This window comes from Jaculus jaculus, chromosome 2, assembly GCF_020740685.1.
Source record: "Jaculus jaculus isolate mJacJac1 chromosome 2, mJacJac1.mat.Y.cur, whole genome shotgun sequence".
NCBI classification, from domain to species: domain Eukaryota; kingdom Metazoa; phylum Chordata; class Mammalia; order Rodentia; family Dipodidae; genus Jaculus; species Jaculus jaculus.
In genome coordinates this window covers 133,085,020-133,145,967 of record NC_059103.1, presented here as the reverse complement: position 1 = coordinate 133,145,967, position 60,948 = coordinate 133,085,020, and the positions used below count along the sequence as shown (strand labels likewise).

Below are 60,948 nucleotides of genomic sequence, written 5' to 3'. Positions count from 1 at the left end.
GTTCGAGGCTCGATTCCCCAGGACCCACATCAGCCAGATGCACAAGGGGGCGCACGCGTCTGGAGTTCGTTTGCAGTGGCTGGAGGCCCTAATGCACCCATTCTCTCTCTCTATCTCAGTCTCTTTCTGTCTGTCTGTCGCTTTAAAATAAATAAAAAAATTTTAAAAAATGTACTTATCTTGCAAGAGAGAGAGGCAGATAGAAAATAAAAACACCAGAGCCTCTAGCCCCCACAAACCAACTCCAAACATGTGTCACCTCGTGCATCTGGCTTATGTAGGTACTAGGGAACCAAAACTCTGTCCTTAGTTTCACAAGAAAAGACTTTAACCACTAAGCCATCTCTCTTGCCCTCCAGCCCTCAATGATATTTTAATAATTTAAGTCTTTGTGTTCTGCAGAGGGCAAGTGAGGTGGCAGGAAGAGAGAGGGGAGACCACTAGTACAATTAATTTTGTACTTTTTCCTTGCTTTATTTATTAAAAAAAACCCTATTTTTTTCAATTAAATTTCATCTCAATATTAGACAAATAAGCTAAAATCAGAGATGAAATCTGAACTTGATGCACTAGTTATCTTAATCTACCCATATATGTGTTATGTGAAAAAAGGGGGGTAGTATACAACTTAAGTAAGTAAACAATCTCAGTCAACTCATGACAAGTGTACTTCAGTGCCTAGAAGTACCAAATAAAGCATCTCAAAGCACAGTAAGCCCACATCAAGAAGAATCAGGTCCCAACTACACATGCCAAATGGCTGTCCTCAACTGTATGTTTGAAAAACAAAACAAAACAAAAACTTTCCTTTGGGAGATATGCAAAAAGAAACTTCTGATGCTACTGTAGTAAGGTCAGCCACTAGTTTTGTATGTGTCTACATACTTTTTTTGGTTTCTTATCTGAGTAACTGCTTCAGAGAGCTACACAGTGAGCAGCATACCATACACAATCTCAATGGCTGTATCCACAGAAATTCAATTAATTCTAGGGTAAAGTTTAGATTGTTACATGAACCTTTCTTTGGTACCGAGAACAGCAGATGATGATTTGCAGACAACTGGTGTCACTACTTTCTTCTACTACATAAAAATAAATGTCTCTTTCCTTTTTCTCTAGCTGAGTATCAAGAAAATGCAACTGACTAGGAGGGGTGGAGTGGATAACGATTCAGATAAGGTGTTTTCATGTCCTTTAATTCTTTTGCTAAATGAAAATGCCCAAAATAAGTGAATATGATCATCAATGTATGTGCACTTGTCAATCAGAATATCCACAGCAGAGTAGGCAAAAGTGTTGCTTTCTAGCAAGTAATACGTATTTGTATACATAGATAAAATGGAAAAAACACAGATATGAGTGAACAATTTTTATTGAAACCCTCAAAGATTAAAGAGGACCAAATGGTGAGTTTGGGTACCATAACAAAAAAAAAAAAAAAAAAAAATCTCACCTAACTGTACCATCATTCACAGGAATGAACAAACCCAAACACGACAAAATTCAAATTCTCATGTAACTGCTACAAGTGAAGGTAAATGAACTAATCATTTTATCATAACCCTCTTTTAATCATAGGAAAAAGGGAATTTACATGGCATAACAAAAGATATGCAAAACTTAATGAAAACACATTTCTCTTAAATCTCTCAAACTTACTTTTAAAGGATGCAAAATGCATTTGATATGATTAAATGACTTAAGCTGATTCATTTTATTATTGCAAACTTTTAACATCAGCTTAGCCCCTCATGCATGGTACTCAAAAATAAGAGTTTCTGAATTAGATCACTTATGTTAAAACTAGGAATTAAGTACTACTAAAACGGGTGAGTTTTTTAAAGGAATTTTCAAGTACCAATATGTATAGTGAAACAATACTAATTTTGGTTACATTTTCCCCCTTACTGATAAATATAAAAAGTATAATACCTTTCAAAATAAAAATACCCACATAAGATTAACTTTAATAATAATCATTCGAATGAGAAATTGGAAAACCATTAAGAATGAAATTTACGGGCCAATATCTTAACTTCAGATTATTCAAACATTTGATTATGTACCTATCTTCTTTTGTAAAGCCCAATACTCCCCTTTGGTCCTCACAATTAAGAAACATTCAGTTGGCTGTGCTCGTGAGACAACCTGTAATAAATTCATTTTAGAGGAGTAATATCTTGCAATACATTGCCTGACCAAGAAGGAAGAGAAAGTTGGTACTTTGGAAAAAAACTTAAATGAGAAAAACACACATTACCAAGTGAAAAGCCTTTTTCTTCTAAAGGAATGCTGCACCCATTTCCTTAAGATTAGAAATCCAGGTTAAAGGCACTGGGATGTACTCCTCACCATGAATAGACTCTCAACTACATGGGACCTATCTGAGTCTACTGCAGTCAGCCCACTGCTCATGAGTGTTTCCAGATTTCTTACATAAAAACTAATGTCAATTTAACAAGTTTGAATTCATTTATAATATAACTAGTTTTATAAAAATATCCAGAGTTGCTAATAAAGCACCAAGAAAAGAGAACCTCAGGGGAGGACTCAGCTCCTTCCAACAAGGTCACCCTTTACAGTTGTCTCCAGCAGGACCTCCAGAATGACAACAGTAATCTCTGAATGTCCTACCTATACAATCTTAGGGATGTAGAACATAGCTATGTTGACTATACTCAAATGCCAATTTTCATTTATAAAGAGTTAAGAGATATAAGTTTTCATGGCTTAGTCTCAAAAAGGTAAAATAGGTGCAATTTTCCTTTAAGAAAGTTTTTATTCTGTAATATACCATTAATATTTAGATGTTCCCTTCAGTAAACATTGATATAACTACATTGGGACTACCAAAGAATTGTGGAGTAGCTATGGTTATCTGCAAATACTGTGTTCTAATAAAAAAACACAGTATTTGTTGTACATTTTAAGAAAATATTGTACAAAAAATTATATAAACCAAAGTCTCAAAGAAATATCTGTCACTAGGTTTTTGAGTTGAAATGACCAAACACCATAGCAAATGAAAAGATTTCTAAACATGATGTAAACATAAACAGTAATGCAAAACATCAAGGTATTCAAATCTACTGTATTGCTATTTTCACCCTTAACATATCATTCTACATAGCTTTCTCCTTTTGGAACAGTATATAAGGGGCAGGGCATTGTTTTCATAACCTTATGCCATCAAATCAGTTAATACAGATGCATGACACATTCAATTATACAAAATCAATTTGTTTCAAAATACAAAATTAATGTTGATATGTAATTAATGAAAAAAATAAGATGTTAAAAAGATAACTATAAGAATACCCAGGTATATGCTGTATTCCCACTTATATAGATCTGATCAATAAAACATCAACACATTCACTTAGATACTGATTTAATTCATGGATCAAGGCCATATTTTCAAAGTATTTTAAGGATGCCAGGACACTGCAAAAGCTGGAGAAGAGAGTTGAGGAACAGTATATGCTTGCTAAACAAGAACTATGTTTATTTAGCTAGTGAATACCTAGAATAATAAAATTTTTACTTCATGATAGCAATCAGGCTCGCAAACACCCAGAAATAGGAATTAAGGGTTTTAAATGTAGTTATAAAGGTCATAAAAAGTCTGATTAGACTGAGGTACATTTACTCAAAATTTTGAGGTTCATTAAGTGGTAGAAACAAAATAACTCCTCAGACAAATGCACATTTCTCAGTATACATATAACTGGGGAAAGGAGGGGAGAACAATGTGCATTAACTGGTGAAATCCACCAAGCTGCATATCAATATTCTGTTACACCAAACAGTTTGAAGACAAGGGAGATGTTCTAATATTATTTCAGATTATGTTTCATTTGGCTAAAATAGAGCTTAAGGTTGCTTTGCCATATTAAAAGTTTACTACAGTATTTTTTCACATAAACATTTAGACTTGAACTCCAGGACTAAATATGGCATGATTATTTTGCTTTTAATCTTGTCAAGTAGCTAAAAATTGATAATTTAAAAACTACAACAAAGAAAAAGTTGAAGCAGTGTGACTCTTACATCATTGAACCACTTCTAATGGTTAACTGTTAGTATTTAACAAATTCCAAGTTAATGAATCCTTGCATTCATTCAGTCTTCTGTGCCTTAGCTAGGATGCATAATTACGAAAGACAGCAGATACTGGTAAAAGCTTCAGGACAAAAGTGCTTGACAAAGTTACAGTTCTCAAGTGTGTTTGGTGAGAGTATAAGGGCAGATGCGCTGATGAAAACCATTACAAGAAGAGTCAATTTTGTGTTAAAGTGTTCAAAGATGTCACCTTAAGCAGAAAAAAAGCTTTAATAACGTCTTCTTTGACTTATTAGGCATTTCCAGAGTCTACATCATTAGTGTTGTCATTTGAACAAGACATCTTCATACTGTGGTTACTGTTTGTTCCTATTTCTTTCCTGGAAGAAAAACATAAATATAGTATTATGGTAAAATACTATCATTTAAAAATTTTAACTACAGAGACATATAATTAAACCATCTACTTACAAGACTCTTCAAATACTAATTCAAATAATCAGTTAAAAACAATTTACTGGGGCTGGGGAGACAGTTCAGTGACTGAAGACATTTGCTTGCAAAGGCTTCTGACCCAAAATTCAATTCCCCCAAAAACCCACATAAAGCCAGAGACACAAGTGGCACACATGTTTGGATTATTATTATTATTTTTTTTTTGCAGTGCTAAGAGACCCTGGTTTTCCCGCTTATTCTCTCACTCAAATAAATAACAAACAATTAACGATTATTTTTACATAAATGGGATAATTACCCCAAAACACTGTATAAAGAAACCAAACACCAAGGGCTATTTCAAAGACACTCAAAGAGTCATGTCCTCTCTAAATACTTATTATCCTAAGAGAGTCAAGATGAGAATATTTCAATGTCAAGTACTTCCAATAAAATTTTAATGACAATTTTCTTACATGTTACGATTGGATTTTGATCATAATGCTCTATTCCTTCCTCATCTCCCTCCCTTGTCACAACTGTTCCACTGAGCCCATTCTTTCTGAGTAGTCTTCCTTCTACTCAATGTCTTGTTCCCCTTCTCCATCCAAAACAGAGTGTCAATGAATATTATGTAGTACTGGTAATGATAGTAGCTGTGAGATCATTACTACAACAGCCATATCATATCTAGCAGACAGTATCTCACAAGACTGCTCCCCATCCTCTGCTTCTTACATTCTTTCTGACCTCGTTTTAAAAAATGTAATGTTTCATGAGCTTTCGAGGAAGTGAGATGTCTCATTTAGCGCTGAGAACTCCAGTAAATTTTTGATAGTGAAGTATAGCAACTTAAAAGCCATTTGAGGGCTGGAAAAAATGGCTTATAGGTGCTTGCCTGCAAAGCCAAAGGACCCAGGTTCAATTCCCCAGGACCTACATAAGCCAGATGCACAAGATGGCACGTGTGTCTGGAGTTCATTGGCAGTGGCTGAAGGCCTCAGCACACCCATTCTGACCGACTTTATCTGCTTTTGTCTTGTTCTTAAATAATTTATTTTAAAAAGCTATTTGGCCAAGTTTCACTAAAGATACATTAAATTAAGATTTCAATATTAATTTTGAAATGATTTTTAAATTTTTCCATTTCTATTCTCAAATTGAGCATATGTTTTTACATCAAGAAGTGTGAATACAGAGCAAGGAAAAGGTCTCAGTAGCTAAAGGCACCTGCTTGCAAAGTCTGCTGGCCTGGGTTCAATTACTCAGCACCCACATAAAGTTGCTTGTAGGCCAGACTTGATACCTGTGGCAAAAAGAAGGTGGACCACAGTCAACTCCTCTGATCTCTACACGTGCACCCATACAAATATGCACCAATAATTTTATAAAAAAATAAAATAGTGGGGCTGGAAAGATGGCTTAGCAGTTAAAGCAGCTGCCTGCAAAGCAAAAGGACTTCATTTCTATTCCCCAGGACCCATGTAAGCCAGATACACAAGGTGGTACCTGCATCTGGAGTTCATTTGCAGTAGCTGGAAGCCCTGGGGTGTGTGTGTGCTTCTGCGCGCACAATCTCTGCCTCTTTCCCTCTCTCAAATAAATAAAAATGAAAAACTGACAAAAAACACTTGAAGGAGCCAGGGGCACACCTTTAATCCCAGCACTCAGGAGACAGAGGTAGGAGGATTGCCATGAGTTCGAGGCCACCCTGAGACTACACAGTGAGAGTGGGACTCTACCTCAAAAAACCAAAAACCTTGAAAAAATAAAATAGTATTAACAGGCCAAAAAAAATTTTCCCATGGGCTTATTGGCTTTTCAGGAAGAAGACAAGAGAAAGGAGAGGGGGAGGCAAAGCAACTATTTAAAGATAAGTTGTTAGACAAAAGGAATTAATGTAAAGAAGAGCATGAGTTATAACATGAGGCTCATGTTGGTTAAATGAAAGTTGGAAAGTTTGAGGAGGTGGCTCAGTGGGTAAAGCACTCAAGGTGGAATACCGGAGTTCAATCCAGACTCCCTAAAAGCTAGAAGTCTTGTAATTCCAGCATGCTCACTGACAGCAAGATGAGAAGTGGAGAAAGGAAACTTTCTTAGAAGCCAAGGTAGACAGGCTAGAACCAACACAAGGGTCATACTCTAACATCATAGCACATGTGTCACGGCACATGTATGTGTGTGTGTGTGCGCACGTGCACACACACACACTTAATAAAATAAAAATTAAGTTGGAGATAACATTTTAGTTTGAACTGTAACCAAGTGTACTCTTTTATGGAATCACTAAAATACTGAGATTATATATGTAACACATCTCTATATAATGTATAAACTTCCAACTCAATGGACAGGAAACCATTAGTAAAGAAAACTCCACTGTTAAAATTGATGAGAAGAGACTGCACATCATTAATCCAAGACTTGGAGAAGACTAAAAGATCTTAGAATAGAAACCACTTAAGTCACAATAAATTAAGGCTCATCCGTGAAAATTTAAAAACCCACAATATGATTTATAAGAAATGCATCTAAAACACAAGGATGTAAAGTTCACAGGGACACATGACAACATACAATGCAGGAAGATTCACTAAGTTTCTAATGACAGACAAAACAGTCAATGATCACAGGCAGAAGCAAGCTATAGACAAAAATGATCACAGTACACTAAAGAAAAGCTTTAACAATATTAAGCTAATACAACTTTACATCAAACACTGTCAGAATTATAAGAAGCTAGTATATTCCAAAGAAACTAACATGCTTTTAGTAATACTAAAGCAGACTAGTAAATTAAGGATAAATACAGAAAGCTGAGACAAGTAATTAGCATGTATATTCTACCCACGTCACAATGAACCCAAGAGTGACTTATATCACAGAATAGAAATAATGGAGGATCAGGTTGGAGAGATGGCTTAGTGGTTAAGCGCTTGCCTGTGAAGCCTAAGGAACCCGGTTCGAGGCTCGATTATCCAGAACCCACGTAAGCCAGATGTCCAAGGGGGTGCACACGTCTGGAGCTCGTTTGCAGTGGCCGGAGGCCCTGGCACACCCATTTTCTCACTCTTTCTCTCTCTTTCTCTCTCTGTCTGTCTGTCGCTCTCAAATAAATAAAGATAAACAAAAGAAATTTTAAAAAAGAAATAATGGAGGATCAATTTTATACAGACTATTTTCTAACATTTACTTTAAAAACAGAACAGGTAAAAACACAAATCATACCATAAAAGTCTCACCTCTCTGTAAGTCTTCAAAAAAGCACATACCTTTAGCCCCAACACTTGGGAGGCAGAGGTAGGAGGATCACAATGAGTTTGATGTCACCCTGAGACTACATAGGTCAGCCTGGACTAGGGTGAAACCCTACCTTGCAAAAAGAAAGAAAAGAAAAAAGAAAATTGGAAAACTTTTCTATTAGCATACTAAAAGTATTCAGGACAGGCCCTCAAAAACAAAAATTTACATGTGAATTGGAAGGAGCTAAAATGCAATGAGCTCATTACCCAACTAAACATAGCATCAAGAAATGATGAACTCAAGGGCGTGGTGGCACACACCTTTAATCTCAGCACTTGGAGGCAGATATAGGAGGATCACCATGTTGACTTCCAGGCCACCCTGAGACTACATAATGAATTGCAGGTCAGCCTGGACTAGAGAGACCCTACCTCAAAAAACCAAAAAGAGGAAAAAAAAAAAAAAAAAAAGGAAATGAACAATAAGACCTCTCAAAGTCAGAGGAATGAACTAAGACACACTCAGAAAAAGAAACAAAAAAATAAATTGAGAAAGGGAGAGAACCAAAACTAAGAGTTAGTTTTTTTTCTTGTTTAGAATACCTATGATCCAAAATGAAAGGAAGACAGTTCTAGTGGTACAGCACCTAGAATCTCAGCAACTACCAGACTAGGATACATGTAAGACCCAGTCTCAAAAAATAAAAATAAAAGGCATAAATAAAATAATGAAAATACTATTAATGTCGTAAGTTTAAAAAGTTATGGCAAAACAGGCAGCTTTTTAAAGGCAGAGCAAATAAGAACCACCTGTATTTCAGTAAAATTTTGAAAACAAGGCCAGTAAGATTTACCATTGGTCGGACAAGGTAGTATCTGCACATCTTTAATCCCAACAGAAGTAAGAGGATCGCTGGGAGCTTGAGTTCAGACTGGGACTACAGAGTGAGTTCCAGGTAAAGTTTGGGCTATAGTGAGACCCTATCTTGAGGGGAAAAAAAAAAAGTGACTTCCTGATAGTTGACACTGGTACATGAGGGGCAAGAAAGAAATTACCATGGATATAAAACATCTGGGGCAAGCAAAGAGATAAGAGTTGTATTAAAGATTTTGAAAGGAATAAATGAAGACATTAAATATAGACTAGGACAGATGATCCTGAGGAAAAGAAGGATGGACCAGGATGGGGACACAACATAAATTTGAACTTGTCATGATGCACACATAGTAAATGTCCATCAAGAGTACTCACAGCCTCCAGATGAATTACAGGTCAGCCTGGACTAGAAACCCTACAATGAAAACCCACATTTATTCTACCAGGAGGTAGGACTGTCTTACAATGATCAATATATTAAGTACATAATCAAGTACAGTGAGATATTTGTAGGCTGTTGGCTGAAGACCAGTAGAAATGAGTGTAATAAATGATGAGCTGAAAGTGCTATCACTAACTTCTGTTAGAAAACGAGGAATGTGTTAGTGACAAATGCATGTGCTGTAGAGAGCCAACAGAAATGAACGAAACCCACTTAGGGAAGGACTAATCCTCCTAGTGATAATCCACAAAAGGGTCCTAGATAGACTCGGATACAAAGCAATCCAAAGTGATTCAGAAAATTTATTTTTTACTTTAAGTGGTTCATACTCCAAAGAATGGTTACAGAATTCCTTCCCTCCCACTGTTTTCCATCAATAGCAAACACTATGCTTCCTTCAGGACATACTAAGATTTGTGGGCTACCTCGACTAAGACACTCCCACCCCGCAAAAAAGTTAAATATACTCTTTCCCCATCTAAAACTAAGTAAATATGCTGGAAACCAATAAGGCTCCCAGCACCAGAACTTAGCCTACAGAGGTAACTCATAAGCAATTTACTAATTCAACCTTTTAAAATTAATTTTTGGGGGGTATGAATGTATGTGGATGTCAAAGGACCTTAGGTGGTGTTCAATTGCTATCCACATGTTTTAAGACAGGGTGTCCCACTGGCCTGGAACTCACCAAGTAAACTAGACTGAATGACCAATGAGCTCCAGGGATCCACCTGTCTCCACATCCTCAGACCTGAGATTACAAGTATGTACTACCACATCAAAAATTTTTTATGTGGGTCTGGTGTCTGAACTCAGGTCTTCATGTTTGCAAGGCAAGCACTTTACCAACTGCTCCATCTCCACAGTCCTGACTATCTTTTCACCACTGATGTGAATATGTGACATAGGCTTCTTGCCCAGGCCTGCCATGTCTTCCCCATCATAATGAACACTTCCCCTCAAAACTGTAAGTCAAAAATAAATCTTTACTTTCCTAAGCTGCTTCTGGTTGGGCATTTTATCATATCAACAAAAAAGTGAATGATACAGTAATATAAAGGTTCTGTTTTATTGAGGGAGGTGCACACCTGGGAAGATGGTGCAGTAGTAAGAACATTTGCCATGCAAGTATGAGAACCTAACTTCATCACCAGCACCCACATAAAATGCTATGCAAGATCACACATACCTGTAAAGCCTAATGCTGAGAAGGGAAGACAGACAGGATCACTGGGGCTCCCAGTGATCAGCAATCTAACTGACATGAAGGGAACTCTAGGTTTCAGTGAGAGAGTCTGCCTCAGGGAAATTAGACAAAAATGCAAAAGAGGTGGATACTCAATTGTCTTCCTCTGGCCACTCCCAAGTATGCACATGGAGCACACACATTTGAATACACTAAAGCATACACCACACATATGCAAATCACTTGTCATAATTGAGTAGAAATGCCTTGTTTTATTTTGAAAATGTGTCATCCATTCCCTGACATGCTGAAGGTTCATGAGAATGTAAGCCAAAATAAACCCTGTCCTCCCATCAGCTGCTTTTGGTTAGGTGTTTTACAGGCAGGTTAAATACAAGATGTGTCCTAGTAAAATTATCCAAGTCAATCATCAAAAAGATTTGGCACTTGTTAACTGCGATACTTTAAACCAAGCAAATTGTATTCTAAATATTTATATTTAACAGACCATAGATTAGTGCTACTCTCAACTTTGTTCAGAGAAAATCATCTTTTTGCATCAGGTAGAGATAGATTACTGAGCAAATGCTAAACTAAAAGTGCTCAGTCCTAAATGAGACATTTATGTCACCACTTCCAAGAGTCAGGAAATATCATGGAAGGGGGGTAGAAAGAATGTTAAGACCTGCAAGGATGAGGAGGAGTACGTATCTTCTGGATATGACTTGACCCTTACACTAAAGACAGCTATAGTTACCACAAGACAACATTCAATCACGGCTGGTAAAGGGACTCCTGAGACCAGACCTTTTACCCTTTCCTAAGGAGTTATGGGCAGTTAATGGCTGCTGAAGGAGGTAGAGACATTTTCTACAGTGGTGTAGCCACTGGTAAGCTGCCCATGCTCTGGTAAATAACCCCTCACCCACCTTTATGGAAACAACCCTCATTAAACTCAACCAGTGTCTTGTCTCTCTCTCTCTCTCTCAAAAAAACAAAGACATCAAAACAGAACATGGACACATGGAGTAGTTGGGAATAGAAAGGGGTCAAGAGAAGGGAATGGGGGGTGATTATGATTAAAATGCATTGTGTGTGTGTGTGTGTGTGTGTGTGTGTGTGTGTGTGTATGTATATATATCTCCAAGCACAGAAATCCAAAATTCTATTTGGGGTGTTAGATTTTGGACTTTACCAAAAAGTGAAAATAATTACATTATATTTTTTGGTTGTTTATTTTTGAGGCAAAGTCTCACACTAGTCTTGGCTGTCCTGGAACTCACTCTGAAGTCCAAGCTGGAAATTACACTATTTTATTTCAGACTATTTTACACACTGAAAAATGTGTACTTTTTCTTCCATTCTTGTTATTTCAAATGAAAGAAAAAGCATAACAATATGCAGCTGATCAAATATGTAAGATCCTAGAGTTGAATTTCTTTCAGTAAATTCACATTTTCTGCTAGCAGGCAGCAAGTCAATTTCACTTTGAAATTGGAGAGTAATATATTAGTACAGTTTGGTGAGGAATTTCTGCAACTCAAGAAGGTTAATGCAGCACCTAATAAAGGATTATCTCCTAGTTACAGACTACTAAATTAGCAGATTTTCATGCATGCAATGCTACTGTAGTAGCAAACTGGAAAAGCAGCAGTAGAATAAAGCTGGACTAACTTTTGCGAAATTAAGACATGTAACCTAGAACCTTGCCACAGCCACAGATAGTCTTGAACTTCTGATCCTCCTGCTTCCACCTTCAAGAAGCTGGAATTACAAGTGTGCACCACCATGCTATTTTATGTTCCAGGGCTTCCTGCCTGCTATGAAAGTACTCTACCAACAGAGTTTCATTCCCAGCCCCCAGCTTGTTCCGATGATGATGCAAGACTCCTGTGGCAAACAACAGACTGCAGCTGAAGGCAGAAAAATAGGCTCTTTCCAACAAGCCTTGAGGACCTAAAGTCTGACAACAATTACCTGAGTTTGAAAGCAGACCTTTACCAATTAAGTCTTAAGAAAAGACTCAGGCCTATAACACTATGACTACCACACCTTGTAAGAGACCTTGGAGCTTTGAGATCAGCCACGCTTGAACCCTAATTTCTAACATAAAGAAACTATACAAAGGCTGTTTTAAGCCGGGCATGGTGGCACACACCTTTAATCCCAGCACTTGGGAGGCACAAGTAGAACTGCCTTGAGTTCAAAGCCACCCTGAGACTACACAGTGAATTCCAGGACAGCCTGGGCTAGAGGAAAACCCTTCCTTGGGGGAAAAAAAAAAGTGTGTTTTAAGCCACTGGGTTTTGTGCTGTTAGGCAACTAATACAGAACAAGCCCTATCATTAGCAAAACCTTGAAACATGAGATTTTACCATAAATTCAGAACTGTAAGAGAAAGGACCATCCACACCCTTCCTGAACTTTATCAGCCTTACTGTAACAGAGGAAAGATCTCTAACAATGAAAAAAAGTATGCACCACTCCAAGATCAGGTAATACTGGCAATGGCTGAGTTCTTCTTTCAAACTTCATTTTACTTAAATATAAGAAAATGGGGTGTTCAATTTCAAGAATGTGTCCACATACAAGAATGAAGTCCTACACAAATACTAAATAGCATGAATATCTTCTGTAATTTCAAATTTCATCAAAATGTCTCTCTGAAAAAGAGGACCTGATATTCTAAATTTTATATAGGCCGACTTGATATGCCAGGGTTGGCTTCTCCATAGGAAATTTGTTGCCTAGAAAAGCAAACTGCAAGACTCTCACTGCCAAAATAATCGGTGTGTGTGTGTGGGGGGGGGACAGGAAATTAAAAAAAAAATCCAATAATGACGAAAGAGGGATTTACAAGCCTTCACCTATTATAAAGGGTTCAAATTAAAAGAAAAGAGAAGAAAGGAAAAGGAAAGGAAAAAGAAAGCTAGGTATGGTGGTACAAATCTGCAATTCAGGCACTTAGACTGAGGACTGAGCCAAGAGGTTCATAAGGTCAAAGACAGCCTGCGTATTACATGACAAGCTCCACAGTCAGCCCCTGTCTGGAAAAAAACCAAAGCATTCAATGAAGCTCAGTATTAGCATGCCTCATATGCAGGAAACCAGGCAGGGAGGGGACAGATAAAATGAAAGAAGCTACACTGACCACAGACCTAAAGTAAAATTTACAACTATGAAAACTTTTTTAAAAAATATTTTTATTTTGGAACAGAATAGAGGACCCAGATGTAAGCCCAAGTAGCTATAGCCACCTGATATTCGATAAAAATGCCCCAAAATACTCATTGGAGAAAAGACAGCCTCTTCAGCAAATGGTGTTGGGAAAACTGGATATATATCTGCAGAAGGATGAAAATAGATTCTTCTCTCTCGCCATGTACAAGAATTAAGTCCAAATGGATTAAAGACCTTAACATCAGACCTGAAACTCTGAAACTGCTAGAGGAAAAAGTTAGGGGAAACCCTCCAACATATTGGTCTTGGCAAAGACTTTCTGAATACAACCCCAATTGCTCAGGCAATAAAACCACAGATTAATCACTGGGACCTCATGAAAAAATCCTCTATCTGATAGAGGATTAATATCTAGGATATACAAAGAACTCAAAAAGTTAAATAATAAGGAATCAAACAAGCCAATCAAAAAATGGGCTATGGAGCTAAATAGAGCATTCTCAAAATAAGAAATACGAATGGCATATAAGCACCTAAAAAAATGTTCTACGTCACTAGTCATCAGGGAAATGCAGATTAAAACTACATTGAGATTCCATCTCAATCCTGTCAGATTGGCCACCATCATGAAAACAAATGATCATAAATGTTGGCGGGTATGTGGAAAAAGAGGAACCCTTCTACACTGTTGGTGGGAATGCAATCTGGTCCAGCCATTGTGGAAATCAGTGTGGAGGTTCCTAAAACAGCTAAAGATTGATCTACCATATGACCCAGCTATAGCACTCCTAGGCATATATCCGAAGGAATCATCTCATTGCCTTAGAAGTATGTGCTGAACCATGTTTATTGCTGCTCAATTTACAATAGCTGGGAAATGGAACCAGCCTAGATGTCCATCAACTGATGAGTGGATAATGAAGATGTGGCACATTTATACAACGGAGTTCTACTCAGCGGTAAAGAAAAATGAAGTTATGAAATTTGCAGAAAAATGGATGGACCTGGAAAGTATTATACTAAGTCAGGTAACCCAGGCCCAGAAAGCCAAACGCCACATGTTCTCTCTCATAGGTGGATCCTAGCTACAGATGACTGGGCTTCTGCATGAGAATGAAAAGACTTAGTAGCAGAAGCCATTAAGTTAAAAAGGAGACATAAAGGGAAGAGAGAGGAAGGGAGGAGAGTACTTAATAGGTTGATATTGTATATATGTAAGTACAATGATTGTTATGGGGAGGTAATATGATGGAGAACAGAATTTCAAAGGAGAAAGTGGGGGGGGAGGGAGGGAATTAACATGGGATTTTTTTTATAATTGTGGAAAATGCTAATTGGATTTACATGGGTGCTGGGGAATCAAACCTGGGTCTTGAGGCTTTGCAGGCAAGTGCCTTAACCACCAAGCAATCTCTCCAACCTAAAAACTTTTTTTTTTTTTTTTGGTTTGTCAAGGTAGGGTCTCACTCTATCCCAGGCTGACCTGAAATTCACTATGTAGTCTCAGAATGGCCTTGAACTCACAGCGATCCTCCTACCTCTGCCTCCCGAGTGCTGGGATTAAAGGCATGCATCACCATGCCCAGCTACCCAAAAACTTTTATGTAAGTATAAGAAAAGCCCTCCCAAACTTGGGGAAGGCAAAATTTCAAAGTTGATTTAGTATAAGCATTCTAAACTTATTCAAAAAGGTTCTTTCTATCTGTGTCCTCTACTAGAGGACAGGACAGACTCTGGATCACTGACACAGTATTGTGGCTACTGTAGGAGAATCTTTATTCTTTGGAAATATACACTATAGTGGTTTGGAGGAGGGAGCCAAACTATGACACACATGAAACTTACCCTCAGGATTCCAACAAACAGAAAGGGAATGAGGAGAGTCTGTTACAGAATAAAAGCTATGCACATTCTCCAAACTATATCCCCAAGTAAACTTAAAATTACTTACAAATAAGAAAATGGAAGGTGGAGATAGGAGGATTGCTGTGCATTTGAGGCCAGCCTGAGATTGCATAGTGAATTCCAGGTCAGTCTGGGCTACAGCAAGTCCCTACCTCGAGAGAAAAAATAGAGAGGCTGGAGAGATTGCTTAGCAGTTAGGTGCTTGCCTGTGAAGCCTAAGGACCCTGGTTCAAGGTTCGATTCCCTAGGACCCACGTTAGCCAAATGCACAAGGTCGTGCATGCATCTGGAGTTTGTCTGCAGGCAATGGTGCACCCATTCTCTTTCTTTCTCTGCCTCTTTCTCTATCTGTCTGCCTCTCTCAAATAAATAAATAAAAATAAACAGAAAAGTTTTTTTTTTTTAAAAAAAAAGGTCCATCTACACTCTTGGCTGCTGTCCCAATGTTCTTGACTATTTTCCTACTAGTGATGATCACTTGAATTGGTCCCAGTATTGAGTTGTTCTCAATTGTATTCATAATAACATTCTTTTACATATTTGAGGAAGTATCAGAGGTGGTTAAAGAATGCATATATTCCTGTAACTATAAAATCCAGAAGACTGGGTATGGTGGCACATGCCTATAAATCCCAAAGCTTAGAAGGTGTAGGCTGGAGAACCAGGAATTCAAAACCATTCTTGGTTACAGAGCTCAAGGCTAAGCTATATAAGACCTTTTAAAAAAGTCTTTTAAAGATACATAAAACCTACCTGGAAAGAAAATATGAAAGGCATCCCAATTGCTTAAGAGGGCTTGAACACTTGATACTTTTTAAGTATTTTTAATTTAGTTTTATTTATTTGAGAGAGAGAGAGAATGGGCACGCCAGGGCACACAAAAGTACTCCATACACAGATGCCACCATGTGCATCTGGCTTATCTGGGACCTAGAGAATTGAACCTGGGTCCTTAAGCATCACAGCCAAGTGCCTTAACCACTAAACCATCTCTCTAGCCCAGAACACTTTGCACTTAATTTTGACAAATGAATAGATGCAATATATTTTCTGTCTGTATTCTTGAATGTACTTACCTAATATTGTTGCTACTATTTTTGAAACAGGGTTTCATTATGTATTCCTGCCTTCTAAATGCTGGCATTATAAGCAAGCACTACCATTTCTGGCCTTAACTTTATTTTAACTTGCAGTTTAGCAACTTTTATGGGTGAACATGGCTACTGGCCTTGCTGCATCTGAGTAAACAGGGTGGAATGAGCCAAAATAGCAGCTTAGGAAAGATGAAGGGTAAAGGATTTATTGAGTCATTCCAGGCATCAACCAAAAAAAGACTTGGTCTTGGGTTATGTTTCTACAAATTCCAGCAAGACTATAGAACAGTCAGGGAAATATCTCCTACTCTGAGAACAAGATGTTCTTACTAGAATACTTTAGGTGAAGAAAATAGAAGTTGTTTGCAATGAACTTACATGGGCTATAAGTAAGGAAGACAGGTAACACAAGGGGGAAATTTTTGAGTTAATATATAAAGACTAGACAGTTTTGTAAGCAGAACACAATGGGACCTAAGAGATATGATAGAATACTTTTTTCCTAGGCTTCAATAAGACAGTGTATCATTTTACATATTTACTTGCCATGTGGGTCTTTTTCATTACATGCCTATCTAAATCATTTGCTCAATTTTCTTGCATGTTTTTTTTTCTTTCTTTCCTTTTCTCTTATTGTTGGGGGCTGGGGACACTAGTGATCAAACCTGGGGCACATGTTAGGGAAATGCAATACCTCTGAAGATAAATCCCAAGCCTTGCCTTTTTCTCTTTCTCTTAAATTAACTCATAAGCATTCTGTAGTTTTTTTTTTTCTTTTTTTTTGGGGGGGGGTTAGCAACAGGGATTCATGTGCTAGATAGCCAAGAATGACCTTGAACTTCTGATCCTCCTGCCTCTACCTCCTGAGTTCTTGGATTACAGTCCTGTGCAACCATGTCTGTTCTTAATATTGTCAGTTATGTTCAAGTTTCTTCTGTTCAAAAAGTTATCTTTTAAGTTTTCCTTTAAAATATCTTTTCCTGGATCTATATGACCTACCTAAATTAAATCAAAATGAGATTAATCACTTAAATAGACCTATAACAAACATGGAGATCCGAGCAGTTATCAATAATCTCCCAACTAAAAAAAGCCCGGGCCCGGATGGATTCACTGCTGAATTTTACCAGACTTTTAAGGAAGAGCTAACACCATTGCTTCTTAAGCTTTTCCAGGAAATAGAAAAAGAAGGAATTCTACCAAACTCCTTCTATGAGGCCAGCATCACCCTGATACCAAAACCAGGCAAAGATAGAACAAAAAAAGAAAATTACAGACCAATCTCCCTTATGAACATAGATGCAAAAATTCTCAACAAAATATTGGCAAACAGAATACAAGAGTATATCAAAAAGATCATTCACCCTGACCAAGTAGGCTTTATCCCAGAGATGCAGGGATGGTTCAACATACGCAAATCTATAAATGTAATACATTACATAAACGGGTTGAAGGACAAAAATCACATGATCATCTCATTAGATGCAGAGAAAGCATTTGACAAAATCCAACATCCCTTCATGATAAAAGTCCTACAGAGACTGGGAATAGAAGGAACATATCTCAATATAATAAAGGCTATTTATGACAAGCCTACAGCCAACATATTACTAAATGGAGAAAAATTGGAAGCTTTTCCACTAAAATCAGGAACAAGACAAGGGTGTCCACTGTCTCCACTTCTATTTAATATAGTTTTGGAAGTCTTAGCCATAGCAATAAGGCAAGAGACACACATAAAAGGGATACAAATTGGAAAGGAAGAAATCAAGTTATCATTATTTGCAGATGACATGATTCTATACATAAAGGACCCTAAAGACTCTACTAGCAAGCTATTAGAGCTGATCAAAACCTACAGCAATGTAGCAGGATACAAAATAAATACACAGAAATCAGTAGCCTTCGTATATGCTAACAACAAACACACAGAGGAAGAAATCAGAGAATCACTCCCATTCACAATTGCATCAAAAAAAATAAAATACCTTGGAATAAACCTAACCAAGGAAGTAAAGAATCCAAACAATGAGAACTTTAAAACACGCAAGCGAGAAATTGCAGAAGACACTAGAAAGTGGAGAAACATCCCTTGTTCCTGGCTTGGAAGAATCAATATCGTGAAAATGGCAATCTTACCAAAAGCAATCTACACATTTAATGCAATCCCTATCAAAATTCCAAAGGCTTTCTTCATGGAAATAGAAAAAACAATCCAAAAATTCATTTGGAATCATAAAAAACCTCTAATATCTAAAATAATACTGAGCAACAAAAAAGAGGCTGGTGGTATCACCATACCTGATTTTAACCTATACTACAGAGCCATAGTAACAAAAACAGCATGGTACTGGCACAAAAACAGACATGTAGATCAGTGGAACAGAATAGAGGACCCAGATGTAAGCCCAAGTAGCTATAGCCACCTGATATTCGATAAAAATGCCAAAAATACTCATTGGAGAAGAGACAGCCTCTTCAGCAAATGGTGTTTTGAAAACTGGATAAATATCTGCAGAAGGATGAAAATAGATTCTTCTCTCTCGCCATGCACAAGAATTAAGTCCAAATGGATTAAAGACCTTAACATCAGACCGGAAACTTTGAAACTGCTAGAGGAAAAAGTAGGGGAAACCCTTCAACATATTGGTCTTGGCAAAGACTTTCTGAATACAACCCCAATTGCTCAGGCAATAAAACCACAGATTAACCACTGGGACCTAATGAAATTACAAAGATTTTGCACCGCAAAGGACACAGTGAAAAAAGCAAAGAGGCAACCTACAGAATGGGAAAAAATCTTCGCCAGCTATATATCTGATAGAGGATTAATATCTAGGATATACAAAGAACTCAAAAAGTTAACTAATAAGGAATCAAACAAGCCAATCAAAAAATGGGCTAAGGAGCTAAATAGAGAGTTCTCAAAGGAAGAAATACGAATGGCATATAAGCACCTAAAAAAATGTTCTACGTCACTAGTCATCAGGGAAATGCAGATTAAAACTACATTGAGATTCCATCTCACTCCTGTCAGATTGGCCACCATCATGAAAACAAATGATCATAAATTTTGGCGGGGATGTGGAAAAAAAGGAACCCTTCTGTACTGCTGGTGGGAATGCAATCTGGTCCAGCCGTTGTGGAAAACAGTGTGGAGGTTCCTAAAGCAGCCAGAGATTGATCTACCATATGACCCAGCTATAGCACTCCTAGGCATATATCCAAAGGACTCATCTCATTTCCTTAGAAGTACATGCTCAACCATGTTTATTGCTGCTCAATTTATAATAGCTGGGAAATGGAACCAGCCTACATGTCCCTCAACAGATGAGTGGATAATGAAGATGTGGTACATTTATACAATGGAGTTCTACTCAGCGGTAAAGAAAAATGAAGTTATGAAATTTGCAGAAAAATGGATGGACCTGGAAAGTATTATACTAAGTCAGGTAACCCAGGCCCAGAAAACCAAGCGCCACATGTTCTCTCTCATATGGGGATCCTAGCTACAGATGACTGGGCTTCTGTGTGAGAATGAAAATACTTAGTAGCAGAGGCCAGTAAGTTGAAAAGGAGACATAAAGGGTGGAGAAAGGAAGGGAGGAGGATACTTAATAGGTTGATATTGTATATATGTAATTACAATGATTGTAATGGGGAGGTAATATGATTGAGAATGGAATTTCAAACGGGAAAGTGTGGGGGTGGGGAGGGAGGGAATTACCATGGGATATATTTTATAATCATGGAAAATGTTAATAAAAATTAAAAAAAAAAAAGAAAGAAAAAAAAATATATCTTTTGATGAGTAGTTTTTAACCTAGTCAAATTTATCAATTTTATCTTTTATAATTAGCGTAGTCTGTCTTGTTTAATACATATTTCAAACAACAATACCATAAATGTATAGAATTTGTGCAAATTAAAATAAAATAAAAAATGATGACAACTACTGCCAGTTATAGTGGTACATGACTTTAGTCTCAGAACTTACTTAGGAGGCTGAGGTAGGAGGATCTGAAGCCAGCCTAGAGCTACAGAGTGAGCACCAGGTCAGCCTGGGCTTGAGTGAGACCCTATGAAAGGCGGTGGGGGAGGGGGGACACAACAAGGACACCCTGTGTTTACACAGGTTGGGGACAAGGAGCACATTCCCAATTACGGAAATGTCAAAGGTATTAGAAGCCCCCCCCCTTTTTCATCTGGGTGTGGTGTCACATGCCTTTATTTTTTTTTATTTTTTTACTTATTTGAGACCGGGGGACGGGGGGGGGGGGGGGGGGGGGGGGGGGGGGGGGACGGGGGGGAGGGACGGGGGGGGGATGGGCATGCCAGGGCCTCCAGCCACTGTAAATGAACTCCAGAGGCTTGTACCAAATTGTGCATCTGGCTTATGTAGGTTCTGGGGAATCAAACCTGGGTCCTTTGGCATTGCAGGCAAGTGCCTCTAAGCCATTCCTCCAGACCTGAGAAGTCCTTTAAATGAAGATCAAGGGCAAGAACAAGCATGTCAGCAAGAGTAACTAAAAATGAAACTGCAAATTCTACCTGGATAAGGGCTAACAGCACCAGGAAAAATAACTGGGCAAAGATATGATACTTCATGGGCTGACAAGTTAAAAAGTTTGGAAAACGCCAGGCGTGGTGGCACATGCCTTTAATCCCAGCACTCGGAGGCAGAGGTAGAAGGACTGCCATGAGTTCAAGGCCACCCTGAGATGACAGAGTTAATTCCAGGTCAGTCTGGACCAGAGTGAGACCCTACCTCGAAAAAACAAAAAACAAAACAAAACAAAAAAAAAAGTTTGGAAAACTACTTCCTTATACAGTGGTTTCAAACTCGAAGTCAAATACTTGGCAGTATCCACTGTACTGGCCTTCCCTTTTATGAATTCCCCACAGACTGATGAATCACTAAACTAACCAAGTCAGCATATAGCATTAATTCTCCCATTTCGTACAACAATAAGGGTATATGCAATGAGCACCAAGAATTCAAGTGCAAGGGTGAACAAAACAACCTTAGTAACTGTTCTGGGATACTTGATCTATGTGACACTCAGATGGTCCATGACTAATGATACTCCCCCCCCCAAAAAAAAGCAATAATGGAGTCTTGAAAAGACTCCTGCTTCAGAAAAGTACCAAATATTTGAATAAAGATCAGTAGCTGTCATGAGTTAAGACTCAAGAGAAGGGGCTGGAGAGATGGTTTAGCGGTTAAACGCTTGCCTGTGAAGCCTAAGGACCCCGGTTCGAGGCTCGGTTCCCCAGGTCCCACGTTAGCCAGATGCACAAGGGGGCGCACACGTCTGGAGTTCGTTTGCAGAGGCTGGAAGCCCTGGCGCGCCCATTTTCTCTCTCTCCCTCTATCTGTCTTTCTCTCTGTGTCTGTCGCTCTAAAATAAATAAATAAATAAATAAAAATTTAAAGACTCAAGAGAAGGATGTTAGTGAAAAGAAAAAAAAAATAGGAATTACCATGGGATATATTTTGTAATCATGGAAAATGTTAATAAAAATTAAAAAAAAAAGTCCTGAGATGTATTCTGTAATGGTAGTTCGACCATCACACATGCTGCAAGTGAAAGCTGACACCTTAAAGAAGTCAGTTAACTTTAAAAAGGATATGTGCGGTAATTTGAGTATATTCAGGAGATGTTTAAAAATTTTTTATTTACTTAAGAGAGTAAAAGCAGCAGATAGAATGAATGGGTGCACTAAAGCCTCCAGACACAAGTGACATCTTGTATATCTGGCTTACATGGGTCTGGGGGAAACAAGCCTGGGTCCTTTGGCTTTGCTGACAAGCACCTTAACTACTAAGCCATCTCTCCAGTCCTTTTGTTTTTATTTATTTATTTTGACTAGATTCAGGAGTTGAATTACAGCTTCTTGGATGTCCAACTATCTGGATGGAGGAGATGTGACTGGGGGCTAATCTGAACTCCAGCCAAAGATACCCGACATGTCTTAGTTCTGCCTGGAATTCCTGGAGTGTGCTTGCTTGAGCTGATTTTGGTTGCTTTTCTATCTCTGTTTGGACCTGTGAAAAGGGACTACTGCTTCTACTCAGACATCTGTAAGCTTCAAATAAATTCCATTCCTCCCATAATTGTGTCTGCTTTGGAAGTTCATTCCAGCAACGTGAAGCTGACTGTGTGACAGTATGCATCCAAATACATATAGCTTTATTTACATTCCCTCAAAACTAGAAACAACACAAGTATCTTTCAACAATAAGCCCACCCTGTTTCTAGAATAAAGGATTACAGTTGACAAACACTACAGATAAACTGTAAACGATAAAGCAAACCTTGACAGTATTTTAAGTGAAAAATTATGTCCCAAGAATTCCATGCCCAAGTTAGTTGTTCATATGTGATGGTCAACAAAAGAAACTTATATTTTTAAGCCCTTGAAGAATAAAAATATTACTCAACTACCCTTTCTAGAAATACTATGTTAAATGATTTCAAATAAAGATGTCAAGTGAGTAAGTAGTGATGAAACCATATAAAATTACTGTTGAATACATTGCTAAATATATGCACTGTTGTAGATACAACAGAGTCATTAAGGATCCCTGAGACAACTAGCTATCAAAGTTAGTTAACACTAGGACTAGGTAGGAAAAAAACTAAGGAGAGTTGATAATATCTGCCTTGCAATACATCTTTTCTCCTAGACAATCTCACCCCACTCTGTGGCATCAGCTGTTGAAGAACAAACTGTCTGACTCCCCCAATTCTCTACTTGCTACATCAAGAAAGGAACCTGCCTGTATTTCTCTGAGGTATCTTTATAAAGGCATATCTCAAAATAGTATCTTTACCTGCATCCCACCTTCCATATTCTAAGTCATTTCCCTTGGTCCACTGTTTGGTAATAGTAGTTACAATCTGATCATTTTATTTAGATGCTAACTCAAAAACTCACCAGCACCTTTCACTTTCTATATTTAACCAGAAGAGTACTCCAGTCATTATATTCAACAATCTATTTCAACAATTCCATAGAGCCACATTCTAAGACAAGGTTTCTTCCATTTCAGCACTGTAATCACTATCACCAGAATCACATGGGATACTTGGTTGGCATTCATACTACATGGGGCATATTTCAAGAAATACTCCAATGACTAACTATGAGCTCTAAGGTTTAGAAATTACTGCTCTAGATTATTAACACTGTTCACCAACGAGTGAATACTGATAGTTGAAACAGATCCCTCTGCTGCACACTACCAAGATATTTAAGTGAACACAAACAAATGAATCACTTTATTTTTCAGATAGTTCAGTTTTTGTTTTAATATTAATTTCCACGCAAAATTTTCTGTAGTAGCAAATGTTACTTACTGGAAAAGCTTTTCGCTTTACCCTTTGGTCTGTTTTCAATAGATTTTAAAATATACTGCTAATTGCCTACACTCTCCATTCTCTTTTCAAGTAAAACTGGGATCCCAATTTTATGTGGCAGTTCAGAATAGAAAGCATCCTAAACCTGTCTCACCTGGGTGATCAAGCTCTAGACAATATGATACAAGTATATTTAAGTTCAGGGAAGTCTTTCTGAGTCTCACAAAAGGTGAAAAATCAAATAGGCACAAACTGAACTCAAAGCCCCTGCTTTGCTAGCTTCCTAATAGCAAATCCTTATCCCATTTTGTTACAAATGATTTAGCTCCACAAATCAAATACTTGCTTTATGAAAAAAAAATCCCTAGTTTCTCACAAATGAGCAATAGTCAAACACTTATTTTAAAACTATTTGCTTCCAACTCTGGGTGTCATTTCCAGAACCATAAGAAAGACAATTACAATTACAGTCCCTCACTAGCTCAAGTCTGTTGAGCACAACTGATTTAGCTTTCCTGAACTGGAAAACTTAATGATCATTTCACCTGAGCAATGTGAACAGGAAAGAGGAAAATTAACCCAGGAAAAGAGAAGCAAATGGGGCACAGATCGTAAGTGGATAACTTTCCTCAGGATACAGTTCTTAATATTAGAATATAATGTTAAGAGCAATTAAAGGATGCCCGTTCCCAAGAGGAAGAATCCCCCACAAAAAATTACTCACCCTTCTCATGGCTTCTTCTTCTTCTTGACGCTTTTCATAATGTGCAAAGTCATCAAAGATTGAGGTGGTATGCTTGAAAGTAGCAATTATTTTAAGCACTTGCTTTGCTTTTTCTAGGGGTACTTCTTGAGTGTCCCTTGAATTGGTTACTGGTTTGTTGTCATTATTTTCTAAGCGAATGTGCCGTAATTGGTTATTGGGAACATCTTTCACAAAGATCCATTTAACTTCAAATTTGCCCTTCCACTTATCCTGAGACCAGACACCAGCATATGCATTATAGTCCACAACAGACTTCATTTCAGCCACTCCACAAAAATGTCCACTACCATTCACACTGAAGAGTAAATAGAGTGGGCCTTTCCCATTCAGAGAACGGTAAGCTGCATCCAAACGCTTATTACCATGTTCAGTACTACACCAGATAGAGTATTTAATGGAACGATGTATGTCATCCTCAGAGTAGCTTTTAATTATAAACACACGTCCATTCTTCAGGTTCCAATCAAAGTCTTTGGGATTATAGTTGTTTATGGCCTTTAGCTTTTCCAACACTGGATGCACCTCTACACTAGAAGGCGAAGCACTGACAGGTACAACACCTAAACCGAAGTTCTCACTGCCCGCTCCATTGTTCTGGTTGAAGCCGGCTCCCCGGTTTCTAGGAGCCACCCAGCGATTCTGCAGCTGCTGCTGTTGAGGCTGCACTTGGTGAGGCTGGGCCTGTGGCTGAGGTCCTTGTTGCTGCTGTGGTTGTGGTGGCTGAGGCTGCTGTTGAGGCAGTTGGCTTTGCACCAATGGTGGTGGTTGAATTAATGGCTGAGGCTGCTGGATTATAGTTTGAGGAGGCAGAACTGGTTGGGTTGGTGGAGCCTTAACCATTGACCCCTTTTCATCCCAGGTTCCAATATTCATGTTGTGTTTAATAGGAGGTGGTGGCACAGCAGAACCCCCAATTCCCACATTGCCCTTAGGCTTCAGTTTCGGTTGAGGTTTGGCAGGCTTTCTGGCAATAGCAGCCCAAGAAGTTGGTTTAGGTGCTGCACTACTAACTGGGGGCACATTATTGGTTGCAATGCTAGTCATACCACTGCTGCTCAAAGCTGTACCTACAGTTTTTGTAACTGCCGCTGTCAGGTCACCACCAATTTTCAGTCCAGTCATGCCTTGCTCAATACTACTAATACCAGGCACCTTACTCAAAGTATCATTGCCAAATCCTGCCTGTCCATCAGTAATAGCTCTGCCAAGAGAACTAGGTGGATAGCCATAACTGCTACTATAAGCAGAACTTTGTGTTGATTGTCCCTGAGATCCACTTGTCCCCCATGTAGAGAAATCAGCATTACCAGGAAAAAAGTTAAATCCATGTTGACCAAGAAATGGAGGAGTATTTCCTAATGCTCCAGGTTGACTAAAAACACCATCTGGTATATAATGATGTTCTCCATTACTCATCTGTCCATAAGTTGTCAGGTATGGCATAGGCTGGTCTCCAGCTGTGGACCATGCTGCTTCCCCAAGAGAATATGGAAATCCAATAGATGGAGCATAATAACTAGGCATATATGGATCTGACATTGGTGGATAGCTGTTACTCTGCAAAACAGAAGACCACAATCAGTAGTGAAATGCTCTCATAACAAGAGAAAAGAAAAAGGCATCTGGGCAATTAAATGTAGTTTGAAATAATTGAAAAACAGGTACCTGTTATACATATAAGTAAAATTTCAAATCCAATGATATCAGCAGCAATGTTTGCAGATGTGTATTCTTTTCCCACTACACAGCTGGCCATGAATTCACTATGTAGCACAGTTGCCTCTAACTCACAATCCTCCTGCTTCTGCCTCCTAAGTGCTAGAAGTTTACGTAAGTGTCACCAAACTAGGCTGTATATGAGTAATTATATTTTACAGCATCTGTTATACTTACTTATGAAAGGGAAAGAAAGGAGCACAAGATAGATTACTTTTGTTCAAAGAGTTAAATGCCCCATCCCAATTTTAAAATACTGCAATTACTGTAATGTGTTAATTAATAAAATTTTACAGACACAAAATCATCATTTATAACCAGCTGTATTTTAAGCAATTGATAATGCTCAGAAATTTACATGAGTGTTTACATAAACCTGAAATCTATTACAAACAGGAATTTACCTGCAGTTTAGAGGTGGGCAGATGGCTCAGTGGTTAAAGGTGCTTGCTTACAAAGCCTGCCAATTGGGGTTTACTTCCCCAGTATCCATGAAACACCAGATACATAAAGTGAAGCATGCATCTGGAATTTACAGTGGTGACAGGCCCTGAATACCCCATTCTCTCAATTGTTCTCACTCTCTCAAATAAATAAATAAACATTTTTATCAGTGTTGATAAATTGCAGTTTATATGATGTAATCCAGTTCAGCCATTTAAAGTCTGTACTTTCATTAACAAAACACAAAATGGAGAAACACTGTATTCTTAGAAAAGAATATTCAAAATTATGTCTGTACTATGATCTAAGATTAATTTTGTTTTGCTCTGACATAGTCATTATGCAAAGGAAATAAAACAAAGTTAAACTTTCACTTGGTTCCTTTTTTTATTTTTTACTTATTTCAGAGGGAGGGAAGAAGGCTGAAAGAGAGAATAAGAGAGATAATGGGCACACAGGGCATCCAGCCACTGTAAACAACTCCATACACATGTGCCACTTTGTGCATCTGGCTTACGTGGGTCCTGGAGAATCAAACCTGGGTTCTTTGGCTTTGCAGGCAAATGCCTTAACCTTTAAGCCATCTCCCCAGCTCCACTTGGATTCTTAAAGATGAGATAAAAAGCTGGCTTTTTCTTTTCTGCTGTCTTCTACTTAAAAATCACATTACGAACTTTATAAAAACTTCTGCTATTGTTTCTATGAAACAAGGTCTCACTATGAACTCCATGCTGGCTTTGAACTCTGACTGGCCTAAATAAGGCATGACCACGCCACCACCTATGAGTGCCAAGATTACAGATATGAGCCACTATGCTTTCAACTTTCTTGGTCAAAACTTTTTCAATTTAAGAAATAGCAATTTCTAATTTTTTGAGAACTATTACAATCAAAATCAAATTTCATGCTGAATATTAATAGGACATTTATAAATTTGCCAAAAACCAAGACAGCATATTCTATTAGTAAAAAAAAACACCATAATTTGTTAAAGCCAATGCAAAAAAAAATCTTTAAGAATTTACCCTGAAAATATAAAAACCAAGATATTTTAAAAATTTTAAGAATTCTCATGCAAAAGAAAAAAAGAAAAACTAAAAAAGCTCTTCAAAACTAAAAAACAGTTCAATACCCCAGAACCCACATAAGCCAGATGCACAAGGTAGCACATGCGTCTGGAGTTCATTTGCAGTGGCTGAAGGCCATGGTGTACCCAATCTCTCTGACTTGTTCTTTCTCTCTTAAATAAATTTAAAAAATTATTTTTTTTAAAAAAAGCTGACATTTTACTGACATTTTCCTTTTTCGTATTGGGAATTGAATCCTGGGCCATCCTACCACCAGGTCCTATAATACTAAGTTACTCTTCACATACCTTGCAACTGTTCATTGTCTACATGAAACCTATGTAACACACTGTCATTCAAAATAATTCCCTAACTAAAATTAACTTCAGAACCAAAGACAGGCTCTACTAAATTAACTCTGACAAAGACTTAGTAGGTAGTCTCAAATATGTCAATTGTTACTAAAGTAACAACGAGGGGTTGAGGGAAGAGGAACAAATGAGAAAAAGGTTTAATGACATATGTACAAAGATGTCATGAGGAGATCCACTTCTTTGGATGCTAACCTAAAATATTAAGACAAATTACAACAGATTTTTCAAATGTACTTCATATTAAGGACATTTTGCTATATTAGAGACTATAAATTCATGTGTCAAAACTTACTAGCTTATTCAAATACAACCTATAGCTTTAACTTAAAAAATATAGAAAACACTCAGAATATTAATAGTAGTATTGAAGAAACACTGGCTGCTATATTGAAATCAGCCTAGGAGAGTAGCCTTAAGAGAAGGCTGAATATACCAAAACAACAACAACAACAAAAATTTTTTAAAGAAAAAAAAAAAACAAAACCCTTGGGGGCTGGAGAGATGGGTAAGTGGTTAAAGACTTGCAAGGTTTGACAGCCTGGTTCAATTCCCCAGCACCTATGTAAAGCCACATGAACAAATAGTGCATGCATCTGGAGTTTTTTGCAATTGGTAGAGGCCCTGGAGTGCCCATTCTCTCTCTCTGGCTCTGCCTGCTTCTTCCTCTCTGTTCTCTCTCAAATACATAAAAATATTTTTAAATGGCTTAAAGTATACTTTAAAACCAGTAATTATGATATAGTTTATAAGTGACTACTGAAAAATTTCCTAAAAATAAGTTTTAACACTGATTTAAAGGTCACCAACAAATCAAAAACTTTAACCAAGTGCTCAAAGTGTTACCACCACCTAGAGTCCTCAAATATGCTTCCTCGTGTATGTAACAACAATTTATTGCTCATTTCTCTCAATAGTTTTGGCTGAACAAGTTTTGTTTTTTATTTCCATAATAATCTCCTTTTCAAAAAGAGAAGGCTTTGGGTTTGGCTTTTACTAAGAATAGTTGTGAAGGAAGGATTTAGCTAGGTAGTAGGAGCACATAGGCCCTGGATTTCATCTTCAGCATGAATAAACCAACAAACTAAGTTTAATAAACTTAACTTATGCTTTCTGTATTAATTATAAATACATGTTTTTTCTAAACCCAAGATGTTTTTTGTCAGCCAAATAGAATATCAAGGAATGGGATGCATCTTGGTAGGAAAGAGCAGCAGAATCTTATCACTGATGAAAGAAAACAATTCAAAACTTAACACATTTAACCTTACAGTTGGTTATAGCAGATAAAATCATCTGTGTGGGGGTTTGAGTGAAAACGTCCCCTCTACAGGCTCATGTGTTTGGATACTTAATCCCCAGTTGATGGTGCTACTCTGGAAAGTTGTGGAACCTTTAGGAGGTGAAGCCTTGCTTGCTGGAAGAAGTGTGTCACTGGAGGTGTGCCTTGAGGTGTTACAGCCCTGCCCCATTTGCTCAATTCCTCTCTACAGATTTGATAATGGCTATCTGCTTCTGCCATGCTTCCTCCCCCCTTAGGACAGTCCTTCCCTCAAATTCATAACCCTCCCCAAAAACCTTCATTCCTAAGCTGCTTCTATGTTCTTTAAAGGTATATTACCATTAAATAATGTGAAAGTCTTCACGTTTCCCTCATATTCAAAAAATTAATAACAAGGAGGAAATTTATAGAAGTAAATAAATATAAAAAGTCAAATATAATGGTATCTATCGCTAGTCCCAGCACTCAAGAAACTGAAGTTAAAAGTTCAGGAATTGCAGATAAACCTGAGCAACACTGAATGACACTTGTCTCAACAGTTAAAGAAAGTACACTAATCACTCGGTATTATTAAAACAGAAAACGTTTATCCATAGCAAAAACACTGAAATACAAACTGGCAAGGCCATCTAGTTAATGTGAGATTCAAGTGCAGTCAGATGGTGTCTAGGTTCTAAAGCCAGGTACTTGCCACCTATGTATAAATGGGTAAGGAGGGGCAAAGAATTTACAATTTTGTTTTTTTTGTTTTGTTTGTTTTGTTTTTTCAAGGTAGGGTCTCACTTTAGCTCAGGCTGACCTGGAATTCACTATGTAGAGTTTGAGTGGCCTCAAACTCATGACAATCCTCCTACCTCTGCCTCCTGAGTGCTGGGATTAAAGGCATGTATCACCGTACCCAGCTATATTCAATTTTTAAAAGAAAATATAGAGAACTAGCAATCTCATTTCTGGATATTTGCCAAAGTAATTTTAAAACAATATAACAAAGAGACACCTGCACTCCCATGTTTATAGTTCGGTTCACACAGTGGCTAAAATAAGTAAGTGTCCATTCATAGATGAATAAATAAAGAAATGTGGGTGTGTGTCTATATAAATATATTTATTTTTGAGCAATTTTCACAAAATTAAACATAAAGCTTTGGACTGATGTGAGTGGAGTAAGGCAAACATAGAGAAATAAATAGCACGCATTCTAAATCAGACTCTGAAACAGAAGCAGAATGTTACCTAGAGAGGGCAGACTACTGGGGTAAGATGATCAAAGGGTAAAGAATCTCAGGAGGAAGAGATTGCATTTTTGCTTTTAAGTCCACTACAAACTGTAGTATAGCTAAGATCATTTGATTCATTTCAAAATAACTAACAGTAAATTTCAAATGTTCAAAACAGTATTAAAGTATTTGGATGACAGGTTCAATAGCTGGATTTAACTATTTCCCACTGTGTCCAGAAGTCATAACATAACTTTAAATCCTATTCGTCCATGCAACTGTGAACTTTCAACTTATTAAAAAAAAAAAAAAATCAAAGCTCAGCATGCTCTTGGAAGTCTATACAAAATTAATTTCAAGAGAAAATTTATAAATGAAAACTTACATCCTACATCCAGATGTCAGCTTGGGTTACACAGATGTACTCACATATTGTGCATTTTACTACATGCAAATTTTACTTTAAAAGGAAAAAAGTACCTGCAAAAATATGTAAGACTACTCATTAATATGCATGCTGGTTAGAGAGAACTGTAAAAGTCTACAACTTATTTAAAATGCAAAAAAGAAAAACTAACAGAAAATGGAGGCATGGTTATATGATAAAACATGAAAAATATAAACTGCTGAATCTAGAATAGGTAGACATGTGCTCACTTATCATTTCCTTATACCTGAAATTTTATATAACCTATTTTTTTTAAAAAAAGTAAGGTTTTGCTCTAGCCCAGGCTGACCTGGAATTCACTATGTACTTTCAGGGTGGCCTCAAACCCATGGTGATCCTCCTACCTGTGCCTCCCGAGTGCTGAGATTAAAGGCATGAGCAGCCTGGCCTTATAACCTAATTTAAGAGGGAGAAAATATGGTGTCTATGACATATATATTTAAATACTAATTGTATTTATTAACACAATTTAATTTGTTTCTTTCTAAAATATAAATGAACCATCAGGTACATAGTATTTCAATCCTAGTCTAGACATCAGCTATGTGCAAGTCTTTTATTTCTATTTCATATATCATTAATTTCTCATAAGACCACTTGATTTTTTTCTTTGCTTATACAATGAAGATTGACTTCTGCCCTACTGTGTAGTCATTTTTGAGGGTTCTGGAGGGCTGTACCCAGGGACCCATGCATATTAAGTACATGTCTTATAAGAGCTACATTCCCTGCTGGCAAATATATTTTGAAAACTTCTTAACTAATTGCAAAGTACCACACCATAGTAAAATATACATGTTGAGCCTTTTTTGACAATTTTCCCAGTGTACACAGAATGAGTAGTAGACATAGCAAAGCATCAGGGCAGGTGCTTTGGAGCTATAGGATCCATGTATATGAAGTGGATCTGAGTTTCCTAATTTGCTGAGCCCGCTTTGTGTGTTCCTTCCCCTTGAACAACAGCATGCTGCTCCACACACAGCCAACACTGGGCAGTTCAATTCTGCAATTCTTGTCCCATGGCCAGGCTGTCTCTAAAGGGTCCAGTAGCAAATGAGGAGATAACTTTTTGTGTGTGAATAAATAGATTTTGTTCGTTGAGAACTAGATCTCAGTATGTAGCTATGACTATCTTGAAATTCACTATGTAGCCCAAGCTGACTCAAACTTTGAGAAATTCTCCTGCCTCAGACTCTAGAACCACCACAACCAACTTTAAATATTTTTTAAGTAAAATTAAAAGTGCCTGATGTAGTGGTACCTTTAATCCTAGCACCTGGTAGGCTCAGGTAGGATCAGCCTGGGGTTACAGAAAGAATTCTAGGTGAGCCTAGGCTAAAGTTAAGACCCTACCTCAAAAAATAGTAAATAAATACAAACTAATTCCTTGTTAGTTTAGAATAATTTATAATCATGATTTAGCCTTGTGATATACATCAATTATTTTTCTATTAACTTAAAAGAAAACAAACAATTTAAAAAAGCTCATTGCTTGGCTGGAGAGATGGCTCAGCAGTTAAGACACTTGCCTGCAAATCCTAACAATCCCGGTTCAATTCCCCAGTACCTACATAAAAGACAGATCACACAAGGTGGTACATGCATCTAGAATTGGTTTGCAATAGCTAGAGGCCCTGGCATGCCCATTCTCTCTGACTTTTTCTCTCACTCAAATAAATAAAAATTTAATTAAAAAGTAAACTTTTTAAAAAGCTCATGGTTACTGTTCTGACCTCAGGGCATTTTAATACAACTGCAATTTGACTTTAGGTCCTTCCAGTTATAATCTCACATTTCTTTTGATTTCCTGTTTATCCCAACACCCAAGTAAAAGAATTGGATGTTTTTTTTTAGTTTTTTATTAACAATTTCCATGATTATAAAAATACCCCATGATACCCTCCCTCCCCCCACTTACTCCTTTGAAACTCCACTCTCCATCATACCCCCTTCCCATCTCAATCAGAGTCTCTCTTTTACTTTTGATGTCTTGATCTTTTCCTCCTCTTATGATGGTCTTATGCAGGTAGTATCAGGCACTGTGAGGCCATGGATATCCAGGCCATTTTGTGTCTGGAGGGAGCATGTTGTATGGAGTCCTGTCCTTCCTTTGGCTCTTACAAGAATTGGATGTTTTAACAGTTGTATAAAAATAGTTTCTTTATTTGCTGATAACAGCACTTTTACACCAAGAAAAGCGAACACTATTTTTCCATGAAGAATGTTGAGGTACTTCAAAACCTCTGAATTCTAAGACTAACATGGTGTAGCACACCTATGATCCCAGCACACCATGGAAGTCAATGCAGAACTCAGAGGTGACACTAAACTGAACTACATATACTGCTAGGTCCCATTTCAAATAAACACAACATACCAACAAACCCTCGAGACTTCTCAACTAGCAAAATTAGTGATGAATATTTTAAATTACATATATTTTCTTTTTTTTTTAAGTTTTATTTGAGACAGAGGCATGCTCCCCCTTGTGCATCTGGCTTACGTGGGACCTGGAGAATCAAACCTGGGTCCTTAGGCTTTGTAGGCAAGCACCTTAACCGCTAAGCCATCTCTCCAGCCCTACATCTATTTTCTTGTACTGCACATTTCAGTAAGTGTGAGTTAAGCCTGAGTGTTGGCACAGAAAGCAATCCTAGCACCTGGAAAGCTGAGGCAGGAGATTCATGAGTCAAAGTCCAACCAGGGCTATACAGTTAGAGCTTCATCTTAAAATTTAAAAAAGTATTAATTTATATATATTTAATCATATAATCATAAAAATGTAAGAAAAAAACTGACACATATAATGTACTTAATAACTGTTCTTCTAATATAATGTACTTAATAACTGTACTTCTTCATTTTGTAATTCTATCAGATAACCTAATGCATTCATTCATGTAATACTTAATGAATGTCTATTCTGTGTCAAATACCCCCAACAGCCATTGGGAAGAAAAGATAAAGATCACACTGTGTACTGGAGCACTTCCAAAGTACAGTGGGGAACTTAACCCCCCACCCCAATAATATAGGAATTATAACTGTACAATAAAACAAAATGAACTACTTTAACAAAGTAACAAAGTAAGGGAAAAATAAACAAAGTCTACATGGACGAAGTGATATGAATGTGGGGAAGCATTTCCTAAGAAATATAAATATATGCAATTACAAAAATTAAGAAGAGAGCTGGGCGTGGTGGCTCACGCCTTTAATCTCAGCACTCAGAAGGCAGAGGTAGGAGGATCACTGTGAGTTCAAGGCCAGCCTGAGACTACAGAGTGAATTCCAGGTCAGCCTGAGCTGGAGTGAGGCCCTACCTTGAAAAACCAAAAAAAAAAAAGAAGACAGCCAAGCATGGTGGAGATCGTGTGCCCCTTTAATCCCAGCACTCAGGAGGCATAGGTAGGAGGATCACTGTGTTTGAAGCCAGCCCTACACACTGAACTCCAGATCAGCCTGTGCTAGGCAAGACCTTACATGGGGGAGATGACAAAAAATATTTAGGAAACCTTTACATGTTCAGGAAATAATGACTAAGTCCTACTAGTTCCAAAAGTGGACAAATGTTGACAAAGGGTGAGGCAAAGTATCTGAAACCATGTTAAATGACTTAATATGATAAATGCATTCACTCTTATGCAACTGTGGTGATGATTTTTTTTTTGTGTGCATGTTTCATTTTTGTTGTGGGCAGTAAGACAGTCTTGCTCTATAGCCCAGGGTGACCTTGAATTTGAGATCATCTGGCCTCACCCTCCTGAACTCTGGGATTATAAGAGTATATCATCATACCTGCCAGGTACATGTCACAGTCTGACTGGGTGGAGGAAAGTCGAATGGCAGTTGCTAAAAGCACCAGTGAGAAAAGCACTTCAATAGGCAGCCACTGAAAATCCAAGGGCAATGATGGCAAAACAGAAGATTCCAACACTACTTTATTTTCTTTCTTTTATTTTTTCTTGCTTTTTTTGTTTGTTTGTTTTTTGAGGTAGGGTCTCACTGTAGCCCAGGCTGACCTGGAATTCACTAAGGAGTCTCAGGGTGGCCTCGAACTCACGGCAATCCTCCTACCTCTGCCTCCCGAGTGCTTGGATTAAAGTGCACCACCACACCTGACTTTACTTCATTTTCTTCTTTCTCTATGCTTCTCCAATAATCACAACTTGATTTATTTCCCCAAGTCTCAGTGTTCTAGATTCTTCTTTTAATTTACTTGGAAATTAGAGTTCGTCTTTAACAAAGACAACTGAAAGACGAATCTTCGAATCAGCTTAACTATCAAATTATCCTAAGAACTAGAGAGAACTAATACTCTAGGTTCAATCTCCAACATAATCAAAATGTTTTTACAGTCTTTAAAAAATAACTTTCCAAGGACCAAGCATAGCAACACATACAATAATTCTAGTATTCAGGAGGGTAAGGCAAAAGAATTGTGTATGAGCTCATGGTCAGCCTGGGATATACAGGGAGATCCTGTTTCAAAACAAAAAACCTAACCTCTTCCCTGGTGATCTACTTGTCAGGATTTGGCACTCTCAAAACAAAACATAATGTTTAGTGACATTGGTGGTAAAATGTCTGCTTAGCATGCATAGGCCCCAGTTTCAATTCCCAAGATACACCAAAAAATTGCTTTATAATAACTAGTTATTTTCTGATACTCTTACATGTTAAATATGAAATAGAATTAAAATATGTAAGACAGATTAGAAAGCAGAGGCTGCCTCTCATACAGCTGGGATATCCAAGAAACCCTCACCTAATACCCTCTATGCAGTCCCTAAAAACCTACAAAATGCCAAAGGAGTCCTTCTGACAAAAACTTTTTCTTGAGAAAAAAATCTTCTAATGTCCTGTGACAATGAAGATGAAAAGTATCTATGACCAAAGGGCAGAAGTAGGGTGATTCTTTCAGGCAGCAAGTCCCAAAGAGTCTTTTATAGCACACTGAAATTTTTCAAGTTTGAATAACTCAGGAGATTCATAATATACCCTCATCTGTAATATTCATTTTATATATTAATAGAAAAGTATGAAATCGAGTACTAATAAAACTTAATGTTGCTTAGTCTAATAAATATATGTCCTGCATGTTATCTGATCAAAGAAACTTTTTTTGTGATAGGATTTTACTATGGAGTCCAATGTGGCCTAGAATTCAGGAATCTCCCCAGCCTTCTGAGTGCTGAGATTACAGGCATGCACCACTGCACCTAGCTCCACAGATGCCTATTAAAGGGAGTTTTAACTATACAAATTACTCAAAAAAGTTGGTCAGTTGGGCATGGTAGAGCATGCCATTAATCCCAGCACTTGGGAGACAAGAGGTAGGAGTATTGCCATGAGTTCAAGGCCAGCTAGAGAATACAAAATGAATTCCAGATTAGCCTGAGCTAGAGTGAGACAAAGCCTCCGGGGGGGGGGGGGGGGGGGGGGCAGAGAGAGAATAGGTGCATGAGGGCTTCTAGCCACTGCAAACAAACTTCAGACACATGAGCCACTTTTAAGCATCTGCCTTTTACGTGTGAGTCCTAGATAGGTAATCAAACCTGGGCCATCAGGCTTTTCAAGAAAGTGCCTTTAGGGCTGGAGAGATGGCTTAGCAATTAAGGTAGCTTGCCTGTGAAGCTGAAGGACTCAGGTTCGATTTCCCAGGTACCACGTAAGCCAGACACACAAGGTGGTGCATGCATCAGTTCGTTTGCAATGGTTGGAGTCACATTCTATCTGCCTCTTTCTCCCCACCCCCAAGTAAATAAAGTTTAAAAAAAAGAAGCGCCTTTCATTGCTGAGCCATCTCTCTACCCCTAAATTTTATTTCTAGCAGTGACACATTTTTAATAACACACAGGCTTGTGTCAAATATGCAATTATCAATTTTCATCAATTATCAATTTTATTGTCTTCTATGTGTAATTATCCTCACAAATTCTAAAAAAAAACCACTGGGATTTGAACATGAAGCTCAATGGTGGATTGGTGTATATGAGGCCAATTTAATACTCAGCACTTAAAAAAAAAGTTATTAATGACTCTCCATGACAACAAAGTGTTTATAAAGTCCTTATTCTATCCTCCAATACTTCCAAGTTATATTAAAAACTTGTAGTTTGGAGGGCTGGAGAGATGGCTTAGCACTGAGGTGCTTGCCTTCGAAGCCTAAGGACCCAGATTTGATTCTCCAGTACCCACATAAGGCAGATGCACAAGGTGGCACACGTGTCTGGAGTTTGTCTGCAATGTCTGAAGGCCCTGGCATGCCCATTCTTTGTCTCTTGCAAATAAATAAATGAAAATGAATAAATAAAAAATGAGTTTTTGTCAATAAAATTCTAATTGTGATTCCTTTAAAAAAAAATATACTATATTTAGGGCTGGAGAGATGCTCAGCATCTAACAAAGCCTGCAAAGTCTAACAACCCCAGTTCAACTCCCCAGTACCCACATGAAGCCAGATACACAAAGTGGAGCCTGCATCTAGAGACTGTTTGCAACGGCTGGAAGCCCTGGCTTGCAAATATTCATTCATTTTCTCTCTCTCTCTCTACTTGAAAATAAATATTTTAAAAAATACTACATTTGGCAGCCAAACTCATTTCATACTCAAACGAACCCATCTTCATATAAAAAAATTCTATTTAATCTAAAGTTTATTTGCTAGTTACAGCAAGCAAGATATGATAAACATATGGCAGTAATTATTAAGATTATCTCCATGTTCAAAAATTCTAGCCACAATATATAAAATTCATGTTCATATTCCAGTACTTATATTTTAGAACCTCATTTAGGTACCTGACATTTCTAAAGGAACATTCTCTCCTGTGCCATAGACCAACTTATTCACCTCAGACAAGAAGAATATATGAATCAGTTCATGCGTGTCTTAATCAACTGAAATGTCTAGTTGAAAAATCAGTTAATACTTAAAAAAAAAAGTGTTTAACTTCCTAAAATGTGGAACTTCCAGAAGCTTACCTGATTTGTCTGGCTACTTAGGTATGGCTCAAAATCATCATCATTCACAGCATCTTTCTGATGAATAGAACCATTCTGCACTGAAACTAAAACAGACATTTATGTTAGAAGTGTTTTAATTATGAAGCAGCACAACCTAATATTTAAAAGAATTTTCAAGCCAATTCAGATCAATCAATCCTGAGTTCATTGTTGTTTTCACTTATGAACTCTCCTAAGGATAATCTTTAGGAAGAAGTATTTATGTGCCATAGAAAACCTGAAAATCATGTGATACATAAGCTCAAGGTTTCATAAGTAAGCCACATATGCACTTCCCCTTGGCAAAAACTTAAAACATCCCAATTTCAGCACTTTAGTGAAAAAAGTTAACATACAAATGTTGGAAAGAGTTCCCTAAACTTTATTAGAAATTAAAATAGCTAGTCAAGTAATGTTGTAGACAACCAACTTTTAAATGCAGTATCAATTTCAGTTTGATATAGGGTCTTACTAAGTAGTTCAGGCTAACCTTTGTTTCTCAACCATCTTGATTTACCTTCTCATGTGCTGAGAATACAGGCATGCACCAAGTCCAGCCTTGAAGTAACTGTATCTAAAGTTCAAGCATGTATCTTAAATGTGTCCAAAGACTCACTCAAACAATCCTAGAATGAATGTGTAATTATGAAAAAAATCTAAGTAAAAAGGGCCTTCAACTGAATGTGATGGCTAGCACATGACTAATCCCTGAACTCAGGAAGCAGAGGCAGGAAGGTCACAAGGTACAACCCAGTATGGGTTAGAAAGCAAGTTCCACATCAGAGAGCCTGTCTCAGAACAACAAAAACAAAAACATACACCAGAAATAAAGATTATTTTATGTTTTGCTCTACTAAGTATCAAACCCAGGACCTTGTGCATGTTATGTGAGCATTCTACCCTTTAGCTATAAAAGACCTTAATTTTATACAAAATAAATAAAAATTATATAGTAAGAGTAATTGGGGTATACAACAACTCAGTGGTGGTATGTTTAGTACATCCTATGGCCCTAAGTTCAAACCCTAGTACCAACCAACAAGAACATTCACATGCATGTACAAATATAATCAAAGATAAATACAAGACCATCTGAACACATGAGAAGACAAGTCAGAGCATAAATTAAAATGTCACATTTGTTCAGAGGACATTTCCAAAGATGCTATGCGAAGTTACCTGGGGATACTGTCAAGGGTACCTCTTAACACAGAATATAAAACAAATTCCTGGACTTGAATTCCAAGACCACTACCAAAGGTATAGGTGGTTTCTGGTAGTAATATAACCTTGCTAATCTTCAAATAACTATGCTGTACAAGGTCATAATAATATTTATAACACCTAGTCACATTTTAATATTTAATGGCAGTGTTCAAAAATCTTGGGTATTATTATACTAAATATTACAAGATCCCCCAAATTACCAAAAGTTACTCTGAACCATGACAGACAACTGTTACTAGATAAAACCACCCTGTAAAAATACTGAAGCAAGAAAAAAGTTTCTTAGGAAGGTTAATCTCTTAGGGAAAAAAAACAACTTCAATATCTCAAGATTTGCTACTCAAAAGTATAATGTCATGAAGTATTACAAATTGACAATGGAGTAAAGGTTTAAACTTTGCGTTCTAAAATATCCTAATATTTTCATTACCTCTAATTTTGCAGTTTATATCACCTTAAATGTAGTCTTGTAAGTTAACAGTTGCTTGGAATCAGATTTGTGAAATCCCTCCATTCTTTGCCATCCAATCAGCAGCAGAGATTGCTCAAAAATATTACTCTGTATAGCCTTCAAAGTAACCTTCAATGATAACACATTATCCCCAGACAGCAGGAAGGGCCTTAAAGATCAGTCTGATCCTGATTCTGAAGTGGTTTAACTATCAAATAAGGACTGTCATCAAACCTAATCTTGAGCTAAATGTGTGCCTCCCCTCAAGAATTTAAATATACCATGGCCACTAAAAACAAAATAAAGAGTGTTCTACAGGATATATTCAGTGCCTTTCTGAGGGCTAGGCCCATCACTGCAGTCCAAAAATTTTGGCATACCTCTTCTTTCTATTGGCTTTACTACTCCTTTATGTAAACGGACTAATGGTCTTTTACTTTTTGAGAATAAAAATTTCACTATTTGGTTATTACACTATGTATTAAATATTCTTATTAAAACAGTCGATCACCATGAAATTGCAAACTTCTATCTCTTGCATCCACTGGACTTTCACACATCTAGCTCATATTGCTAATTTAATACAAAGTAACCCAGAGATTCCAAGAAAGACACTAATTATAACTAGCTCTTCAGTTTCAGAGGTAGAGTTTTCTTTAAACTCAACTGTAATATACAGACTCTAGCTCTGAACATTACTTAATGACAATCTGATGATTTGAGGCTGAAACCATAAACAGTAGTGAAATCCAAGTCAGTCCCACAGCTGTGAAAGTTCTTCAGGGGAGAAAAAGAACAGATGACTTACATGAGTCCTCTCCTGTTTCCTCTGCCCTATGAAGCAGTCAAATCAAGACAGAAGAACATGGGCCTCTCTGCTCTGGTCCTGACTACACCAAATTAGGAAGGTCAAAGATGTATGCATCATGTTTTACCATCTACAAAACCAGTGACAATACCATGAACCTGCTATCTCCTTGCAGGAATGTCTTAAGGACTGATAAAATGAAGCTCAAATAATGATGGTAAAATGCTTTGAAATTATTTCTGGAAAAGATAAATGTAAGATACAACATAATATTGCCAAAATATAAGGCGCTTTCCATTATTTTTCTGAAAAAGAAAAATCAACCGAACAACCTCCCCACTACAATAATAATGAACATGTCCCTCTCTTAAGAAAGAAGGAAAACAGGAGGGAAGAGAAATTCTTTTCCATGTATCACTTACTCATATCAACGTCAGGGACAGAATTAAGGAAGGGTCAAAATGGCACCTGACACACAAGTGGAGACATAGAACACCTTAATTCCAGGTAGCAAAAAATCTTATTAATAAATACAATTATGGCCGGTGTGGTGGTACATGCTTTAATCCCAGTGCTCAGGAGGCAGAGGTAGGAGGATTGCCATGAGTTTGAGACTGGCCTGAGATTACATAGTGAATTCCAGGTCAGCTTGAGCTAGAGTGAGACCCTACCTTGGAAAACCAAAATAAATAAATACAATTATGGACTAACAGATAAATAATGATTCTTAAATTTTAACTATCCTTACCAATGATAAGTAGTTCTGACTTTTCACACATGAAAAACCTAATAGCTTCAAAAGAATTAAAATTTACTTACAAATACATAAATCTAGAACTATTAATCATACTTCAGAAGCATTTCTGCCTTAACAAACTGATACAAAGCTCCTTTTCACCTTTTTAGTACATTAGTCATTATGGATAGGCAGAAAATCAGACTCTCAAGGCACTAGGCTAAAATTCTCAACTTAAAGGTAATTTAGAAAAACAAATCCAACATGTCATAAATCATATCCACAGAAATATGCTCCCAAAAACTTAACTCATGACAACTTCAAGGAAATGTAATTTTCTCATAAAATTCTCAAGTTCTGAATTCAATATTATTCATATTCTTTGAATGTTGTAATTCTAAGTACAAGAAAAATAGCTACATATGGTGCCTGACAAAAGCAAACAAAAATACTATATAATTTTACTAGCATGAAAATCAAGTCAATTAAGGCTGAAGTTTTTTTTTTTTTTTTTTTTTTTTTCCCCAAAAACAGCTCCTGTTATCAGTTCACTAATAGTCATGATTTGGCCTTGTAATATATTTGAAAGCTTAAAGAATTTAAATGATAACCAATACCTTTAGGCTAGTAACTTCTTACCCCTCTACTCCCCCCCCCCCAAGATGAAAAGAAATCCAGCAAATACATGGCTGCTAGAGCAATATGCTACTGTAATTACAACATTTTTCATAGTAATACAATTTGTAACCAGAATTATTATTTTTAGTTTATAGAAAGGAAATAACAAAAATGTATCATGTGTTTAAGCACACTTAGCTACAGATAATATGAGAAGACAGAACTCCCAAGTTTTCAGGCAATCATTATTTCTTTGGGTGAAATTATGAACTTAACAAAAAGAAGAAAAGAAAATTTGATGTTAACTATTCAAATAAAGCCTCCATGTATATATAAATATGCAATCACAAATTATACTGATGTATTAAAATTTCTTACATTAAAAACAACTGTCATCAATGAGTAGTCAATGTTTTTGACTATATCTATGTGATTCATAGCTATAACCAAGAGGTTATTAGGTCATACCTAAATGAAATGATTGTAATAAATAAAGCTTACAATGCTCTAGATCTCTTTTGCCTTATCAAACAAGAACTTCAAAGAACTCACATACTTACCTTTAAAGCAGGTACCACAACACACTTAGAATTTCAAATAGCCTTGTAAAGTGCCACCTCCCCATAGATCTAGGATAAAATAATTTATGCTAGGCAAATGATCACAGATTTCACTAAGTTCTAGTTCTACATACCTTCTAATGGGAAGACTAGCCACATATATATATATATATATATATATATATATATATATATATATGCACATATACACACACACACACATAATGTCATTCCTTTTAAATTTGCAATGTTGAAGACCTTATTTAAAATGAGTAATATTTAATTTTGAAGTTTATGATTGTAACAAAATTCTACAAAGTTCTGAAAATTAAAATTTCTAAATACCTATATGCTGAAAGAAAACATTTTTAATTACAATAAATTTATTACTCAACACAGCATGACATATATGGTCTGTACAAATTCTTATATAAAATGTAAATAGACCATGAAGGAAATTAAAATGTGCACAGAGCCTAAACCTTTTCAAGTAAAGCAGTTTTGCAAAACCAAACAAGGAGCCAAGAATTTAAAGAGCAATATAAACACCAAGCTTATATCTAAAAGGCTATTACAGACCTTGTTCTCCCACTAATACTTTGTTACTGAAAGAAAAAGCAAACATAACAGGAAGTATAATTCTATTCAGTGTCATTTCAAGTCCTATTACAAAACGTTATAAACATATAATTCACTGTAATGTTACTTAAGTGGCACCATCCCAAGAAAGCAGTTATTGTTCTATACTTACTAATGTCACAATGTATCCTTTAGCTGACTACATTGTTCCCATACTAATAAATACAAACTATATTTACTTTTTAAATGTTTTGCTTTCCATGGTACTTTTTTAAAACAGTAAATCCTACAATCCTAGGATGAATTGCACAAATCAATTTCCTTCTAGGCCCTCTGTAAAGTACCAGATTGAGTCACATCTTGCAATCAGGACTATACAGCAAGATTACACATTTTGTTCAGTTTTAAGTTCTCTACTGTTGCTGCCTCCTTATGAGCATGATTTTCATGAATTTGACATGGAATACTCATGTGAAAGCCAAGTTTGTGTGCTTACTTATATCAAATAAAATGTCCTCTTTAAGAAACACAGAGAGAGAGGGAGAGAGGGAGGGAGGAAGGGAGGGAGACAGTGAGAGATTTTGATTTTGTGGAAAAAGTTATGTAACAGATAAGCTGGAAAACTAAAGAAATATCACTACATTCACAAAAATAGGTGCCTAAGTGAAATACGGCCAAGACAGCTGTTTCTTCAACTTCTACAGAACTGGCTCCAAAGCCCGGAACTACCTACAATTTTGGCTGCCTCAGCTGTGATGCATGTTTTTCTAACCTTTGTATTAAAAAAAAAAAAAGAAAGAAAGAAAAGACAGACAGACAAACAAGAAACCTTTCCCAGTTAAAAAGCAACAGCATCAAGGAAACATCTTAGATGGAAAAAAAAAAAAACACACAAAAATCTCCAAACTCACCTTTATTTCCTTGCCCTTTAGGTCTCTGTAGAGCAAGGCGAAAGATGCGAAGTCCAAGGAGGAAGAAAAGGAAAAGTGTGTTAATAATCAAAGACATCATCGGAAACAAGTTATCTTCAACAAGCCGCGTGGGAGGAAGACCCGCCGGCAGCCTTCGCAGCCGCCCTTTTCCCCAGCACCCCGCCTGGAAGCCTCGCCCCGCCGCCCGGCCGCCCCGGGCCGCAGCAGCGGTCACCCCGGCCCGCGGGCAGGGCGCACGCCGGCCCGGGCCCCGGCCGCAGGCTGCAGGCAGGCAGCACCGTTATGGGGCCGGCCGCGGCGGGCGCGGGGAGGAGCCGGAGCCCCACGCGAGGGTGGAGCTCCGGGGCTCGGGCGGGCCGGGGCCTCGGCTCCCTCACCTGATCCACGCTAGTGGCTGACATTCTTCACCGCAACCCGCGAGGAGCCGCCGCCGCCTGGGCCTCTCCCCGAGCGAGCACTCACAGCAGTGGCCGCCGCCCTCGGGCAAGGACCGTCCGGGCCGCCGCTCGCCGCCCCCGGGGAGGTGGGGAGGACCAGAGAGCCGGCCTCGCGCTCGGGGTCGGCGGAAGGGCCCGTCTCCTCGGCGCGCACGTTCCGCTCCGCTCCGCTCGCTCTCCGCTTCTCGGGTCCACAATGGCGGACAGGCTCCGACTCTCACTTCCGCTCCGAGCCTCCCTGACCTTCCGCTATCCACTCTGACGTCCGCGCTCACCTCCCCGCTTCCCCCGCCCTCCTTCCCGCCCGCCCCCCGCCGTGGCTCCGCCCCCCCGCCGCGCCACGTCACCCGACCCCCGGCTCCGCGCCGCGCGTGCGCCAGGCCCGCTTTCCGGCGGCGACGCCGAGGCGCTCCGGGCCCGCGCGAGGCTGGGGGGGCGCGCGTGCCGCGGCGGCGGAGGTCCGAGCTGGCTTCGGCCGCACGGTGGGCGGGGAGAGGGCCGGCTGGGGTGTGCGGGGTTCGGGCGAGGGAAGCACGGCGGACCTGGAGCGGCCTACGGCCCGGCGCGTCTCGGGGGCCTTCGCGGACGGCGGTGACTAGGCCGCACTCCCCGGAGCAAAGCCCGGTTGTGCCCGCGAGTCAGCACACGCAGGTGTCCCCGGCTTCGAACCCCAGGATCAGCTGTTCCTAATCTAGGGTCGATGCTTCTCAGCGTGGGTATTCACGTTGTTCCTCTCCACTCCAAATCGGTCTTTTTTAATTTTGTTTTTTGTTCATTTTAATTTATTTATATGAGAATGACAGAGACAGGAGGCAGAGAGAGAGAATGAGAATTGGGCGCGCCATGGCTTCCAGCCACTGCAAACGAACTCCAGACGCGTGCACCCCCTTGTGCATCTGGCTAACGTGGGTCCTGGAGAATCGAGCCTTGAACCGGGGTCCTTAGGCTTCACAGGCAAGCGCTTAACCACTAAGCCATCTCTCCAGCCTTTTATTTTATTTTTAATGAATTTGTTAAAGTATCCTTGAGATAGAGAACAGTTGCAGGACCTTAAACGGCAAAATAAATAAAGGGAAACTTAACATTCCAGTAGAAACTAGTAATGCCACAGTTCTACGAATTGGCCAAACCAAAGTCATCTCATTTGCAAAATTTTTTTCTTTTGTTTTTATATTTTGTTTTTACTTTTTTATTTGAAAGGTAGAGAGAATGGGCGCTCGAAGCCCTCCAGCCGCTGCAAACGAACTCCAGATGCTTGAGCTCCCTTGTACGGCTGGCTTGGGTGGGTCTTTGGGAATCGAACCTGGGTCCTTTGGCTTTGCAGGCAAGTGCCTTAACCTCTTTGCCATCTTTTTTGACAGTTTTAGTCCTATGCCTTTGCAACAAAGATACTACATCCCTTCAGGTGACAGACTATGGACTTATTTATTAAGGAAATAATTAAAATAGCCAAATACTTAAAAACCATCCAGTGAAAGTGCTAATTTAGAAAGTGTTACATTGCAAAATCATAGAATTTTGTGATTTACACTGCAGCCATATTTTAGGAGCATTGACTAGTAATGGAGATCATCAAAAAACACTGTCATGGTCTTGTCATCCAGCCTCTCTTCATCTCCCAGTCTTTGCTAGGCCTTGCCTTTGATCCTTAATTTTCAGAAGCATGGCTTTGAATCCAGTGAACCTGAGTGTGAATCCTGACTGGGCAATAACTAGTTTCCAACCTTGGTAAAGTCAGTGAATATAAACATTTATGTCCTCTTGAGTCCGATAAGGTTTGGCGTGTACAACCCATGCATGGCACAGAATGAGCTTCCCACATATTGGCCATGTACAGCTACTCCCGCTTCTGCTGAGTGAGTCCCAGCAGTCTAGTAATCACTGACTGTTCTTTAAATGTCAGGCATTGTAATCAGTTAAATATTCACAGTATCTTTGCCAAGTTGTATATAAACAGTGACACACAATAAAGTTTAGGAAGTCCAGGGGCTGCAAATATAGCTTAGTGATAACAGCATTTGCCTATCATGTGTAGGCCCTAGGTTCAATTCCTAGTACTACCAAGCAGAGGGAAAAGAAATCAAAATACTACAGCTGAGGCAGGATTATTGTGAGGCAGTATTTGAACTCGGGCTTCAAACTTCTATTATAATCATATAATCTTAATGTTTTAATGAATTTCTGTTGTCTTTCATTCCTACCCTTCAAACAAATTATTTGCTTTCTTATGGCCTTTCTGCCTAAGTAGGTCTGAGCTCAATGAATGGAGGGCTACTGACTCTAATATGAATCCACTTAATTTAATATTGTCTTTTCAGTGCTGGGGATCAAAGCCAAGACTTTGGCCAAGCTAGGCAAGCACTTTACCACTGAGCTATGTCCACATTCCCTAACAGCTTTTTGAAGAACAGCTAGGACTAAAACCCATTTCCAGTGCCACACAGAGACCAGATGAGTTTTGGTAAATTCTGCCCTCAGGATCTAGATGGTAAAGAAAACTTTACTGTCCTAGAGGTTTGCATGTGTATGGTACAAAGCCTGGTAAAAAAAGAGGGCAGGTTGGACTTAAGCCCCCATTGGCCACTCAGTTTTGATGCTCTTAGTTAAATTCTGTAACTCTGGCATGACTTTTTGGATGCATGCAAATTGTGTTCAGCTGCAATTTATAGCTAGTTCAAAGTAAGAAGAACTTGAGACAATAGCCTGTTTTTCTCTCACATAAAAGCAGTCTAGGGCTTGGGCTGCTATAGTGTCAGGTTCCTAGGCTCCTGTACCGCATCAGTTTTGGCCCTCTAGATGTGGAGTGTGTTAATGACTGAGACAGTTTATATACAAAACAGGCAAGGACTTAAGGTTACTAAGATAAGGAACCAAGGACGTCTCAGGCAGAAGGAAAGATGATTGGAGATGAAGTGAAAGATGGTGTATACATGTGTGATCAAACTTAATGGCTCTGTGTGGGACACCAGCTAGAAAAATAATGGTATGGTGTTAGCATACTCCAGGAGAGAAGTTCTTGTATTCTGAGGTCAAAAAGTCACCCCTCAAATTCTTGTATAGGCTCAAGTGATGGGCCAGTGGCTTCCGCTGACTTGAGCTATTTTTGTATTCTTGAAGAAAGCATCTCAAGCAGTCAATGCCACTGGTAATAATGTTAACAGGAGTGGATTGCTGAGCTGCTCTGTTAACGTTCATCACTATGAATCTACACCTGAGGAAACAAGGGGGAAGGATTAATTTTAGATCACATTTTCAGATGAGTCAGTCCACGTTACTTGTCTCACTTCTGTGCCTGGTGAGGCAGGACATCATGAAGGGGACCATGTGTGATGGCTCACCTCATGCTGGGCAGGGTACATCCTTCAGAGACACACAACCCCTAGTGACCTGCTTCCTTCAACCAGGCCCCACCTCCTGTAATCCATTCAGCTGTGGACCAACCTATTGACAAGGTGAGAGGCCAGTCAAGAGCCCACCAGGGAGCAGCCAATCTTTTGACACATGATTCTTCTGGGCCACTTTTAGATTCAAACCATAACAGGACATGTTTTCTAAAATTTGTAATGGAAACAAGTAACTAAAGCAAGGGAAACTCCTACCCATCTTCTACTAACGAAAACATTGTTTTCTGAAAAGATGTAGTTGTAATGAAGCTGAAAATGTGCTCAGCTGAAAATGAAGAAGTGTAACAGTAAAGAAGGAGTAGGAATGGTGAGCCGTAACTATAAAATGATGAACTGTGCTTACAGTGTCTTCTCAGATTTGCCATGCTAGTGAAAAGTATTTAAACTTTTCCTTGAATTTTTGTCAGTATTAGAGCTAATAGTTGTAAGGTTTTGCTTTTCTGTTTGTTTGTTTTTTGGCTTTAGGGTTTCACTCTAGCCCAGGCTGACCTGGAATTCACTCTGTAGTCTCAGGGTGGCCCCGAACTCATGGCTATCCCCCTACCTCTGCCTCCCAAGTGCTGGGATTAAAGGCATGTGCCACCATGCCTGGCAAGGGTTTTGTACTTTTTAAAGGAACCAAGAACAGAAAATGCATTCTGAGCATTATTAATGCTGTTTTGTTGTTGTTGTTTGTTGCTGTTTTTTTAATGTGAGCGAGCAAGAATGAGTGAGAGAAGAGAGAATGAATTGGCACGCCAGGACCTCCAACCACTACAATTAAACTACAGACACATGTCCCCTTGTGCACATGTGTGACCTTGCATGCTTGTGTCACTTTGTACATTTGGCTTACATGGGACCTGGAGAGTCAAATATGAGTCCTTACACTTCGCAGGCAAGCAGGTTAACCATAAGCCATGTTTCCAGGCCCATCAATGCATTATTTTAAAGGCAGTGTCCTTGACTATTATAATAAGGTAAAATTATTAATAGTTCAGACCATTGAGTAAAGCCAAAAATAAACCTGTCTTTCTATGTTCTTGTGTTTATGCAGAGAAATTTACAATGGTAAGGGAAAGGCAGCAGAAAGCATTGTGTAACCTGAGGTTTCTGTTACTCAGTGTTTTTCAAATTGATTCCTTGGAGCTAAACTGTAGCCTCTCCTAGGAACCTCCTACAAATTACCCAAGCCCAGGCCAAATTTACTAAACTAGAAACTAGAGTTCAAAGTAAAGTATGTATTTTAGGAAAGGGAAAAAGGGTTTATTTTGAAGAAATTTCAGATTTACAGAAGTTGCAGAGATAGAGCAGACGGTTCCTGCTTATCTCTCATATAACTTCCCCTAATGTTCACTTCTTACACAACCATCATACATTTATCGAAACAAGGAAACTGCCATTGATACAATACTAAGTGCACAGTTGGGATTTCCATAACTTTCCCACTGGTTTTCTATTTCAGAATACAGTGTTACATTCCAGATTGTCTTCTTATCCTCCTCTGATTTGTGGCAGTTTCTTCATCCCTTTTATGAGTAGAATTATGGAAGCCATTGTTTGGAATCAAGCTCATGCATGAGACCGCAAAAATGACACTGAAAATAAAAATGGAGCCCCTTATGTTTAAATTTCCCATCACCAAATTGAAATTGAACTGATTTTCTTTCCTGCCAGAAATCGGGATTAAACATAACAAATTTCTCAGTCTACTTTTTTAAAAAATCATTTATTTATTTATTTGAAAGAGAGGGAGGGAAGGGGAGAGAATGGATGCTGGAAATCAAACCTGGGTCCCAACTGCTAAGCCATCTTTCCCATCCTTCAGTCTACTTTTAAGTGACATAATAATGGAAGATACCTAAGAAAAAGTAACCAAGAAATTTTGTTAAGTCAATTTTTATTTGTTTCTCTTTTCCTTCTCCTCTCCCTCCCCCATATAACCCAGATCAAATCAGTGATTTTCCTTCCTCGGCCTCCTGGCCTCTGGTTATGAGATGTCACTTTCGTCAGATTTTGTACTGTGGGGTGGAAGACCACGGTTGTTTTAGAGTAAACATACAGGCTCATATTCCTCCCATACTAGCCCAAGATGAATAATCTAAGCTTCCCAGATCAGGACAATGCTTTCTTTCCTAGGGTACTCTTGTTTGTAAAGTGACAGGATTTCAGAAAGAATAAGCACAAATTATTGGAAAAACTAGTGAGGAAAGTCTGGTAGATGTTTGACTTCCCAGTGCAAACTGGAGCTGCACTTGTAGGAACCGCTCCTCAAGGCAACACCCTATTCCCAGCCATTCCCAATTGAAGCCAGCCCACGTGCCCAGGGAGTATGAAAGCCAACATTTACTTCATAAAGCTCCCCTGCAATGCACCCATAAGCTCAGGAGCCAAGCATAAAACACATGTAGCCTTCCCTCAGTCACCGCTAGACCTGACTGTAAAGGAGCAGCTGATCCCTGGTTGTCTAGGGAATGTGGGAAAAGCTGGAATGAGCAGCCAGTTGAAGCCAATAAGGGTCTGCATGGTGACAGGTCAGATATGATCCACAGTAGGACCACAGCATCCTATGCTTGAATGAATCCTTCTCTGGCTCTTCAGGACAGCTTTAAGTGCAACATCTATCCCATGGACTCTGTCCTGGCCTAGCAGCTATTCCAGGGTGCTGCCCTCTGGGTGCTCCCAGATGCCCTGTTCCCCACAAGGTGTGGATCCTTTCTGCTGATGAGCCATTCCAGGTGGAAGCCCACAGCCTTGAGCACAAAACTACAGGAAATGTGACACACAAAGCCTTGGAATGCACTGCAGCCTAAAACGCAGGCCATCTGACATCTTCGGCTTCTGGCTGCCACATGTCATCTCACCCCACGTGACATCTCCTCAGTTGCGCTCCTCTGCTCCTGACTGCCAGGGACACTACTGGGTTATTTCTTCTCTCTCCCTACCCACTCCACCAAGGGAAAGTAAAATTCCAGGGGAAGAAGGGATCAGCAAATTAGAGGGGAAACAAGACTGGTCATGAGTTAGTAATTGTAGGTGCTGGGTTATAGCTCCCTGGGGACTTATTATACTATTCTCTCTACTTATCTGTTACAAAGTTTCCATAATAAAAATATTTCAAAAATAATTAGCTTATGAAAACAAATATTACATAGAATCAGTTTTTTTTTTTTTCACAATTAGCTTCTACAAAGTCACCTTATAGAGTGAATTAGCTGTCATAGGACATTGCTCCCAGGCGTAATAGAGGGTTATGTTCCTCAAGCCTCTAGTCATAACATTTTCATTAACAGATCAATTATGTAACCTTATTGTGTTAGTGTGTATGTGCTTAAAGACATCTATTTAATATAAACTGTTAATTCATTAACATTGAACTTGCACACATTAGCACTATAACCCTGGCCTGAGTGAGGCTTATCTAACTCATTTGCTTTCATCTACAAGGCACATTGTTGTCTCTTGTAGTCAGGACACTAAAGTTTAGCGCTGATCTCAGGAGCAGTTTTAAACAATGAACTCATGAAGAAATTGTATGGTGGTGTGAAATATATCACAAAGAACATGTTTACTGCACAAGAGCTAAGACAAGGGCTGAAGCATTGCCTGGCTCACAACCCCGGGACCAGGATCTTCCAGCAATACAGATCCTTTTGGCATAATGCATATGAATATGTCTGTGACCAAGAAAGTGCTGAGATATGAATTTGAGGGTTAAAAATTAAATTAGTAGACATATTTATAAATAATGAGGTTCAGATTGTATTTAAATTGACAGGTTCAGTGATTGACATGTGATAACTTTCTTGATGCAGATAATAATAAGTTATTACCTTTTTTTTTTTGTCTTTTCTAAGTAGGGTCTCATTCTAGCCCACCCTCAGGTGGAACTCACTCCATAGTCCCATTCTAACACACCGCCATCCTCCTGCCTCTGCCCCTTGTGTGCTGGGATTAAAGGTGTACATTACCATGTCCAGCAATAGTAAATTATTTTAACTGACACAGTGATTTCACATATTTACTGGATATAGTATAACATTTCAATACAGGTATACAGTGGCTAGTAATTAGATTAGGATAGTTAGCATATTGATTCCCTCACATGTATTTTTTTTCCTATTACTTTTGTGGTATCTGGCACCATCTTTATTTTGTATTAGCTTCTCAGTCATCATCTGGAGAGAAAATATTCCAGAGTAATAGCATTAACCCTGGTAAAGCACAATCTAATTAATACACATACACTAAATGGCTTCTGCCACCCTGGCACATTTGAGGCATCTGGAAGGAGATGGGGATGGGAGTGAATATAGAAGACAGGAGCTGATCATTATGCACCAAAAACACGCAGTGTAGTAATTGGTGAGACAGCACTCAAAAGCCTGGCACTTTGGCATGCTAAGAATCAAGGTTCCTCCAACCTGGTGATCTTCCTCACAGAGCACAGTGAGAAACTTTCTGGAATTGCCTTATATGTCTAAGGGAAAGAAAGTAATTGTCATAAATCCTTCCCTAGGAATCTCATCAAATATCCAGCAAAGATTAACCAACAGAGAAAGCAGGAGCCACACTCTACCAGAACTCCATGAACCCTTTCTGCTGATGAAGGAGGGCTACTTAAACTTCAGTCTTCTGACCCTCTGGGGGCATTCAGGCTCTGTATGTGACTCATACTGGTATTTTTTTTCCCTGCTGCATGTAAATAAATATATAGACCTTTTTCTCCTGTGAGTTAGCCTATTGTCAGTTCATTTTCAGAGAAACTTCAGAGGATGGAGGGAAGCATTTCCTTTTGCATCTACATTAAGATAAACTATGCCTACATTAATATTTTAGTTGGCCCAGGCATGGTGTTGTATGTGGAATAACACAATCACTCTGGAGGCTGAGGCAGGCAGATTTAGATTTTTTTTTATTTTTATTTTTTCATTATTTATTTATTTATTTGAAAGCAACAGACACAGGGAGAAAGACAGATAGAGGGAGAGAGAATGGGCGTGCCAGGGCTTCCAGCCACTGCAAACGAACTCCAGACACTTGCACCCCCTTGTGCATCTGGCTAACATGGGACCTGGGGAACCAAGCCTCGAACCGGGGTCCTTAGGCTTCACAGGCAAGCGCTTAACTGCTAAGCCATCTCTCCAGCCCCAGATTTAGATTTTGAGGCTAGCATGGTTTGCAGATTGAGTCGTATTTGCATAGAATTTATAATCTTAGGACTATTTCTACAGCACACAAATCTTATTTACAATTCTTAAGAGAGCTTTTGCACATATTCTGCTATGAGCATTGTCTTCGTCCCCTGAGGTGGTAATTGGAAATAAGAAAGAGATCCCACATCTTGTAGGTAGCTAGTCAGGGTTATAGGCCCAAAGGGAATAAACAGATGCCTACATGTCCTGATAGAGCTGGTGAACACAGATTTCATAATAGATTCTATATTGTTAATGATAAGTACAGAGTACAGAATCCCGTAAGTAAAATCCAAAAGGCCCTGGCTCACCAAGATTTCAGCTATCTGCCAGCCTCTTCATTGTCTTTTTTATTAATTTATGAGAGAGAATGGGTACACCAGGGCTGCTAGCCACTGCCAACAAATTCCTGACACATGAGCCACTATGTGCATCTGGTTTATGTAGATTGTGGAAAATTAAACCTAGGTCCTTAAGGCTTTACAGGCAAGCACCTTAACTGCTAAGCCATCTCTCCTGCACTTTTTCATTATTTTTGTTTGTTTGTTTATTTTTAATTTTCTTGATTCTCTCCCTTGGAACTTCTTGATGAGTACCAATATGCATTTGCCTACCACATCAACCTATCAAGAGCTACAATATACATCCAAAGTAACCAACTCAATCCATCCTGACTAAATACCTAATTTACTTCCCTAAGGGTATAAAGATTCCTGATCCCAGTCACCAAGTGGGTTACCTGATTGGGACCCTTCTGGCTTGGGAGCTTTCTTCTTTCTGAAAATAAAATCTTACATAACTTAACTTTCAGCCAAGTCGTCCACCCATCATTCTTGAATGATAGCAAAATAAGAACTCAAGAAAGCTGGTAACAGTGGGATATAATATATATCTGGTTTACAAAAGATTAAATTTAGACTTGCTTTTTAACAGTAAATGGTAGAATAATAGAATGAAAATGAGAACCAGGTTTTCAGATTGTTTTCTTAACAAATAAGACATTTTGGAAAGGCTTCTGGGCTTTTTGTTTGTTTGTTTTTGTTTTTTGCTTTTTTGCACAATAATAAAATCCATGTGCTAAATGTCACATAACTACAGAAATAGGCATTGCTTGTGGACAATGAAAAGGAAACATCTAGATAGTGGGACATAGTAGAAAGGAACACAAGAACAGAAACTCAGCAGTGGTACTTGGAGACAGGGAGGTGACATGAATCCTGGAATCCAGCTCTTGTGAAGAAATATGTATTCTCCCTGAGTGTCCTGAGGGGCAGTTGGTGAGGGAAGTCTCCTTACTCTGTCCATACTTTACCCCAAGGAGTCAGACACTGAGCAAGAGAGCTCTGTCCTAGGGTGATGGAACATGACCAATGGCAGGAGAGTTACTGCTTACCTTAACCCAGCAGGCAGACATGGAAATAAGATAGCAGTTCTTGAATCCAGCTCTAGCCCACTGCACTGCACCACTTCTGTTGTCATGGTGGCCTGTGGCTGCAGGCATGGCAGTCCTTGGAGAGAGAGGATCAAATGCATGGGACTTCAAAGACAGAGGCCCCGGTCATTGAAGGCCCTCAGTTATTTGAGAAGAATGGAGGATGGATAACTAACAGAGGTCTGCACATGGGAATAGAGAATTGCAAACAGTTAATGGTTATAATAGAGGCACTAAAAAAACTTAGGGCTGGAGAGATTGTGCAGTGGTTAAGGTACTTGCCAGCAAAGCCTAATGATGTAGATTCAAATTTACAGTACCTAAGCAAAGCCAGATGCACAAAGTGATGTGTGCACCTAGAGTTCTTACAGCAGTTAGAAGCCCTGGCACATCCATTCTCTCTCTTCTTCCCTCCTTGGAAACAAATAAATAAAACTAATTATATTCTATTTCAATTTTTTTTTAAAATCTCAGCAATTCTGGTATAAGTAGAATTAGGGACTATAGATCCCAAAATTCTCTAGGGAGTACTCAGTATAGTGGTTCTATTTCTCCCTCAAGACAGGCAGCATGAGGAATGGTCTGTTCACTTCTATGTACAATGACCTTCTTCACTTGCTCACATTTTCCCCTTCAAGGCCCAACTATTCCTTTGTTTGTTGTTTTTTTTCTTGTAATGCCTTCTCTGATCTTACCCATCAAAATGCATTATCTCTCCTCCCACCACCATCTCAAGCAATAAACTCATATCATTCTGACTCATAAATAGGATTCATGAGTGCTTATCATATGGTCAATGTGATTTATATATGTTAATTAATATACCTCTCACTGTAAATTGATTTTCATTTTACATATGAGACAGCTAACATTTGGAGATATTTAGTAGCTTATGTAATGTCATTTGAGTAGTCATATTAGAGTGTGCTAAAATATATTCTTAACATTGGTCAGTAATGGTGTAGCAGGGCTCCAGTGAATAGGCTTCTGGTAAAGACTCTGTCTAGGAGGGTTCAAATGGTCATCACTGCAGCCCTATTCAAAAGATCAAGAGAGCAGGCTCTGGAATTTGTACTAGTAAATTAACATTTACTAGCTGTGTGGCCCTAGGATAATTCCTTACTATTTCTGTGCTTTGGTTTTATACCAGTACCCTAGGGTTGTTGGAAAAGTTAAATGAAGTATAAGAATGTTCAGTGCTTGACATTGTCATTAGCATAATTGTTAGTAACCATTTTCATCATTTTATTAAAATATATCTAGGGCTGGAGAGATGGCTTAGCGGTTAAGCGCTTGCCTGTGAAGCCTAAGGACCCCGGTTCGAGGCTCGGTTCCCCAGGTCCCACGTTAGCCAGATGCACAAGGGGGCGCACGCATCTGGAGTTCGTTTGCAGAGGCTGGAAGCCCTGGCGCACCCATTCTCTCTCTCTCCCTCTATTTGTCTTTCTCTCTGTGTCTGTCGCTCTCAAATAAATAAATAAAAATAAAATAAAATATATCTAAATGTCTAGAAAGGGCACCTAAATTTTACTAAGGAAATATGAGTTTATGTTCTATAGTGACTTCAGTATGGTTTGTCCCCTCTGAAACTTCTGTTTGGAATTGGACCACCGTTGCGAGTGTTGGCAGTGGGTCCTCATGTGACATGTTTGGTCCTGGGAGCAGAGTACACATGAAAGTTTTAATGCTTTTCTAAGGATTGGATTAACAGTCATGGGAGTTTCACCTTCTCTCTTCCATGTTCATCTGCTCACCCTCCACTACCCACCATGAGTTGAAGCAGCTCATGACCCTCAGGTGTAGTCACCCAGTCCAGCTGCTAGAACTGTTGAGGTCCATTGAACTCTTTCCTTTGTAAATGATTCAGTCTCAACTAGTCTGCTATAGCAACCAAAAAAACTCAGATGTGTGCCAAGTCTGCCTTTTCTGAAAAAAATGTTTGAAACTAGTATTTTATACTTTCAATTCTAAGTTGTGATATTTTAAGATGGTATAGACTATATTATGGTACTAGTGATGATTAATCTTGATTGTCAAGTTGATAGGAATTTGAATCATCATGGAGACAAATCTTTGGGTGAGAGGGTTTCTAAATGGGAGTTAATGGAGGTCAGAAGATGCACGCTATGCAAGCAACACCATCCTATGGTCTGTTATCCTGGAGTGAATAAATAGGAGAAAGATGGCTGAGTACCTCATTCACCCCTCTCTGCTTCCTGACTGTGCATGCAATGTGACCAGCCAGGTCAAGCCTTTACCACCGTGCCTTCTCTGCCATGATGGACTCTATGCACTCATCTGGAATCCAGAATGAACCCTCCTTCCTTTGTGTTGCTTCTTGTCAGGTATTTTGTCATAACAACATGAAATACAGTAGTTTTGAGGGATAAGAAATTACATCTAGTGCTCACTCCAGCAGCACATATACTTAAAAAAAATTAATTAATTAAGAAATCACATCTAAAAGTACTTTGCGGGGACTAGTAATGAACTTACCCAATCACAGAAAAAAAATCGACACATAGTCTCACTCATCTACAACACCTAACCTGAATCTACCCAAGATACTTTACATACCCAGCAAGCATCTCATGGACTAGACACTAGGATGGATGGAGAGGGAGGTGAGGACAATGAAAGGGTGGGAAACACTAATCTGGCCCTAAATGGCAATGGTACCATAAAATTCTACTTCCTAAAAGGCAGACCAAATGGCTGAACCTTCACCAGACCCTTACAGGAAACACTTGAACCACAAGACACTGGAGAGGATAGGATCAAGTCTAACCTAAGTCTTCTACATCTTCCCTCCCTCTCCCCCCCCCCCCCCGTGCCTCTCTAACTCTTGTATATTAGTTATTTTTTCCCTCATTTTCTTAGTGGGCACTGACCTGTCTGTAATCCCCACTACCAGCATGGGGCTATCATCCACAATGAGCTTTTGATCAGAGAAACCTACAAGGTTTCCTAAAAGAATGACAGACTTCTGTCAGAGTACTTGATGACCCATCAAAGGTCAGTGGTAAGACCCTGTTGCTGAAGACTCCATATGCAGCTGACACATAAAATGGAACAGCATGGCTGGAAGCCAAGAGAGAATCAGTCCCCAGAGAGTGTGTTTAGTGCCAGAGGTGCTACACGGGCGACTGGGAGAAATGACCAATATCTGTCCAAGCAACTCCTGGTCTAACCTACTCAGCAGCAAATAACCTGGTGTGATGCCCACACAAGTGCAATAGTGGCACACAGCCATGGTGGGGAACCAGCTGCTCTTGATTTGGCTAACTGATCACTTCAGTGGTCCGGACCCATAGCTGGAACTGGGAAATAAGTCAGAACCATATCCTAACATAAGCCCACTTTCCAATATCAAGCTACCATCAATCATGGGGTACAAGAGGGCCTACACCTATTAAACTCTCTATTAAAAAAGCAAGTGTTATCTCAATTTTCCGGGTGCTAACTTACTCTCCATTGGAGAATCTGCTTCTCTTTTTCAGATAGATGCAGATCCTAAGGAGAGAGCTGCCACATCATACCTGAAAAGGGGCCCTACTGAAACTAAGGAAAATTGGCAAAACAAACAAGGGTGCTGTTTCCCTGATGAACCGGATACCAGCACAAAGGGGAAGGAGACCAACATAGAGAAAAATCAATTCCAACCAAACCAGAGAGCCAGGGCCTCAGAGGCCCCCAACACCTCATCACTGAAGCAGACCAAAAATGAACCCAACATGGCTCAGGGAAATTTTGCGTAAGAGGGGGCAGAATGTTAGAGTCACATGTTGGGTCATGATATGCAGAGACATTTATCATACCAAGAACTGTGGGCTAACTCCACAATGCACAACCCACTTACTTCAACAAGGAGGGGCCATTGGGAGGGGGTAGGTCATGAATGAGCCTAAACAATGGTACCAAACTGCCTGTATTTGCTGAAAAGAAAACTAATAAATTAAATTTAAAAAATCACATCTAAAAGTACTTTGCGGGAACTAGTAATGTAGGTCAATGTCGGTAGGATGGTACTTGCCTAGCATATGAAACCCTGGTTTCTATTTCTCATACTACATATATACACATTCTAAAATCCCAAACTTGTGAAATTATTAATTGCTTTTACAATGTGTCAATAATATTTTAAGAGCTAATCTTAAAATACTTTGAGAATTTTATATACTGTATTTAAGTTTAGGTCGAAAATTTTCTAAGTGTAGAAGCATGTAGTCAATGATGGTAAATTTGACATTAACATTATGGGATGTTAATCATCATCTCATTGCATATAAAATAGTAACTGTTGCTCTTTTGATGAAGATGAGTCAATTTTAAAGAACTTTGAACTTAGCTGTTAAGGGCTGAATTGTTTTCTCATAGAGGTATGTATTTGAAGTCTGGTCCTGGGTCTATAGGTCAGTCGTGCTTTAGCTCTGAGGTGAGGCAGAACATCATGGCATACTGGGCATGTGTGGTGGCTTGAATAAAATATCCCCCAAAGGTTCATTTGTTTTGAATACTTGGTCTCAGCTAGTGGCAGTTTGGGGAGATTGTCGGGCTGTGGGAGATGCAGCCTTACTAGAGAGGTGTGTCACTTGGGATAAGCATTGAGTTTTATTAGTCCAGCCCTAGTGTATGGCTTAGCTTGTTCTTGTTGCTTCCTCCTGTTGCTGTGTTAAGAAGTGATGGCCAAGTTGCCTGCACTGCAGTGCTTTCCCCACCATCATGACAAACTTTTTTCTGAAAATTATAATACAGAATTAGCCCTTTACTCCCCTAAACTTCTTCTGGCTGGATGTTTTGTCCTAGCCACCACAAGGTAACTGCTATAGCATGATGTAGAAGACCCACTTACCTTGTGGCCTGTAGAGCAGAGAGAGGCAGGTAGAACCAGCACAGCTAGGGTCCATATCCCAAGGTTTTTTGCACCTCACAAAATAGAGTTACTGCCTCATGACCAAGTCTTCAACACATAAGCTTGTGGAGACATATCATATTTGAACAACAAGAGTCAAAAGCTAGCATTATGAATATAAAGCAGAATATCATTTTCCTCTTCTTCCTCCTCCTCCCTCTTCTTCTGCCTCTTTTTCTTCTTGTATTTTCTCTCTGTTCCTCTTTTACATCTGTTTACACCTTCAGTAAACAAGAATCATTAAGGTTGCCAGAAATTCAGACAGTCTGGAAGGAAAGACAGGTGGGAGCCCAAGAGAAAGAAGCTGCAACCCTTGGACCCCCCTCTTCCTTCTGTGAGAGACTATGGAGAACTCCAGGGCCTTGCCTTCATGGAGAACTACATGGCTTTATGTCTATAGTGATCTACTTGGACTTATTACTAAGAAGATCCGCAATACCTAACCTCTACAGAGAGCTCCATGGCCTTACATCTATGAGAACTCAAAGGTCTTACCTCCATGGAGAACTCCATGGCTTTATCTCTAAAGAGAACTCCAAGGCATTATCACTAAAGAGGGCTCTAGGGTCTTAAGCTCAAGGGAAGACTCCATGGCAGCAGTGAAATCAAGAGGAAGTGGCTGCCACAGTGGGCCGAGAAGATGCAAGTGTGGCCAGGTTTTGAGGGGAGTTCTCAAGTGACAAGAAAATAGAAGATCCTGAGGGTAAATGAATTTTGCAGCACCTTGGTTCCAGACAGTCTTATGGGAAAAGGGGATGAGAACTGACCAAAATGAAATTTCTTTCAACCTCTAAAATGATCCCATGGAATAGAAGAAGTCATGCTGAAACTACAGATAATAAGTCATGTTCCTTACACGTCTGAATTTGTAAGATGAATTTCCAATCCAACATATCTGAGTTCCATGCTTAGCCCATGAAGTTCAATTTAGTTTAATTAGTATTTCTGCAGTGCCAATTTGTGTCAGTGTCCTGCTTCACATAGTGCTTACAGACCTGTTAGGTGGCAGGTCCTCAAATGTTAATAGCAAGTTAAAGAAAGGCTGTTAAAACCAGGACGTTCAGCAGAGCATAGAGCAGAAGTCTTTTTAAACTCCATGCTATTAGAAGAAGCCTCCTTGAGGAATATAGGTTAACACTGAAAACATGAAATATCAGAAGAGTCCCCAAGGTGAAATCTGAGAGAAAGAACAGCAGAGGGAAGAAGAGGTTTGAGCACACTTCATTCTCAGAACTGAGAGAGCCAAATCCAGCATAGCTGGAGGTCAAATGGAAAAGTATTAGTGACTAGGCCTCAATGACGTTTTCAGAGTTTTAAAAAACATTTTAATTAATTAATTTGAGAGAGAGAGACTGGACATGGCAGGGCCTCTAATCACTGCAAATGCACTCCAGACACATGTACTACCTTAAGCATCTGGCTTACATGGGTACTTCAGAATCGAACCTGGATCATTAGGCTTCACAGGCTAGCATCTTAACCACTAAGCCATTTCTGCAGCCCAGTTTAGAATTTTAATTGATTGATAGTATATGATTTTATTATATTATTGTAGAATCAATTATCTTACGT

The 60,948-nt window shown here is 38.8% G+C and overlaps 1 protein-coding gene and 1 long non-coding RNA gene across 5 annotated transcripts; one reads left to right on the top strand and one right to left on the bottom strand.

Moving 5' to 3' along the window:
* Window positions 1-1,356: 1,356 nt before the first annotated feature.
* Window positions 1,357-44,662, bottom strand: Ythdf3 (YTH N6-methyladenosine RNA binding protein 3). 4 transcript variants are annotated; one of them, XM_045143085.1, is made up of 6 exons: window positions 44,395-44,662; window positions 43,997-44,021; window positions 38,086-38,171; window positions 24,512-26,110; window positions 5,728-5,803; window positions 1,357-4,442 (listed from the first exon to the last, which is right to left on the bottom strand). In XM_045143085.1, exons 1-5 carry the CDS (start codon window positions 44,416-44,418, stop codon window positions 5,759-5,761), a joined length of 1,779 nt encoding a protein of 592 aa, XP_044999020.1. In that variant the 5' UTR covers window positions 44,419-44,662; the 3' UTR covers window positions 1,357-4,442; window positions 5,728-5,758. The 4 variants fall into 4 exon arrangements, with proteins under 4 accessions (XP_044999020.1, XP_044999021.1, XP_044999023.1 ...); XM_045143086.1 differs by lacking the exon at window positions 5,728-5,803 and having other exon boundaries at window positions 44,395-44,659; XM_045143088.1 differs by lacking the exons at window positions 38,086-38,171; window positions 43,997-44,021; window positions 44,395-44,662 and adding an exon at window positions 31,036-31,129.
* A 328-nt stretch (window positions 44,663-44,990) lies between these two features.
* On the top strand, window positions 44,991-52,571 carry LOC123458857. Its single transcript, XR_006635810.1, has 2 exons — window positions 44,991-45,166; window positions 52,357-52,571. It is a non-coding gene; the product is annotated as an uncharacterized LOC123458857 (long non-coding RNA).
* Window positions 52,572-60,948: the final 8,377 nt, after the last annotated feature.

Coding starts and splice junctions, on each gene's coding strand:
- Ythdf3 (XM_045143085.1), bottom strand. CDS start 44,418: ATGTCAGCCACTAGCGTGGATCAG. Junction 38,172..43,996: donor TAAAGGGCAAGGAAATAAAG/GTGAGTTTGGAG, acceptor TGTCTGTTTTAG/TTTCAGTGCAGAATGGTTCT. Junction 5,804..24,511: donor AAGAAGAAGCCATGAGAAGG/GTGAGTAATTTT, acceptor TTTTTGCCACAG/GTATCAAGTCTGGCCTACAA.